The 72,089-nt window shown below is 37.1% G+C and overlaps 1 protein-coding gene across 2 annotated transcripts; it reads left to right on the top strand.

Annotated features, from left to right (window-relative positions):
• Window positions 1-40,827: 40,827 nt before the first annotated feature.
• On the top strand, window positions 40,828-71,885 carry USP38 (ubiquitin specific peptidase 38). 2 transcript variants are annotated; one of them, XM_061191641.1, is made up of 10 exons: window positions 40,828-42,038; window positions 43,573-43,708; window positions 49,344-49,473; window positions 51,186-51,287; window positions 55,772-55,930; window positions 58,057-58,250; window positions 60,803-60,896; window positions 63,523-63,629; window positions 64,805-66,164; window positions 71,426-71,885. In XM_061191641.1, the coding sequence occupies exons 1-10, from the start codon at window positions 41,357-41,359 to the stop codon at window positions 71,585-71,587; spliced, it is 3,126 nt and encodes a 1,041-aa protein (XP_061047624.1). In that variant the 5' UTR covers window positions 40,828-41,356; the 3' UTR covers window positions 71,588-71,885. The 2 variants fall into 2 exon arrangements, with proteins under 2 accessions (XP_061047624.1, XP_061047623.1); XM_061191640.1 differs by having other exon boundaries at window positions 43,567-43,708.
• Window positions 71,886-72,089: the final 204 nt, after the last annotated feature.

Here is a 72,089-nt window from a genome sequence, read left to right as displayed (position 1 = left end):
CACCAGAGAGACAAGATACACCTACCAGAACACAGGCACCAGTCCCCTCCACCAGGAAGCCTACACAAGCTACTGAAACAACCTCACCCACTGGGAGCAGACACCAAAAACAATGGGAACTACAAACCTGCAGCCTGTGAAAAGGAAAACCAAAACACAGTAAGTTAAACAAAATGAGAAGACAGAGAAATATGCAGCAGATGAAGGAGCAAGGTAAAAACCCACCAGACCAAACAAATGAAGAGGAAATAGGCAGTCTATCTGAAAAAGAATTCAGAATCATGATAGTAGAGATGATATAAAATCTTGGAAATAGAATGGAGAAAATACAAGAAACGTTTAACAAGGACCTAGAAGAACTAAAGAGGAAACAAACAATGATGAACAACACAATAAATGAAATAAAAAATTCAGTAGAAGGAATCAATAGCAGAATAACTGAGGCAGAAGAACGGATAAGTGACCTGGAAGATAAAATAGTGGAAATAACTGCCACAGAGCAGAATAAAGAAAAACAAATGAAAAGATTTGAGGGCAGTCTCAGAAACTGTCTGGGAGTCAACATTAAATGCACCAACATGCAAATTATAGGGGTCCCAGAAGAAGAGGAGAAGAAAGCGTCTGAGGAAATATTTGAAAAGATTATACTTGAAAACTTCCCTAACATGGGAAAGGAAATAGTCAAGCAAGTCCAGGAAGTGCAGAGAGTCCCATACAGGATAAATCCAAGGAGAAACATGCCAAGACACATATTAATCAAACTATCAAAAATTAAATACAAAGGAAAAATATTAAAAGCAGCAAGGGAAAAACAACAAATAACATACAAGGGAATCCCCATAAGGTTAACAGCTGATCTTTCAGCAGAAACTCTGCAAGCCAGAAGGGAGTGGCAGGACATATTTAAAGTGATGAAGGTGAAAAAACTACAACCAAGATTACTCTACCCAGCAAGGATCTCATTCAGATTTGACGGAGAAATTAAAACCTTTACAGACAAGCAAAAGTTAACAGAATTCAGCACCACCAAACCACCTTTACAACAAATGCTAAAGGAACTTCTCTAGGCAGGAAACACAACAGAAGGAAAAGACCTACAATAACAAACCCAAAACAATTAAGAAAATGGTAATAGGAACATACATATTGATAACTACCTTAAATGTAAATGGATTAAATGCTTCAACCAAAAGATACAGACTGGCTGAATGGATACAAAAACAAGACCCATATATATGCTGTCTACTAGAGACCCACTTCAGACCTAGGCACACATACAGACTGAAAGTGAGGGGATGGAAAAAGATATTCCATGCAAATGGAAATCAAAAGAAAGCTGGAGTAGTAATTCTCATATCAGACAAAATAGACTTTAAAATAAAGACTATTACAAGAGACAAAGAAGGTCATACATAATGATCAAGGGATCAATCCAAGAAGAAGATATAACAATTGTAAATATTTATGCACCCAACATAGGAGCACCTCAGTATATAAGGCAAATGCTAACAGCCATAAAGGGGGAAATCGACAGTAACACAATCATAGTGGGGGACTTTAACACCTCACTTTCACCAATGGACAGATCATCCAAAATGAAAATAAATAAGGAAACACATTAGACAAGACACATTAGACAAGATGGACTTAATTGATATTTATAAGACATTCCATCCAAAAACAACAAAATACACTTTCTTCTTAAGTGCTCATGGAACATTCTTCATGATAGATCACATCTTGGGTCACAAATCAAGCCTCGGTAAATTTAAGAAAACTGAAATCATATCAAGTATCTTTTCCAACAACAACACTAGGAGACTAGATATCAATTACAGGGGGAAAAAAACTGTAAAAAATACAAACACATGGAGGCTAAACAATACACTACTAAATGAGCAAGAGAGCATTAAAGAAATCAAAGAGGAAATCAAAAAATACCTAGAAACAAATGACAATGAAAACACAATGACCCAAAATCTATGGGATGCAGCAAAAAGCAGTTATAAGAGGGAAATTTATAGCAATACAATCCTGCCTCAAGAAATAAGAAAAATCTCAAATAAACAACCTAACTTCACACCTAAAGCAATTAGAGAAATAAGAACAAAAATACCCCAAAGTTAGCAGAAGGAAAGAAATCATAAAGATCAGATCAGAAATAAATGAAAAAGAAATGAAGGAAATGATAGCAAAGATCAATGAAACTAAAAGCTTGTTCTTTGAGAAGATAAACAAAATTCATAAACCATTAGGCAGACTCATCAGGAAAAAAAGGGAGAAGACTCAAATCAATAGAATTAGAAATGAAAAAGGAGAAGTAACAACTGACACTGAAGAAATACAAAGGATCATGAGAGATTACTATAAGCAATTATATGCCAATAAAATGGAAAACCTGGAAGAAATGGACAAACTCTTAGAAAAGCAAACCCTTGCAAGACTGAACCAGGAAGAAATAGAAAATATGAACAGACCAATTACAAGCACTGAAATTGAAACTGTGATTAAAAATCTTCCAGCAAACAAAAGCCCAGGATCACATGGCTTCACAGGTGAATTTTATCTAACATTTAGAGAAGAGCTAACACCTTTCCTTCTCAAACTCTTCCAAAATATAGCAGAGGGAGGAACACTCCCAAACTCATTCTATGAGGTCACCATCACCCTGATACCGAAACCAGACAAAGATGTGACAAGAAAAGAAAACTACAGTCCAATATCACTGATGAACATAGATGCAAAAATCCTCAACAAAATACTAGCAAACAGAATCCAACTGCACATTAAAAGTATCATACACCATGATCAAGTGGGGTTCATCCCAGGAATGCAAGGATTCTTCAACATATGCAAATCAATCAATGTGATACACCATATTAACAAATTGAAGGATAAAAACCATATCATCATCTCAATAGATGCAGAAAAAGCTTTTGACAAAATTTAACACTCGTTTACGAAAAAAACTCTCCAGAAAGTGGGCATAGAGGGAACCTAACTCAACATAATAAAAGCCATATATGACAAACTCACAGCCAACATCATTTTCAATGGTGAAAAACTGAAACCATTTCCTCTAAGATCAGGAATAAGACAAGGTTGCCCACTCTCACCACTATTATTCAATATAGTTTTCAAAGTTTTAGCCAGAGCCATCAGAGAAGAAAAAGAAATAAAAGGAATCCAAATCAGAAAAGAAGAAGTAAAACTGTCACTGTTTGCAGATGACATGATACTATATACAGAGAATCCTAAAGATGCTACCACAAAACTACTAGAGCTAATCAATGAATTTGGTAAAGTAGCAGGATACAAAATTAATGCACAGAAATCTCTTGCATTCCTATACACTAATAATGAAAAATCAGAAGGAGAAATTACGGAAACACTCCCATTTACCACTGCAACAAAGAGAATAAAATACCTAGGAATAAACCTTCCTAAGGAGACAAAAGACCTGTATGCAGAAAACTGTAAGACACTGATGAAAGAAATTAAAGTTGATACAAACAGATGGAGAGATATACCATGTTCTTGGATTGGAAGAATCGACATTGTGAAAATGACTATACTACCCAAAGCAATCTACAGATTCAATGCAATCCCTATCAAAATACCAACGGCATTTTTCACAGAACTAGAACAAAAAATTTCACAATTTGTATGGAAACACAAAAGACCCCGAATAGCCAAAGCAATCTTGAGAAAGAAAAATGGGGCTGGAGGAATCAGGCTCCCTGACTTCACACTATACTACTAAGCTACAGTAATCAAAACAGTATGGTACTGGCACAAAAACAGAAATATAGATCAATGGAACAGGACAGAAAGCCCAGAGATAAACCCATGCATATATGGTCACCTTATCTTTGATAAAGGAGGTAAGAATATACAATGGAGAAAAGACAGCCTCCTCAATAAGTGGTGCTGGGAAAACTGGACAGCTACATGTGAACAAATGAAATTGGAACACTCCCTAACACCATACACAAAAATAAACTCAAAATGGATTAAAGACCTAAATGTAAGGGCAGACACTCTAAAACTCTTAGAGGAAAACATAGGCAGAACACTTTATGACATAAATCACAGCAAGATCCTTTTTGACCCACCTCCTAGAGAAATGGAAATAAAAACAAAAATAAACAAATGGGACCTAATGAAACTGAAAAGCTTTTGCACAGCAAAGGAAACCATAAACAAGACGAAAAGACAACCCTCAGAATGGGAGAAAATATTTGCAAACGAAGCAACTGACAAAGGATTAATCTCCAAAATATACAAGCAGCTCATGCAGTTCAATATCAAAACAACAAACAACACAATCCAAGAATGGGCAGAAGACCTAAATAGACATTTCTCCAAAGAAGATATACAGATTGCCAACAAACACATGAAAGGATGCTTAACATCACTAATCATTAGAGAAATGCAAATCAAAACTACAATGAGGTATCACCTCACACTGGTCAGAATGGCCATCATCAAAAAAATCTACAAATAATAAATGCTGGAGAGGGTGTGGAGAAAGAGAACCCTCTTGCACTGTTGGTGGGAATGTAAATTGGTGCAGCCACTGTGGAGAATATTATGGAGGTTCCTTAAAAAACTAAAAATAGAAGTACCATACGACCCAGCAATGCCACTACTGGGCATATACCCTGAGAAAACCATAATTCAAAAAGAGTCATGTATCACAATGTTCATTGCAGCTCTATTTACAGTGCCAGGACATGGAAGCAACCTACGTGTCCATCGACAGATGAATGGATAAAGAAGATGTGGCACATATATACAATGGAATATTACTCAGCCATAAATGGAAACGAAATTAAGTTATTTGTAGTGAGGTGGATGGACCTAGAGACTGCCATACAGAGTGAAGTAAGTCAGAAAGAGGAAAACAAATATCGTATGCTAACACACATATATATAGAACCTAAAAAAAAATGTTTCTGGTGAATCTAGAGTCAGGACAGGAATAAAGACGCAGACGTAGAGAATAGACTTGAGGACACAGGGAGTGGGAAGGGTAAGCTGGGACAAAGTGAGATAGTAGCATTGACATATATACACTACCAAATGTAAAATAGCTAGCTAGTGGGAAGCAGCTGCATCACATGGGGACATCAGCTCGGTGCTTTGTGACCACCTAGAAGGGTGTGATAGGGAGGGTGGGAGGGAGGCATAAGAGGGAGGGGATATGGGGATATATGTATACATATAGCTGATTCACTTTGTTATACAGCAGAAACTAACACAGCATTGTAAAGCAATTATACTCCAATAAAGATGTTAAAAAAGAGAGAGAGAAGATATTTTATGACATGCAAGTTCTCAACAATTTCACTCCAATTCACCATTTCTTAGGCATCTACTGGAGAATGTGCTGCACTAAAATAAGGGGATAAACCAAGTAGGAGGAAGACATGGAAAGCAGGACACAGATGAAGGCAGAGGCAGAGAGGATTCCCAGCATGATGCTGAAGGGGTGTCACAACAGGTCTACAGAGCAGTTGACCCGAACTGCAGATCAACAAGTGCTCTGAGAGGGGTGTCAGCAGGGAAAATATAAATCTGACAAATTATCAATGTATTTGACTATTCTAAGAAGAATTTCACACTTCTATGGGAAATTTGGGGGCTAAATTAATAAAAGGAGCACAGAAAACAAAGTAAAACTTTTTAAATAAAGCAAGTGATTCCATGAAAGATAAAAATTGTACAAGAAAAGCAATATAAACATGGCTTAGTTATGAACAATATTGACATGTTTATAACTATGTACACAGTTACTGTTCATTTACACAAAAATTATGACATGGGTGTATGGGAAGGAGAGAGGGGGAATGTGTGTGTCTGTGGCTGGGATTGCAGTGGGTAACAGAGGGGGACATCTGAGAGCTATATCCTCATCTCCCATAGGAAGAAGTCAACCAAAGGAAAGTCTAAAATTTTGAAATCATTATCTCATCATTGTCTAATTTTCATTTTTTATTTTAATGTGTTTTTAAGTAAATATAAATTAAAAACAAAAAATTACAATTAAAAATCAAGGAAGAGTAGTATATAGAAATATAGTAGTATAGAAGAGTAGTGTATAGTATATAGTTACATTGTGGAAATAACAGAAGAAATAAGCTAAAAAAGTGGTGAAAGCAGCAGAGAGGAGATTGGGGGTAGGGAGAGTGGAGGAGAGAACGACTCCTTTTATTTTAAGCTTAGAGTGGCATCTGTGCATTTGTATGCAATTCATAAAAACTTAATTTTAAAATGATATTTAAATTAAATAAGCACCTCTGCAGAGTTCCAGGAAAAGTGTTTTAAAAACATTTAAATATCCCTGGGACTCTCTTAGAATACTGGACAATGTCCTGGACCTTGCACAGCAGATAACAAAAGCTTGAGTGACTTTATAGGAATATTTTATTTGGGGTCACTTGGATTATGCCTATAATAACACTATGAGGTATAAGTATCCCACTTTAGAGATGAGAAAACCAGGTTAAATAATTCACCCAAGGGCACACTGCCAGTACAAAGAGGTTGTGTATGTAGCTCCCACATAGCATCAAAGACATTCAATTTCTCTTGAATATCAAAAACAGAATTCTAGGAGTCAAAGAAGTTTTTCAAGTGTCTAACTTAAGTTTCTTTTACTGAAATGCAATCATGTTCAAAGTGAAATTGGAAAAGTTGTTCACTAAACCATCTCTTAGTAGCATATTTCTACTTTGCTATTTACTCTACTAGCCTGTTTTCCTTGATTATTGTTCTATTATTTATTGTCAATAATAAAATGTATTACAAATTCACAAATGTGAAGTTATCAAAAGCAAAAAAATACATGAGCTATAAAACTCTACAAAATCATGAACATTTATTTATGCGGATGGCAGACAACAAATAATAGTTGCATACTGATGATCTGTGTGAATACCACGTGTCCTGGAGTTCGATTCTATTTTTGATAAGCTAGTCATTTAAGTGTGAAATTATACAGAATGCCTATAGTACATTGGTGCTCACAGATTTAATTGGGAAAAATGTCCTTAACAGTGTGAACAATCTATGAGGAAGAATTTGGCTGAGGGTTAAGACTTCATTCAGCATTTAAATAACTCCAAGTAAGTCAAACATTAATTTTGCCTTTTGACAATACTTAACTTAAAAATTCTTAAAAGGTTTTGACAAAAACAATGAAACTTGCCTCAAAAACTATTCCTAATTGGGTTGTCTAACTAAAAAGCTATGATTCAAATGGTTAGTATAACTATTTTTGATGAGTTTTATCACACTCCCTATATTCCATGTTCTGCAGTGGGTTGGAGTGGTGGAGACAAATAAAAAAGGCAATTTCAAATGAAGTGAATGGTTTCCTGCTTCAGCAGGGCTTTGGTGTTTCTCAGTTTTGTCTGTCTCTAGTTGGATCCTATTTTGGTTTTCCCACCACTGGTAACCCAGAAGCCCCAAAACTCTTTATTCTATGCCACATCCTTGAAGTTCCCTCAAGAGATTTTATTAGGTAGATGTGGCAAGTGATTTAAGCAAAAGAGACATCATTAGAAAGAAAAAGACGACTTATTCGAGCTCAGGTAACTGAAGGAAGACTTGAACAGGAAGCATCTCTGAAAGGGCAAGAATCCAGCCAGCTCAAAACATCATTGCCATCAAATGACTCAACTCCAACCATTACCTGTCCCTATGAGTTGTAAAAATTATTAAACAGAAACCTCAATTAGACAGCATTGGGAGACCAGAAGGGGAGCTCTCATGCCCTGTGACCACAGCAGAGCCCAAGAGGAAGAAGAAAGACTCCTCTTCTTTCCTGGCAAGGACTCAGCCAATGAAAAGCCATGGATTCTTTGTTTACTGTAGCCCTCCTAACTCCCCTTTCCTCTCTGTAAAAGAGCTGTGCAGGGGACATGCAAGTGGCTTATCATGGTTACGGACCCCAAATTGCCAGTCTCTGCTGTTCCCGAATAAACACACCTTTGCTGGAGAAATATCTGGCAGTCTATTTGTTTCAGATCAACAGAGTCTTTACACAAGGTTTAACTTTGGAAGAGTAAGAACTGGTAGGCCTAGCTTTAGTTACATAGAGAGCAGAGGACAAAATATAATGACAGCAGAAACCCACAAAATTCACGTGAGTGTAGGGTGGGATGGGAATAGTTTCCCTAAGGGAAGGGTTACTGTTTTTTAAAAAAGAAAAAAGAGTAACAAGTACTGTTCATAGAGACAGAAACGGGGGGATTAAGTATAAACTCCATGAACATGCTACTCACTCAGTCTAAAAGACCCATCTGCCTCTCTACACAGCTATTAACCATCTCCTTTTGTAACGTAGGTGTTCCCTGCTCCTGTCTGAGCTGAAGATCTCCCAAAGTGCTTAGAGACCATCTCTTCCTTTGCCACATCTCTCCAGTATCTCCCCAAATCTCTCTTCTAAGATGCTTTATCTCACCACATAAACATCCCCAAATCTCTCCCATCCTAAAAACAATTTCTTCTGCCCTAATATCCCTTTGGCAAACTCTTCCTTCCCTCCTTTATAGTCAAGCTCGCAATAAGAGAAGCCTCCTGCACTCTTGACGGCCTAATCCCCACACAGCATCCTGCTTCAGGTGCCGGTATCCCACTGAACTGCATTCCCCGAGTCATAAACGATTTCCCAACTGCCCCATCTAGTAGACATGTTCTGGCCCCTGCTTCTGTGAGCCAGAATATCACAGTGGTTTAAGAACATCAACTTTGCGGTCACTTTCAGGGTTCTCAATCTTGACTCTGCCACTTACCTTAGGCAAGTTATTTCATCTCTCTCTTTTCTTATCCATAAAGCATGGTTAATAAAAATACCTATAGCACCAATTTCACTTGAAGAGCTAATACATATAAAACAGTTAAAGTATTGCCTGACATACAGTAAGAGCAATATACGTTGTTAGCTATTTATCATCATTATTTTATTGGGCCTCTTTTTATGGCATTTAATATTATTAATATCCTTAAAATCCTTCAGTTTCCTTGGCGTCTGTGATATTATTCTCTTAAAGTTCTTCTCCTCCTCGGTCATCCTTTCAAGTTCCTCTTCCAAGTACTGATTTGCCCCCAGAGTTATTCTGGGTTCTCTTCTCTTTTCATTTGACACATTGCCCTTGAGAAATTTTATCCACTCCCAAAGTCCCAAGTACCCTTATAATTAACAGTTTTCTGTGCTTGCTCTCAATCTCTTTCTCCCTCTCTCTCTCTCTCATTCTCTCTCTCCCTCTGCCTCTCCATCTGTCATTTTACCCAACAAATATTCATTGACAGTTATTCTGTGCCAGGCATCGTGCCAAGCACTCTGACCCAGATTCCTGCTAGATCTCCTGAGCCACATAACCTATTTGACCTCTCTTGATGTGTCTCAAAGGCACCTCAAATTCAAGATGTCCAGAACTCCCTAATCTTCCAAACGTGTTCCTCATTCTGTATTCCCTGACCTGGAGAGAAGCAATGTCACTAACTAGGGTGTCCAATCCAGAGTCCAAAGAGTTACACCTTAGCTCCCCATCATTATCCTCTCTGCTTCTAATCAGTTGCTAACTTCTACCTCTTAAATATTTCTGTCTGCTGTATGGTGGTTGTGTGCCCAGGCTCTGGAGTCAAATCGCAGCTATACCACTTTCTGACTGCATAACGTAAACATAAGTTGTTTAGCCTCTCTAGACCTCATTTTTCTCCTCTGTAATATGGGGATAGAACCTACCTCATAGAGACATGGTGAGTATTAAATGCAACAATCCAGGCACAGTACATAGCACTGTGCCTAGCACATAGAAAGCATTCAATAAATAAAGATTATTTTATTAACATCACCCCTATTGACATTATATTTGTTCAAACCTCTGTCCTTTCTTGGCTAGCATCCTAACCGGTCAGCAATAGCATCCTACCCGGTCTCCTTATGTCTTATTTTGTGTCTCATCAGCCCATTCTTCATACCACTACCCAAAAATCTGATCTAAAACATATTAGCCTAGAATAGAAATGCAGTGAACTAGGAAGTGAATGGTGCATAGTCTTTGAGTCAATCACATATGGTGGGGAAAAGTCTCCCCAGATTGGATCTACCTGAAAATTAGTATCGGCTCAATGGAAAAGACAAGGACTTGTAATCAACTTTCAAACACAAATCACACTTCCAAAATACTAGCAAACTTCCTCCACAGCAAATTCTATTCATATCTATGAAGCTTGGCCAAAGTAAGTGGTTAAGGTCACTTATTACAAGACTCTAGTTCCTGATTCTTTGTTAATTGTCCAAAACATAAAGGAGGTGAATGTTTACAACTATCTTCAATACCAAAGGAAGTCCACTAAGAATAGCTAGGTAACACCGAATTTTTGATAAGCATTTTTAAAACTCTGAATTGTCAACAACCTGAAAGAAATTTAATCAACATTTTACCATGCCCTGAAAAAAAATCACGTGAAGCAGCGTTCTCTATTATTTATTTAACCACATTTTTAGTCAAACACACTTACAGAATTAATATTGTTCACTCTTTAAACAAACAAGACAATGCTAATCTCTTGATTTTCACCTCAAAAGTGCCAGAAGGAAGAAATACTCAGAACATCACATTTTTTTGTAGTTGAGTCAGCTGTGCTTTTAAAAGATTCTGCAGCAAACCAAACTTTATGGAATAACTAATGTCTTCATTACTGCTTTCTTTGTAAGTAACGTCATCTGTCATATAATCCCATCTTGAGCTATGTTATTAAAAAGTTATAGAAGATAGAGATAGTGAGATCAACATTAGTTCCTTCACAGATGAAACCACAAAATCAATGAAGCAGCATTATTCATACAGAGATCAAAGGAAATGTACAACTTTTGCTGATATTATGCCAAAAAAATAGTTAAAAGGCAGAGTTTCCATATCATCACACAAGTTCTGATCACAAATTTAAGTGATCGTGTGCATGTATTTGAAGAGTTGAGAAGGTAACTTGTTCAGAGAATTTGTAAAATGGCTAAAGACCAGAGACAATTCTAAAAAGAAAGATAGTTTTCAAAATTCTGCCTCTATCCAAACTACAAGAGTCTTATTTCCAAAAAATATCTGTTAGCAAATAATGCATCAGATTCTTTCTAAAATATTGGAACCAAATTTATAATTTCCTTAGCTCTGTCTAGAATTTTAAAAGTGCACAGATCTAAAGAAGTTTATGTTTGGACTTCCCTGGTGGTGCAGTGGCTAAGAATCCACCTGCCAATGCAGGGGACACGGGTTCGAGCCCTGGGCCAGGAAGATCCCACATGCCTCAGAGCAACTAGGCCCGTGCGCCACAACTACTGAGCCTGCATTCTAGAGCCCGCGAGCCACAACTACTGAGCCTGCACACCACAACTCCTGAAGCCTGAGCACCCTAGAGCCCATGCTCTGCAACAAGAGAAGCCACCGCAATGAGAAGCGCACGCACCGCAGCGAAAGAGTGGCCCCCGCTCGCCGCAGCTAGAGAAAGCCTGCGTGTAGCAACGAAGACCCAACACAGCCAAAAATAAATAAAATTTTAAAAGTAAATAAATAAATAAACTAAAAAAAAAAGTTTCTTTTTTGTGGCAGTCAGGCTTTTAGCACATATGGAAAAAAAACTGGTATTTAACTCAAAATAAATTGTAACAATGAATAGGACTAATAACATATTTAACTTTTACCCTAACAACAGCAGTTCCCATAGGTGGCAATAGGAGAAAAACAGCAAGCATAATGTGATGAAAGAAATATACATGAATTCATTCCTGTTTCCTCTATAGAATTTGATGAGATTAACAATTCCCTACAAAGCCAATTAATACTATTGATGAAACTTTCTGAGATTTCATGAATCATTTTGAACTTTTCAATTTTGGCCTACAGCTATTATATTCTTCAGAAAAATCCTTAGCAATAATCAACATTTTCATCTTACTGAGAAAAGAAACCTTGAAAGAAGCAGTAGTTTCTCTTTCATTTGATGTATCAAGGCTCTTTCAAGCATATGCCCAATTTCTGGAGGTAAATTCAATGGCATGATCTCAAGAACAGCCTCTCAGTCAGTCCTATTTTCAAACCAAAGATGACTGTACCACCAATATATTGCTGTTATGTTTTGACAGATGGCTGCAGTAACATATTACTCCATTTAGTTAAACAGGCTCTATTCATCAAGGCATCTAAGTCTTTCCTTTGTAACATTCACCAACACTCATTCTTTAGCATAAACTTTGCTTTTCTTCACATTCTGTGCAATAGGTGCTTGAGAACAAACATCCAATTATCAACACCATCATTATTGTCTCTACCTTACAATGTCCTACAAGGGCAGTGTGGTGTAGTGCAAATTACATGAAGTTTGAAATAAGGCAGATCTTGGTTAGAATCCCAAGATCACTTACTAGACATATGTCATTCACCGTTTTATTCTTAGCTCCTGCTTTTATTCTTAGTGCCTGCCTGGGAAGAAACTAGCTAGCATATTTCTACAATTCATTCTCTCCCTTTACTGAAGGGAGGCCCCTAGAAAAGAAGGAAGTTGACCTAGTTAAATTTCCTTATGAACATGCTAATGACAAACCTCCTGGCAAACTTGAAGCAAAGTTAATTGTGCCAAATCGTCATTTCACCCAATGATGCCAGTGAAATCTCTGATTCTTGTCGGACTTGATAATGCAATCTTTTGTGTTAAGATTAACACAGAGGACACTGGTGAGGATTAAATAAATCAATGCTTGTGAAAATGCAGTGCCAAGCTTGTAGCAAGCACTCATTAAGTTGGCTATTATTAATAATATATTATTATAATGCCAAGAAAGAGTAAGAGCTATCATTTATAGAGTGAATATTATGTGACAGGCACTTAAGTGTCTTCTATGGATTACCTCCTTTAATCATCAAAAAAGTCTATGTTGTACGTTTATTACCATTATATAAGAAGCCTAAAGCCTGGAGATTAGTTTTCCCAAAGTCATATAGCTAGTAAATTGTGGCACTAGGTTTTACACCCAGGCAGTCTAACTCTCCAGTTGAGCTCTCATTCTTAATTCCAAATAACAGTGCCTTGTTACACTACCCTGTCACTGAAAGCCCACTGGAATGTCCATCCAGGTGCTATTTTAGTATGATGAAAGCATAATTTATTAACGAGCACCAAAATGGCCTTAAAACGTTAATGTACTTTCTAAATATATGTGACTTCTACCGAGGGAGTTACTAACCTCAGGAGAAGTAAAAACAGAAGAAACTATTATTTTTACTCCATTTCTCAAAATGTAATGACCCTTTGATAGTCCACCGAGCACAATCCCCCTGGGCTGCCCCCAGAAGAGGCATAGTGATGGTCAGTTATGAAACAATAAAATAAAACTGGAGTTCTAGGAAAATTAGCAAGCGGTTTGGTGAGTTTCTTCCTCTCTGTGCTCATATTATACAAGCTATTTTATCTCCTTATTGCCGTCTTATAAACAACAGTTGGGATAAGCAAAGCAAAAGAAGAGATATAAGTTAACTCTATCAACTTTGCTAATAGCAATAATTAACATATATGGCTAAAATATTATTTTGGAGGGTAAAAGAGTATTGATTTGATTTGATTTGAAATTATATTTAGAAATGGCATTGGTGTTCCACAGCCTTTATTACATAAATGATAGTTATAAACTATGGGCACTCAATTTAGTCTTATTTTATTCATTAAGGACATTCTTCTTTTATAACACCACCATAGATTGGATATGAAATCATATTTCCATGGATTTTTTACAAGCCACACAATACTGAGAATAAAATAATTAAACAACAGTGTCCCTGGCACTGACACAGGAAGGTGGAAGATTATCTAATGTTACCCAAGAAGCATTATGGTAGCCATGCTCCTGCCCATTGTGGTTGTTTTCAGTCTAGGTATCAAACAGGAAGCAATTTTTCCTGCTAAAGGAAGCAGACCCTAGCCTTGAAGAAAACAGGGCATGGCAAAGAGAACAAAGTACACAGCAGCCAAATGAGGAAAAGGCCATATTTAAAGTAAGCTCTAGGAACTTCAGATGCATAGGTAAAGAAATTTCTGCAGTTATAAAGGCTTTGATACAAAAAATGTCACCATTCTATGGCAGATTTGAATGGAACCCTCCAAAGTAAGATCAGCAGGACTTGAAAGAAAATCGGTGCTTTGTGACCACCTAGAGGGGTGGGATAGGGAGGATGGGAGGGAGGGAGACGCAAGAGGGAAGAGATATGGGAATATATGTATATATATAGCTGATTCACTCTGTTATAAGGCAGAAACTAACACACCATTGTAAAGCAATTATACTCCAATAAAGATGCTAAAAAAAAAAAAAAAAAGAAAAGAAATCTAGATTGGAGCAGAACAGAGAAGAATGCTTATTAAGAAGGAAATGGAAATTGACATCAGTATCCCATTTGTGAAGAATTCATATTTAATTTTATACACATATGCAAGTCAACTGTACATAAAAATGTATGTTGTTTTTAGAAACCCCCATATGAATAATTTTTTTCCTTAAGTATTGTTGAAGATACCAGAACTGAAAGGACCTGTTGGAAGAGACAATCTGCCATGGGCAGTTATCATACTGCACATTTTTGCAGGGTGTGCCATGAAAGCAAAGCCCTGACCACTCTCTGCCCAGGCCATTTCTGAAATTTGTGCTTGCAGAGAGCAATCTTGAGAGATAAGGTAATGCACCCATCACAAATAAAGAGCAGGCTTGCTTAGTGCTTGCTATAAAAACAGTGGATTCCCAAATTCAGTTAGAATATAACTGACTGCATGTGCAGGCTCCCAACTAGGCCCTCTGTGTACCCCCATGTAAATGAGGGGCAAGGGGAACCAATGCAAACATACTGATGCTCATGCATTGATGAAACAGTAACAGGCTAATTTATTAGCTTGCAAGCATGGTAAAATCAAATCCCAGAACTGAAAAACCCTGCTTGACCCTATAATAAAGATTCCAGGGCCCAGAATAGATGAATAACATCTTTCATAACGCATTTGGGTTTTAAAAATATGGTTTATTTTTTAGAGCAGTTTAAGGCTTACAGAAAAATTCCCCAGAAAGTTTAAAGGATTTTCATATTCCTCCACCCCCAATTTTACCCTATTATTAATAACTTAGAGTGGTACATTTGTTACAGTTGATGAAACAATATTGATACATTAGGGTTTACTCTGTGTCCTACATACTGTGGGTTTAATAAATGCATAATGTCATGTGTCCATTATTATAGTATCATATAGAATAGTTTCACTGCCATAAAAATTCCCTGTGCTCTACTTATTCATCCCCTCTTCCCCCTGTCCCCTGGAAAACACTGATTTTTTTTTCCTCTCTCCTTAGTTCTGCCTTTTCCAGAATGTCATATAGTGGGGATCATAAAATACAAAATATGTAGCCTTTTGAGACTCGATTCTTTCACTTAGCAATATGCATTTTTCTCCATGTCTTTCCATGGCTTGATGGTTCACTTTTTTTTTACTTTTAATTTAATTTTATTTATTTTTTTATACAGCAGGTTCTTATTAGTCATCCATTTTATACACATCAGTGTATACATGTCAATCCCAATCTCCCAATTCATCCCACCACCACCACCACCCCACCCCGCCACTTTCCCCCCTTGGTGTCCATATGTTTGTTCTCTACATCTGTGTCTCTATTTCTGCCCTGCAAACTGGTTCATCTGTACCATTTTCTAAGTTCCACATATATGCGTTAATATGTGATATTTGTTTTTCTCTTTCTGACTTACTTCACTCTGTATGACAGTCTCTAGATCCACCCACATCTCTGCAAATGACCAAATTTCGTCCCTTTTTATGGCAGAGTAATATTCCATTGTATATATGTACCACATCTTCTTTATCCATTCGTCTGTCGATGGGCATTTAGGTGGCTTCCATGACCTGCCTATTGTAAATAGTGCTCCAATGAACATGGGGGTGCATGTGTCTTTTTGAATTATGGTTTTCTCTGGGTATATGCCCAGTAGTGGGATTGCTGGGTCATATGGTAATTCTATTTTTAGTTTTTTAAGGAACCTCCATACTGTTCTCCATAGTGGCTGTATCAATTTACATTCCCACCAACAGTGCAAGAGGGTTCCCTTTTCTCCACACCCTCTACAGCATTTGTTGTTTGCAGATTTTCTGATGATGCCCATTCTAACTGGTGTGAGGTGATACCTCATTGTAATTTTGATTTGCATTTCTCTAATAATTAGTGATGTTGAGCAGTTTTTCATGTGCTTCTTGGTCATCTGTATGTCTTCTTTGGAGAAATGTTTTGTTTGGAGAATGTTTTGTTGTTTGTCCAGCTTTCTTTTGATTTCCATTTGCATGGAATATCTTTTTCCATTCCCTCACTTTCAGTCTGTATGTGTCCCTAGTTCTGAAGTGAGTCTCTTGTAGACAGCATATATATGGGTCTTGTTTTTGTATCCATTCCGCCAGTCTATGTCTTTTGGTTGGAGCATTTAATCCATTTACATTTAAGGTAGTTATTGATATGTATGTTCCCATTACCATTTTCTTAATTGTTTGGGGTTATTGTAGGTCTTTTCCTTCTCTTTTGTTTCCTGCCTAGAGAAGTTCCTTTAGCATTTGTTGTAAAGCTGGTATGGTGGTACTGAATTCTCTTAGCTTTTACTTGTCTATAAAGGTTTTAATTTCTCTGTCAAATCTGAATGAGATCCTTGCTGGGTAGAGTAATCTTGGTTGTAGGTTTTTCCCTTTCATCACTTTCAATATGTCCTGCCACTCCCTTCTGGCTTGCAGAGTTTCTGCTGAAAGATCAGCTGTTAACCTTATGGGGATTCCCTTGTATGTTATTTGTTGCTTTTCCCTTGCTGCTTTTAATATTTTTTCTTTGTATTTAATTTTTGATAGTTTGATTAATATGTGTCTTGGCATGTTTCTCCTTGGATTTATCTTGTATGGGACTCTCTGTGCTTCCTGCACTTGATTGACTGTTTCCATTCCCATATTAGGGAAGTTTTCAACTATAATCTCTTCAAATATTTTCTCAGTCTCTTTCTCATTCTCTTCTTCTTCTGGGACCCCTATAATTTGAATGTGCGTGCGTTTAATGTTGTCCCAGAGGTCTCTGAGACTGTCTTCAATTCTTTTCATTCTTTTTTCTTTATTCTGCTCTGCAGTAGTTATTTCCACTATTTTATATTCCAGGTCACTTATCCGTTCTTCTGCCTCAGTTATTCTGCTATTGATTCCTTCCAAAGAATTTTAAATTTCATTTATTGTGTTGTTCATCACTGTTCGTTTCCTCTTTAGTTCTTCTAGGTCCTTATTAAACGTTTCTTGTATTTCCTCCATTCTATTTCCAAGGTTTTGGATCATCTTTACTATCATTACTCTGAATTCTTTTTCAGGTAGACTGCCTATTTCCTCTTCATTTGTTAGGTCTGGTGGGTTTTTGCCTTGCTCCTTCATCTCTGTGTATTTCTCTGTCTTATCATTTTGCTTAACTCACTGGGTTTGGGGTCTCTTTTTCACAGGCTGCAGGTTCGTAGTTTCTGTTGTTTTTGGTGTCTGCCCTCAGTGGCTAAGGTTGGTTCAGTGGGTTGAATAGGTTTCCTTGTGGAGGGGACTGGGGCCTATGTTCTGGTGGATGAAGCTGGATCTTGTCTTTCTGGTGGGCAGGACTGCGTCCAGTGGTGTGTTTTGGGGTGTCTGTGATCTTATTATGATTTTAGGCAGCCTCTCTGCTATGGGTGGGGTTATTTTCCTGTCTTGCTAGTTGTTTGGCATAGGGCGTCCAAGACTGTAGCTTGCTGGTCGTCACGTGGAGCTGGGTGTTAGCATTGAGATGGAGATCTCTGAGAGAGCTTTTGCCATTTGATATTACGTGGAGTCGGGGGTCTCTGGTGGACCAATGTCCTGAACTCGGCTCTCCCACCTCAGAGGCACAGGCCTGACACCTGCCCAGAGCACCAAGACCCTGTCAGCCACACGGCTCAGAAAAAGGGAGAAAAAAATAACGAAGGAAAGAAAAAAATAAAGTTATTAAAATAAAAATATTTTAAATTAATAATAAAAAAGTTAAAAAGTAATTTAAAAAAAAGAAAGAAAGAAAGAAGAGAGCAACCAAACCAAAAAACAAATCCACCAATGACAACAAGCGCTAAAAACTATCCAAAAAAAAAACAGACAGACACAACCCTAGGCAAATGGTAAAAGCAAAGCTACACCGACAAAATCACACAAAGAACCATACACATACACACTCACAAAAAGAGAAAAAGGAAACACATATATATATATATTATTAAAAGAAAAAGGAAGAGAGCAACCAAATCAATAAACAAATCTACCAATAATAATAAACTCTAAATACTAAACTAAGATAAACATAAAACGAGAAATAAATTAGATGCAGAAAGCAAACCCCAAGTCTACAGTGGCTCCCAAAGTCCACCACCTCAATTTTGGGTTGATTCACTGTCTATTCATGTATTCCACAGATGCAGGGTACATCAAGTTGATTGTGGAGATTTAATCCGCTGCTCCTGAGGCTGCTGGGAGAGATTTCCCTTTCTCTTCCTTGTTCGCACAGCTCCTGGGGTTCAGCTTTGGATTTGGCCCCGCTTCTGCGTGTAGGTCGCCTGAGGGCGTCTGTTCTTCGCTCAGACAGGACTTGGTTAAAGTAGCACATGATTAGGGGGCTCTGGCTCACTCAGGCGGGGGGGGGTAGGGGTACGGATGCAGAATGTGGAGCGAGCCTGTGGCGGCAGAGGCTGGCATGACATTGCACCAGCCTGAGGCACGCCGTGTGTTCTCCCGGGGAAGTTGTCCCTGGATCACGGGACCAGCAGTGGCGGGCTGCACAAGCTCCCAGGAGGGGAGGTGTGGATAGTGACCTGTGCATGCACACAGGCTTCTTGGTGGCTGCAGTAGCAGCTTTAGCGTTTCATGCCCGTCTCTGGTGTCTGCGCTGATAGCCGCGCCTCGCACCGTCTCTGGAGTTCGTTTAGGTGGTGCTCTGAATCCCCTCTCCTCACGCAACCTGAAGCAATGGTCTCTTGCTTCTTAGGCAGGTCCAGACTTTTTCCCGGACTCCCTCCTGGCTACCTGTGGTGCACTAGCCCCCTTCAGGCTGTCTTCACACAGTCAACCCCAGTCCTCTCCCTGGGGTCTGACCTCCGAAGCCAGAGCCTCAGCTCCCAGCCCCCGCCCGCCCCGGCGGGTGAGCAGACAAGCCTCTCGGGCTGGTGAGTGCTGGTCGGCAGCGATCCTCTGTGCGGGAATCTCTCCACTTTGCCCTCTGCACCCCTGTTGCTGCACTCTTCTCCGTGGTTCCGAAGCTTCCCCTCCCCCCAGCCCCGCCAGTGAAGGGGCTTCCTAGGGTCTGGAAACTTTTCCTCCTTCATAGCTCCCTCCCAGAGGTGCAGGTCCTGTCCCTATTCTTTTGTCTCTGTTTTTTCTTTTGCCCTACCCAGGTGTATGGGGAGTTTCTTGCCTGTTGGGAAGTCTGAGGTCTTCTGCCAGCATTCAGTAGGTGTTCTGTAGGAGTTGTTCCACATGTAGATGTATTTCTGATGTATTTGTGGGGAGGAAGGTGATCTCCACGTCTTACTGCTCCACCATCTTGAAGGTCTCCCTGTGTCTTCTTCAATTTCTTTGATCAATGTCTTATAGTTTTCGGTGTATACATCTTTCACTTCCCTGATTAAATTTATTCCTAAGTATGTTATTGTTTTTGATGCTGTTATAAATGGGATTGTTTTCTTTTTCAGATATTGCATTGTTAGAGTATAGAAGCACAACAACGTTTTGTATTTTGATTTTGTATTCTGCAACTTTACTGAATTCATTTATTAGTTCTAAAAGTTTTTCAGTAGAGTCTTTAGGATTTTCTATATACAAGATGATGTCCCCAGCAAACAGAGACAATTTTATTTCTTCCTTCCCAATATGGATACCTTTTAGTTCTTTTTTTGCCTAATTGCTCTGGCTAGTATTTCCAGTACTATGTTGAATAGGAATGGTGACAGTGGTCATCCTTGTTCTGTTCCTAATCTTAAAGGGAAATTTTTTTATCTCTCACCATTGAGTATGATGTTAGCTGTGGTTTGTCATGTACAGCCTTTATTGATATATGTTCCTTCTTTCTTTTTTTTTTTGACTGAGCTGCATGGCTTGTGGGATCTTAGCTCCTCAATGAGGGATTGAACCTGGGCCCTCAGCAGTGAAAGCACAGAGTCCTAATCACTGAACCACCAGGGAATTCCCCAGATACATTCCTTCTGTACTGTCTTTTGAGAGTTTTTATCATGAAAAAAATGAATTTTGTCAAATGCTCTTTCTGCATCTAATGAGGTGATCATATGACTTTTGTCTTTCATTCTATTAATGTGGTGTATTACATTTATTAATTTGTGTATATTGAGCCATACTTCCATCCCAGGGATAAAAACCACTTGATCACTGTGCATTATCCCTTTATGGTGCTGTTACACTTGATTTGTTCTTATTTTGTTGAGAATTTTTGTACCCACAGTCATCAGAGATATTGCCCTGTAGTTTTCTTCTCTTGGCTTTGGCATCAGGGTAATGCTGGCTGCATAAAATGAAATTTGGGAGTGTTCACTCCTCTTAAATTTTTTTGGAAGAGTTTGAGAAGGATTGGCATTAGTTCTTCTTTAAATGGTAGAATTCACCACTGAAGCCATCTTGTCCTGGGCTTTGACTGGGAGGTATTTGATTACTGATTCAATCTCCTTCTTGTCTGTTCAAATTTTCTATGTCTTCATGTTTCAGACTTGGTAGGTTGTACTTCTGTCATATTGCTCCGTTTTCTATGTGTTACAGCTTTTTTGTCCCACATTTCCTATATTACTGTCTTCTTTTGTAATTTTTTTTTGTAGTGAAGTGCTTAAATTCCTTTCTCATTTCCTTTTGTGTATATTCTCTACCTATTTTGTGGTTATCATAGGGATTACATTTAACATCCTAAAGTTACAACATTCTAATTTGATTTTGTATCAGCTTAACTTCAATAACATATAAAACTGTCCTCCTTTACACCTCCATCCTCACCCCTTTTGGTTGTCACACAATTACTTCTTCATACATCATGTGCCCCAAAACATAAATTAATAATTCTTTTAAATACATTAGTCTTTGAAATTATGTAGAAAATATGTGGAATTACAAACCAAAGTTACAATAATACTAGCTCTTTTAATGTATTAGTCTCTTAAATCATGTAGACAACAAAAAAGAAAAGGATTTACAAACTGTTGTTACAATAATACTAAATTTTCTAATTGCCCATATATTTACCTTTATTGCGATCACTGTTTCTTCATATGGTTTTGAGTTACTGTCTTGCATCCTTTATTTGACCCTGCAGGACTCCCTTGAGCATTTCTTGCAGGTAGGTCTGGTGGTGATGAACTCTCTCAGTGTTTGTTTTATTTATCTGAGAAAGTCTTAAATTATCCTCACTTTTGAGGAAGTTTTGCCAGATATAGCCTTCGTGGTTGAAAGGTATTTTTTTTTTCTTTTAGCACTCTGGATATATCAGCCCACTGCCTTCTGGTCCCCCAAGTTTCTGATGAAAAATAATCTTATTGTGGATCCTTGTGACATGTTGCTTCTCTCTTTCTGCTTTCAAGGTTCTCTCATTGTCTTTGGCTTTTGAAAGTTTGATTATAATGTGTCTCAGCATAGGTCTCTTGAGTTCATCTTAAGTTCATGAGTTCATCTTACTTCAAGTTCACTGAGCTTCTTAGATGTTTATATTCATGTCTTTCATCAAATTTGGGAAGTTTTCAGCCATTATTTCTTCAAATGTTCTCTCTGCCCCTTTCTTCTCCATCTGGATTCCCACAACGCATATGTTGATCCACTTGGTTCCTTAGGCTCTGCTCACTTTTCTTTAATGTTTTTCCTTCTATTCCTCAGTCTTGATAATTTCCATTGTCCTATCTTCAGGTTTGCTGATTCTTCTTCCTGCTCAAATCTGCCTTTGAATCCGTCTATTGAATTTTCATTTCAATAATTGTACTCTTCAGGTCCAGAATTTTTCTTTAGGTTTTCTATATTTTCATTGATTTTTCCATTTTGTTCATATGTCATTTTCTTGAGTTGAGCATCTTTAGGGCAGTTTTTTGTTTGTTTGTTTTTGCTATCAGGTGTTTTTCAGGGACAGTTTCTGTTCATTTTTTTTTTCCCCTTTGAATGGGCCATATTTTCCTGTTTCCTTGTATGCCTTGTGATTTTTTTGTGTTATTGTTGAAAACTAAATATTTTAATCTAATAATGTGGCAACTCTAAAAATCCAATTCTCCCCATTCCCCAGGGTTTGCTGTTTTGTTTTTGTGTTTTTTGTTTATTGTTTTTGTTTTCTTGATTGTTGTAGGTTGTCTCTATGCCAAGAATCAGTCTGAGGTGTAAACTTAAGGTCTTCCCAGGTCTTTTCTGAGCCTGTCCCTGAGCATGCATAGTCATTTTCTAACTTACCCCGTATATACAGTTGTTTTTCAATGTCCTAGTTTTTAATGTCTGGCTTCCAAAAGGGTAAAAAGAGAGAAATGGACGGGAGAGAAAAAGGGCATCAGTCCTTTAAATCTTCTGGAAGTCACTTGAGGGGGAGGGGCTTACAACAATGGGAGGTGTAACAACAATGACCACCCACCTCTTTTTCTGCATTTCTGCAATCAGACCTCAACATTTGGAGGACAGAGTCTTTTTGTTAACCCACTTTGGCTCCCGCAAGCTGTGTGCAAGGTTCTCCAGGAGCATGTGCACATCTGCCTGCCATGTGGCTGGGGGTGGGGAATAGGTATTTGCTCCTGTGCCAAGAGCTGAAACTGACCAAATTAACTGCATTTACCATCCAATATTTCCCCTGGAAATTGCAAGACTTCAATAGACTCCAGAGTTCCAAAATAGTTACATCAGACAGATTCTGCCAGTGCAATTGTTGTCTAGATGGAGAGACAGGTTCCTGGTACTTCCTACTCCACCATCTTCCCAGAATTCTCTATAATGGGTTTTCAACATTTAGTAACTTTATAGATTTTTTTTCCCACAAAATGCCTCAAACAATAATATAAATTGTATTACAAATCTAACATTCATGTTAGATTTCATGTATTTAATTTGAATTTTATTACTATGTATCTTTTGTACATTTATTTCTCTAACTCTTGAAAGTACACATTTAGGTACAAATATATTTACTATCTGGTTCTATATAATGATGCTGTTCCCATACATCAACAAATGGCCTTTGGTAATAATGCTTTGCTGATTATTGTATTAGTGATGTATTTTAATCATAACAGTTCTATTAAACAAACATAATCTCATGAGACAGGTACTTCTGCCATGTAATGAAAAGATAGTTATTTGGCTATTTTATTATGGCACTGTGGTATTCAAAAGTGATGTGAGCAATTTGAGGGATTTTTTTAAAACTGTTTTTCAAAAGGTTATATTGCTTTTCTTTCTAGATTTGGTAGGGTAGGGTTGGCCTTTATTAGTTCCTGGGATAGCAAAGTATTTCAGTAGATGTATAACTGAAAAATACTCACTGAAATAATGAGGGTGATTTTTCAGGGTAGAATATTATAAACCCATAAGGATACAAAAGTACCCAAGAGGAGGTAGTTCTCCCAGCGAGAATAATGATATCCAATATTTCCTGAACGATATCATCTTTGTAAAATCTGATTAAAATGTGGATATAGGAAAATAATTTTGATGTTCAATTACTAAAATTAGATCATACTTTTGATCATATAAGTAATTAACAAAACCTTTTTATAACAATTTAAAAGCATATATGTCAAAGTAAACCACATAGTTAAGGCTAGCTTAGCTAGTAATTCTCACTGATGCTCACTAAGGCAGGACTCCTGAGTTACAAGAGTCAAATGAACATTCTTTTACACACAGTTTAAATAGTGTAAGGCATCTATTTTATGAAGTGTTATTAAAATATTGTGAGTTACTAAAGGGCAAATAGATAAGATGATAAGATTGAGGAAAGGAACATGTCTGTCTTTTGAGGTAAAGCAATTGATTGATAATATAAGGATGTAATAGATGAAGCAAAATATCACAAAAGGTGAGAAAGGATGAAAGGTATGAGCATCAAAATTAAAAAGGAGAAAGACATTTTCTTCTCTGAGATTAGAAGGAAGATGGGAAATGTGTGTTAATATACAAAAACTTTTTTTTTTTTTTCCAGTGAAGAGAGAAATTAAGAGAGTTGATGTGATAGTCCTCAATCTTCCTCGTGGAGTTAGAATGAACAATGTTACCAAGGAGAGGCAGGGATAGGATGCTTGGGTTCTGGGGGGCTATGAAATATTTAGAGATGAATATGAAACTTGTTTAACGGCAGTAATGGTACCACTGAGGGTGGATAACATGAATTAGCAGTAAAATCAATTAGTCTAGTTTCCTGACTTACTCTTAATAATATTTCAGCAATTGGGGAACTGGAGTAAGAGAACTGAATTTTAGGGCTGACCCAGCGCTAGAATCCAACTATAAAAATTTAACTGAATTAGGTAATGCCTGTGGCCTGTGACTACTGATTAGTTGAAACTCTTTCCTTTCTGTAAGGAAGATCTTTTATTAATCTTACAAAAATCTACAGAGTTAAAGCTACTGTGGTACATATCATTGGTAAGAATCAAGAAACCTTAGAGTAGAACAAATGAATCATTTAAATAACTAGAATTTGCATCTGCTATAAGCTAAACTAGATAGACTGGTAATTTATCCTGGTGATCCATCACTCCCAGATGATTTGACCAGAATCATAATATGAGACCTAATTACGAGATACATTAAGACAGAAAAATTTGGAGTTAGACAAATACAGTAGCACTGACTTTACCTTATAAATGCCATTAAAAGGGAACAGGCTTTCTTTAGCTTTGGGACAATAGACTTGTGGATTACATTCAGTTACCATTAAAAGCTTAGAAAAAAATACCTTATTATCCTTTCATTTCAAACAAGCCAATAAACAGCCAAAAAACAATTTCTAGCTTTCCTACCAATACCACCCTTCTCTTTTCATGGGCCCCTTTGTAATACAGAAATTCTGTAAATAGTACTTACATCTATATTATGAAGTCAAGAACAATAAATATATTTAATAATCCTTCACCTGCTTTCTTCAATGCTTTTATTAGACATTTTCTTCCCAATAAACTTACACAACTCCCCAGTTTTCTGAGTTTTCTAACCCAATCCAAGATCCAGACATGGAGAGTTGAGAAAGTATATACCCTCCATTCTCCTCATCCCCTAAAGAACTTTATCATAATTACAAATGACAATCCAAACTACAACCTTTTCCTTTTCTATTGGAAAAAAAAAAAAAAAAGGAAAGAAGAAAAACAGGAAGGGAGGGAAGGAAGGGGCTGGTTTGAAGTGTCAAAGGATATGTTAAAAGATAAAAGTTTTTAGGCTGTTTTTTCTCAGCCTAAAAACTGTTAAAAAACAAAATTTCAACCACATAAATTTGAAGATCTAATTGGCTTTATTAGGCAAGACATGAATCAGGTAGCATCCCATCTAGCAACTAGAAGCGCCCTTCAAGGGGTTGTATAAAATGGAAGGTTTTTACAGGAAGAAGGGTGGGGCAAAGGAGCTATTAGCAAAAGAAAGGAGGGGACTATTTTAGGTTGGAGGACATCTTTTGGGGGAAAGGGAACTACAAGGGTTTTATCATGCAGATTGCCTCTCTTCCTCTGGGGGATAGAGAAGGCCCTCAGTGGCAGATTACCTCTGGTCAGATTGGTGCTGACCAGAAAATTCCAGACTGGTTGATTAAGATTAAGGGCAAAACTGTAATGAGGTTAAATATTAAATCTAGGTTTGGTATCATAAATGTTAGCACAAGTGACACCATTTTGGGCCTGTGATTTTTCTCTTTAACACCACCAATGAGGGGAAAGAAGTATTTGTTGTGTGCCACTATTTGCGAGACATCTGATATACACTAGATTATTTAATCCATAGAACATCCCTGGCAATAAGGTGATATTCTCACTTTGCAGATGGGAAAGCTGAGGTCCAAGTATGTATCTCACCCAAGGCCACAACATAAAAGAGGGAGGTACAGTCAATCTACTTAGGTCTGTTTTGAAAAACAGTTAATATTTCTTCTTCACTAATCTGCAACTGAAAATAAAAAGCATACAACATATTAAAAACCAGGAAGATTATTTGGCCTGCTTTGTTACCAATTCTCTGGTTCTTTGTTTGCTACCACAACAGTCTACTTTTTAGAGCTAAAAGGGCCACTTCAAATAAACATTCTAGATTGCTCTTCATGTGAAAATGCTTTATAACTAAAGCTGACTTAAGCACTATCTTCCTAAAATACAAATAATTTCTTCTACATTGAAGCCTATAAAAGACTCACATCTTGTTTCATCTAAGAAATAAAATTCTCTGGTGACACATCTTTGAGAAAGAGTATGTACAAAGCCTCAGAAGTAAGGCAATAAAACATTACTTGAAACATTTAATAACCTACATGTTGGCAATGTCCACATCATCTTAAGAAAACTCTCCAACATATAGATAATAATATATATAACATTTTATATATATATTTTTCCAGTTACAGTAGAGGAAGCTAACATGAATAATCCCTAAAGATTTATAATACCACTAAAGAACTTACTTCTTGTCAAATTTCTCTTTAAAAATATTGATATATGCCAAATGAGCATATCCCCAAAAGGATTTTTACTAAAACCAAGATTCATTAATAATTATTAATAATTTATTAATAATTACTGAGTGCTGAGTACTGGGAGACACTGTGCTGGGTGCTGGGCAAGGAACAGGAAGAAAGATAAACATGATGCCTAGCCTCAAAGAACTTAATTCCTCAGGTAGAAGACAGACATTCAAAAATTACAGAAAAAATAATTATAATTGTGATAGGTGTTAGAGAGTAATACGGGATACTCTGAGGATATTTTATAGAATACTTGATCTATTTTGTGAAGTTAGGTAAAATTTCCCCTGAAGATAGGACATTTAAATTGAGATCTGAAAGAATAAGTTAGTGATACTTGAGGAAAGGGAACACAGCAGGGAAGATCTACTATGATTAAACACACACACACATACATATGTGTACAGCTAGCACAAGGTTAAAGAGCTTATCTAAATAACTACAGAGGTTTTTTGCAACCAGAAGTTGTTATTTTATTTCTGTAAAACATTCCAAAACTAATGAGATAATTTCCAGAAAACTTTTAAGAAAGGAGGTGCAACTTAAGCCAAGCACTGGGCTCTGTACCTTGCATATTTCATTTAATTTACTCTTTCAACAAAATTATGAGGTAGCTATTTGTAGGCCCTGGTTTTATTCCTTCTACAATTTGCCAAGCCAAAGTGTGTCTTGCACACTGATTGTCACAGCAGAAACTTTAAAAAGAACCTAAACAGTAAATGATAAAGTTTTCTGTCCTGCCTTCCATCTAAATCTTCAAAACCCATACACAAACACTGCATAATTATCCATTCCAGCCCTCTCCCCTTCTTAGCAAACTTGAGTTTTCAGACTCTGTAAACACTCCAATCACATAACAAGTAAAACTGCAGCCATGCCATGGCCATCTACTTTCTTGCTCTCCACCTCATTCCTACTTACATCACCCTGTGATTACATGGCCCTCTCTGAGCCAGTCAAAGCCTTGGTTGTCCCTGACCGGAAAATTTTTCAGCTCTCAACATTCAAAAGTAGCAATGATAGTTCTGAGTTCCTGTTATAAACAAGTGAAGAAGAGACACACAGATCTAGTCTTAGGGAGAAGATAAGTGAGTTGACCAAAATAAGAATTAGATAAAAATTAATAATCCCACCCAGTGTTTTTTCCTGTAGTACATGTTGATTATTTTAGGCAGAATAGGAAAAACTGTTACAGTTTTTAATGTGCCTATAAATATTTATGTCCATTTTCTAGGTTTGGAATCTTCCCACCATTTCTTTATTTTGAATTCATGTTCAGCCAGTTATGCCTGTTTTGATCTTTTGGGACTTTTTTTTTTTTTTTTTTTTTTTTATGGCTGTGTTGGGTCTTCGTTTCTGTGCGAGGGCTTTCTCTAGTTGTGGCAAGTGGGGGCCACTCTTCATCGCGGTGCGCGGGCCTCTCATTATCGCGGCCTCTCTTGTTGTGGAGCACAGGCTCCAGACGCGCAGGCTCAGTAATTGTGGCTCACGGGCCTAGTTGCTCCGCGGCATGTGGGATCTTCCCAGACCAGGGCTCGAACCCGTGTCCCCTGCACTGGCAGGCAGATTCTCAACCACTGCGCCACCAGGGAAGCCCTGGGATTTTTAAAACATCAAATTTCAAGTTTCAAATTTTGTTTGAATGTAACAACAGGTAAAATGTCTATAAATCAACAAGATGATACTGATATTCCAACGCCCCTCAGGCAAGAGGGCAGAAACTTACTGCCTAGATTTTGAGAAAGATTCTCTTATGATGATGAAAGTCTTTTGAGATAGCAGCAATAATTGCTGCATGATGTAAATTGAAGGTAATGAATAGTAAACCCTGATTATCTCCAAGGTCTTCAGATTCCTTCCTAACCCCAAAAACCACCCTGCACCCTTTACAAGGCAGACATTTGGCCAACAGGCATTTCACTCATGACTAATCCAAGCTTAAGATTGTCCTTGAATAGGCACTGAGGTTGCACATTTGTTGCATTATAGTTTCCATTCTGAACTTAAAGCTTTTTTCAAAGACTTTCATCAAGATGAATCTCATTATGCACCTCATGCCTGTTGATTTTAGTTGCCACAGAAAGCCAAAGTTAACTCTCATCTTCAGGACTCTAATTCCTATAAGCCTCTGAACATCTCCTTTTCTGACCCATTTCTTATCCCTGTCGGACACCTGAAAACTTTCCACTGAGCCCTCTGAGACTCAGTCATCAGCAAAATCGCCTTCTCTAAACATTTCCTTCACTTTTTTCTTTAAAACCTGATCAACCCTATCCTCTGCAGCCCAAACTCCCAAACTCCACCACTGCGAAGCCTGGAGGTGGAGAGGAAGACATTCCTGCTCCCTGTAACTCCTTCCAGACCCCTCTTCTTCCCTCCTCCATAAAGCTGCCCATTTACATTTTATGACATCAAACGACAGCACTAACTCCCTTTCCCTGCTGCGGTTCTCAAACAATTCCCAGGCTAGTCTCCCTCCACCCCATTCCTTGGAGATTTTAGTTCTTAACTCCCTGACACTGTCTCAAACCGCATTCCTGTCATAATTCTCAGTGGACTTCAGCGTCCACATAGACGACCTACCCAATACATTGTCACTCAGTGCCTTGCCCTCCTCTCCTCCACTGATTTTTATTCTCCACCTTACCTCAGCTACTTACTCGCACGGCCATACCTCAACCCTCGTCTTTCCCAATAACTACTGTCAGCCCTCCATATCTGTGGGTTCCACATCCTCTAATTCAACCAATCGTGGATTAAAAATATTCAGGAAAAAAAAAAATCCAGAAAGTTTCAAAAGGCAAAACTTGAATTTGCTGCGCACTGGCAACTATTTCCACAGCATTTACATTGTATTTATATAGCATTTACAGTTGACCCTTGAACAACATGAACAGTGCAGGTCCTTACATGTGGGTTTTTTTCACTAAATACTACAGTACTGCATGATCCACGGTTGGTTGAATCTGTGAATGTGGAACCGAGGATACAGAGGGCTGACTGTAAAGTTAAACATGGATTTTTCCACTGCACAAAGGGTCAGCGCCCCTAACTCCCACACGGCTCAAGGGTCAGCTGTACGTTGTATTAGATATTATAAGCGATCTAGAGATGATTAAAGTATATGGGAGGATGTGCATAGGATATATGCAAATCCAATGCCATTTTACATAAGGGATTGAGCATCCACGGATTTTGGTATCCATGAGGGCACCGGGAAACAACCTCCTCAGATACCAAAGGACGACTGTATTGCCTCTTGATCATCTCAATTTGAGGTTATCTCACTTTGACTATCATCTCCTATTTTTCCAGCTCACCACCTCTACTTGGAATCTGGAAAATTCCAACAATCCTCTGACCCCACCAGAACCTACAGTTCATTGATTCTAACGTCTTTTTCTCGTCTCCCACCCCTCATATCTTAACTTCTGTCCTTGCCCAGCTTAAATTGCATGGTCAATCATAATCACTCCTTTGCATACACTCTTCACTCTCCTGCCCTTTTCTTGTCTCCCTGTACATGGCTAAACCACAACCCTGGTAATGTCCAACTCTCTGACTATTCCATGGTTGTACTTGTGCATGTACACATGGCTGGAGGAAACAAATAAACAAACTGACTGGTTTCACTTATATTCATGACCTCTAACTTCAAGGGGCCCTTAATGCTGCCTGGAATCATACTGTATTTCCATTCTCCTCAATACTAAAAAACTATTACATGGCTTTACCTCTCTCCTAAAATCTCCAACTCTTCTTTCAGTCTCACTCTCAACTGACGACCTTGCTTTCTATTTTACTGATAAAATAGAAACAATCAGATGAGAATTTCTGCAGACTCCCACAACCACATTCACCCACCTACCTGTAGCTGCTATCTCTCCCGTTACTGAGTGAACTCGTTCATGCTCCTAGCAAAGGGAAACCCTTCCATTTGTGCACTAGATCCTTTCCCATCTACTCAAAGGCATTGTCTCAGCAATTCTTCCTTCTCTCTCCAGTATCAAGAATTTCCTCTCCTCTCCTAGATTTTTTTGCCATTAATGAACAAACATGATTTTTCTCTTTTCTTAAAATTTTGCTTTACCCTGCTCTGTGTTATAGCTACCACCCCATTTTTTCCCTTCTTGTTAGCAAACCTCCTTGAACGAGTTGTTTATTCTCGCTGTCATCAATTTCTTTCCCATTTTCTCTTCAGTCTCCTACAGGCTTTAACACTCACCACACCACTCCATCCAACTGCTTATCTTTACATTGTTAATTCCAGTAGCAATCCTCATCTTATTATAATATTTAGCAATATATAATGTAGCTAATTGTTTTCTTCATGCAGGATACCAGGATACTTGGTTTTCTTTCCACCACGCTAGAAGCTTCTTCATAGTCTTCCAAATATCTTAATATTATAGAGCCCAACTTAGAGCTATTTCTCTTCTCCCATCTACACTAATTCCCTTAGTGATCTCAATCATCCACCAGTGGGCAAATTAGAAATGCTAGACCTGCCTCGGTTTAATATGGAGGAAGGGATTCAAAGGCTTAAGGAGATTGGAATGTTAGAGTGGATTTGTCATTTAAGACCTATGTATCCATATCGGAAGGGTCCAGAAAACATATCTTTCACCACTACCATGAGAAATAAACTTGTGAGAGGAGCCCCAACATCTCTGAAGAACTCTGTGATCGCTCTTCTTTATAGGTCAGGGCTTATAGCAGGGACTGCAGTCACTGAATTGGAAAACCTAAATGCAATGGGAGTGATTGAATCTCAGAGAGCAGGGATCAAGTGGCAGCCCTTAACTGCCAAAGGCAAGGTGCTCTGGTTACCATAATAGACAGCAGAGACGTAGCAATCAGAAAAGTCTGACTTGCATAGACCTAAGGCATTGGCTAGTGGATCATGGTGTTCCTAGAAATGAAATAGATAGGAAGCCTACTAAATTCTTACTTGATCTGTATAAGCAGGAAAGTTCTAGGCCAAGTGAAGACAAGTCTAACCTGAATCATGGAAAGGAAGAGTCATGGTCCTTCATTGAGTTCCCAGACTTGAGCCAGTTTGTAGACCCAGAACCCCTTGGATGAACTGCCAAAAATGTATACTGTTAATCTTTCTCCCAGCCTTCCCCAAAGTAACCTACAGCTTTTTGCCAGAGTAACTGTGATTGGGCAAAAGGAAATACTCAGAGATTTGGGGGACTACTGGACTCTGACTCAGAACTGACACTAATTCCAGGAGATCAAAAACATCATCGTGATCTACCAGTTAGAGTAGGAACGTATGGAGGTCACGTGATCAATGGAATTTTAGCTCAAGTCTATCTCACAGTGAGTGAGCCCAGTGGGTCCCCTAACGCATTCTGTGGTTATTTCCCCAATACCAGAATTAATTATTGGAACAGATATACTCAGCAACTAGCAGAATCCCCACAAAGGTTCCTTGACCTGTGTAGTGAGGGCTATTCAAGTGAAAAAGGCCAAGTGGAATCCATTAGAACTGCCTCTACCTAGGAAAATAGTAAACCAAAAGCACTACCATATTCCTGGAAAGACTGCAGAGATTAGTGACACAATCAAGGACTTGAAAGATGCAGGAGTGGCGATTCCCACCACGTCCCCATTCAACTCACCTGTTTAACCTGTTCAGAAGACAGATGGATCTTGGAGAATGACCGTGGACTATCGTAAGCTTAACCAGGTGGAGACTCCAACTACAGTTACTCTACCAGATGTGGTTTCATTGCTTGAGCAAATTAACACATTCCCTGGTACCTGGTATGCAGCTACTGATCTGACAAATGTTTTTTCTCTATACCAATTGGTAGGACCACCAGAAGCAGTTTGTTTCCAGCTAGCAAGGCCAGCAGCAATACACCTTCACTTTCCTGTCTCAGGGGACTAAACTCTCCAGTCCTAACTTAGGGGTTCATAATTTAATTCACAAGTATCTTGATTGTCTTTCTCTTCCACAAGATATCACACTGCTCCACTACATTGATGACAGTATACAGATTGGACCTGGTGAGCAAAAGAGGGACCTGGAATAGGAACTACTCTAGACTTAATGGTAAGACATTTGCATGCCACAGTGAGAAATAAATCTGCACCTATGGCCTCATGGGGAGTTCCCTAAATCAGTTGACAGAGGAAGAGAAGACTCTGGCCTGGTTTACAGATGATTTTGGACAATATGCAAGCACCACCCAAAAGTGGATGGCTATAGCACTATAGCCCCTTGTTCTGGGACATCCCTGAAGGACAGGAGTGAAGGAACTCCTCCCAGTGGGTGAACTTCAAGCAGTGAACCTGGTTGTTCACTTTGATTGGAAGGAGAAATGGCCAGACATGATTACATACTGAATCACTTTTTCCCCAGCCACCCCTGTATTCACCCAATGTTCTCATGGACAAAGTGGTCATGGTGACAGGGATGGAGGTTATGCATGGGCATTGCTTCTGATCAAGGAACTCACTTCACAGCAAATGAAGTGAGGTAATGGACCCACGCTCATGAAATTCACTGATTTTACCATGTATCCCACCATCCTGAAGCTGATGGCTTGACAGAATGGTGGAATAGCCTTTTGAAGACTCAGTTATGGTGCCACTAGGTGACTAGAACTTGCAGGACTGTAGCAAAGTTCTCCAGAATGCTGTATATGCTCTGAATCAGCATCCAATACATGGTGCTATTTCTCTCATAGCCAGGATTCACAGGTCCAGAAACCAAGGGATAGAAATGGGAGGGGTACCACTCACTGTTTCTCCTAGTCACCTTTTTTGCAAAATGTTTGCTCCCTGTTCCTGTGACCTTATGCTCTGCTGGTTTAGAAGTCTTAGTTTCAAAGAGAAGAATGCTTCCACCAGGAAACGCAACAATGATTCCATCCCACTCATAAAAAAAAAAAAAAAAAATGAGATGGCAAAAAAATGTCACAGATGAAGGAGCAAGATAAAAACCTACAAGACCAAATAAATGAAGAGGAAATAGGCAATCTACCCGAAAAGGAATTCAGATAATGACAGTAAAGATGATCCAGAATCTTGGAAATAGAATGGAAGCATGGATTGAGAAAATACAAGAAATGTTTAACAAAGATCTAGAAGAACTAAAGAACAAACAGAGATGAGCAACACAATAACTGAAATGAAACATACACTAGAAGGAATCAATAACAGGATAACTGAGGCAGAAGAATGAATAAGTGAGCTGGAAGACAAAATGGTGGAAATAACTGCTGATGAGTACAATAAAGAAAAAGGAATGAAAAGAATTGAACACCACTCAGAGACCTCTGGGACAACACTAAACGCACCAACAATCAAACTATAGGGGTTCCAGAAGAAGAAGAGAAAAATAAAGGGTCTGAGAAAATATCTGAAGAGATTATAGTTGAAAACTTCCCTAACATGGGAAAGGAAATAGTCACCCAAGTCCAGGAAGCACAGAGAGTCCCAGACAGGATAAATCCTAGGAAAAACACACCAAGACACACATTAATTAAAACTAACAAAAACTAAATTCAAAGAAAAAATATTAAAAGCAGCAAGGGAAAACCAAAAAATAACATACAAATAAATCCCCATAAGGTTATCAGCTGATTTTTCAATGGAAACTTTGAAGGCCAGAAGGGAGTGGCAGGATATACTTAAAGTGATAAAAGAGAAAAACCTACAACCAAGATTACTCTACCCAGCAAGGATCTCATTCAGATTCAGTGGAGAAGTTAAAAGCTTTTCAGACAAACAAAAGCTAAGAGAATTCAGCACCACCAAACCAGCTTCACAACAAATGCTAAAGAAACTTCTCTAAGCAGGAAACACAAGAGAAGAAAAAGATCCACAAAAACAAACCAAAAACAATTAAGAAAATGGTAATAAGAACATACATATTGAATTTAATAACCTTGAATGTAAATGGATTAAATGCCCAAACCAAAAGACACAGACTGGCTGAATGGATACAAAAACAAGATCCATATATATGCTGTTTACAAGAGACCCACTTCAGACCTAGGGACACATAAGGACTGAAAGTGAAGGGATGGAAAAGATATTCCATGCAAATAGAAATCAAAAGAAAGCTGGAGTAGCAATACTCATATCACATAAAATAGACTTTAAAATAAAGACTGTTACAAGAGATAAGGAGGGACACTACACAGTGATCAAAGGATCAATCCAAGAAGAAGATATAACAATTATAAATGTTTATGCACCCAACACAGGAGCACCTCAACACGTATGGCAAATGCTAACAACCATGAAAGGAGAAATTGACAGTAACACAATAATAGTAGGGGACTTTAACACCCCACTTACACCAATGGACAGATCATCCGAACAGAAAATTAATAAGGAAACACAAGCTTTAAATGACACAATAGACCAGGTAGATCCAATTGATATTTATAAAACATTCCACCCAAAAGTGGCAGAATACACTTTCTTCTCAAGTGCACACGGAACATTCTCCAGGATAGATCACAACTTGGGTCACAAATCAAGCCTAAATAAATTTAAGAAAATTGAAATCATATCAAGCATCTTTCCTGACCACAGTGCTATGAGATCGGAAATCAATTACAGGAAAAATACCATAAAAAACACAAATACATGGAGGCTAAACAATGCACTACTAAATAACCAAGAGATTACTGAAGAAATCAAAGAAGAAATAAAAAATACATTGAAACAAATGACAACAAAAACACGATGACCCAAAACCTATGGGACACAGCAAAAGCAGTTCTAAGATGGAAGTTCATAGCAATTCAATCTCACCTCAAGAAACAAGAAAAATCTCAAATAAACAATCTAACCCTACACTTAAAACAACTAGAGAAAGAAGAACAAAGAAAACCCAAAGTCAGCAGAAGGAAAGAAAGCATAAAGATCAGAGCAGAAATAAATAAAATAGAAACGAAGAAAACAATAGCAAAGATCAATAAAACTAAAAGCTGGTTCTTTGAAAAGATAAACAAAATTGATAAACCCTTAGCCAGACTCATCAAGAAAAAAAAGGAGAGGATGCAAATCAATAAAATTAGAAATGAAAAAGGGAAAATCACAACTGACACTGCAGAAATACAAAGGATTATAAGAGATTACTACAAGCAACTATATGCCAATAAAATGGACAACCATGAAGAAATGGACAAATTCTTGGAAAGGTACAACTTTCCAAGACTGAACCAGGAAGAATTAGAAAATATAAACAGACCTATCACAAGTAATGAAATTGAAACTGTAATTAAAAATCTTCCAACAAACAAAACTCCAGGACCAGATGGCTTCACTGGTGAATTCTATCAAACATTTACAGAAGAGCTAACACTGATCCTTCTCAAACTCTTCCAGAAAACTGCAGAGGGAGAAACACTCCCAAATTCATTCTACAAAGCCACCAGCACCCTGATAACAAAACCAGAAAAAGATATCACAAAAAAAGAAAATTATAGACCAATATCACTGACGAACATAGATACAAAAATCCTGAAGAAAATGGTAGCAAACAGAATCCAACAGCACATTAAAAGGATCATACACCATGATCAAGTGGGATTTATCCCAGGGATGCAAGGATTCTTCAATATACACAAATCAATCAATGTGATACATCACATTAACAAATTAAGGAATAAAAACCATATGATCCTCTCAGTAGATGCAGAAAAAGCTTTTGATAAAATTCAACACTGATATATGTTAAAAAAACTCTCCAGAAAATGGGCATAGAGGGAACCTACCTCAACATAATAAAGGCCATATATGACAAACCCACAGCAAGCATCATACTCAATGGTGAAAAACTGAAAGCATTTCCACAAATATCAGGAACAAAACAAGGATATCCACTCTCACCACTCTTATTCAACATAGTTTTGGAAGTCCTAGCCACAGCAATCAGAGAAGAAAAAGAAATTAAAGGAATAAATATTGGAAAAGAAGAAGTAAAACTGTCACCTTCTGCCAACGACATGATAATATACATAGAAAATTCTAAAGATGCCACCAGAAAACTACGAGAAGTAATCATTGAATTTGGTAAGGTTGCAGGACACAAAATTAATGCACAGAAATCTCTGGCATTCATATACACCAACAACGAAAAATCAGAAAGAGAAATTAAGGAAATACTCTCATTTACCATTGCAACAAAAAGAATAAAATACCTAGGAATAAACCTGCCTAAGGAGGCGAAAGACTTGTACTCAGAAAACTATAAAATACTGATGAAAGCAATCAACGATGACATAAACAGATAGAGAAATATATCATGTTCTTGGATTGGAAGAATCAATATTGTGAAAATGACTATACTATCCAAAGCAATCTACAGATTCAATGCAATCCCTATCAAACTACCAATGGCATTCTTCATAGAATTAGAACAAAAAATTTTACAATTCGTATGGAAACACAAAAGACCCCGAATAGCCAAAGCAATCTTCAAAAAGAAAAACAGAGTTGGCGGAATCAGGCTCCCTGACTTCAAACTATACCACAAAGCTACAGTAATCAAGACAGTATGGTACTGGCACAAAACCAGAAATATAGATCAATGGTACAAGATAGAATGCCCAGAGATAAACCCACGCACATATGGGCACTTAATTTATGACAAAGGAGGCAAGAACATACAATGGAGAAAAGACAGCCTCTTCAATAAGTGGTTCTGGGAAAACTGGATAGCTACATGTAACAGAATGAAATTAGGACACTACCTAACACCATACAAAAAAATAAACTCCAAATCATTAAAGACTTAAATGTAAGACCAGACACTATTAAACTCTTAGAGGAAAACATAGGACAAACACTCTTTGACATAAACCACAGCAAGATCTTTTTTGACCCACCTCCTAGAGTAATGGAAATAGAAATAAAAATAAACAAATGCGACCTAATGAAACTTAAAAGCTTTTGCACCGCAAAGGAAACCATAAATAAGACAAAAAGACAACCCTCAGAATGGGAGAAAATATTTGCAAATGAAACAACAGACAAAGGATTAATCTCCAAAATATACAAACAGCTCATGGAGCTCAATATCAAAAAAACACACAATCCAGTTAAAAAATGGGCGGAAAACCTAAATAGACATTTCACCAAGGAAGACATACAGATGGTCAAGAGGCACATGAAAAGATGCTTAATATCACTAATCATTAGAGAAATGCAAATCAAAACTACAATGAGGTATCACTTCACGCCCGTCAGAATGGCTATCATCAAAAAATCTACGAACAGTAAATGCTGGAGAGGGTGTGGAGAAAAGGGAACCCTCTTGCACTGTTGGTGGGACTGTAAATTGATACAGCCACTATGGAGAACAGTATGGAGGTTCCTTAAAAAACTAAAAATAGAACTACCATACGACCCAGCAATCCCACTACTGGGCATATACCCTGAGAAAACCATAATTCAAAAAGAGACGTGTACCACAATGTTCATTGCAGCACTATTTACAATAGCCAGGACATGGAACCAACCTAAATGTCCATCAACAGATGAATGGATAAAGAAGACGTGGCACATATATACAATGGAATATTACTCAGCCATAAAAAGAAACGAAATTGAGTTATTTGTAGTGAGGTGAATGGACCTAGAGTCTGTCATACAGAGTGAAGTAAGTCAAAAAGAGAAAAACAAATACTGTATGCTAACGCATATATATATGGAATCTAAAAAAAAAAAAAAAAAACGGTACTGATGAACCTAGTTGCAGGGCAGGAATAAAGAGGTAGACATAGAAAATGAACTTGAGGACATGGGGTGGGAGGGTGAAGCTGGGGCAAAGTGAGAGTAGCATCAACATATATACACTACAGAATGGGAAGCAGCAGCATAACACAGGGAAATCGGCTTGGTGCTTTGCGATGACTTAGAGGGCTGGGATAGGGAGGATGGGAGGGAGGCTCAAGAGGGATGGGATATGGGGACATGTGTATGCATATGGCTGATTCGCTTTGTTGTGCAACAGAAACTAACACAGTATTGTGAAGCAATTAGACTCCAATAAAGATCTATTTTAAAAAAAACATGCAAAGAAGGGAATTAGTGTGCTGGCTGGGGTGATTAATCCTCACTATCAAGAGGAAATTGGACAGCAACTCTACTATTAATACAGTGGAGATAAGGAATGCATTGTCTGGAATACAAGAGATCCCTTAGGGCATCTCTTAGTATTACCATGCTCTTTGATTAAAATCATTGGAAATCTACAACAATCCAATCCAGGTAGGACTAGTAATGGCCCAGATTCTTCAGGAATGAAGGTTTGGGTCACTCCACCAAGCAAAGAACTACAACCAGCTGAGGTACTTGCTGAAGGCAAAGGGAATACAAAATAGTAGTGGGCAAAGGCTGTTATAAATATCAACTATAACCACATGACCATTTACAGACTTGTCATAAGTATTTCCTCCTTTTTTCCGTATGAATGTGTAATATATTTGCTTAGTATATATAACAAAAATATTTGCTTAGACTATATATTAACATATATAACAAGTATAACAAATATTGTTTTCTTTTCTCTGTTATTCCCTTGTCACATAACATAGGATGTAACAGATAGTTATTAAGTATTGTTAATTTTACATCTCAGCATTTAAGTTACAGGATATCAGCAAATCCACAATCCTACCACTCAGTCCTCTTAATGCTTTACTTTCTACCTTATTTTTGTCTTCCAACGTGGCACCATTCCCAGTAAAGGCAAACTTTTCTCTGTAGTTTTACTTCCATCTATTGGAAAAGGAAAAGTTCCAAAGCTATTCCTGTGTTCTAGCATGACTGTCTTAGATCCATCAATTACTTCATTTCTCTTTTATCTTCAATCTCTTCCTGCAAACTAACTCGGTCTCAAGTTTCCTCTACCCAGCTCCTATCTTGTCTAAACTGCCATTCTTTTCAAGATTATCCTTACTAATGTGTTAAATATATTGGTGTAACCATTTTGTAAACTGGTAAAAACCAAAACACTATTAAGCAAAGTAAACAACTTACAATTTTGTTCCTTTTTCTACTGGACATTTCAACTGAACCGTTTTAAAGTTTCGTCTGTATTACAGGCCGTTAACGACTGATTTCAGAATCATATTAGTCAAGTCTTAACGGAGCTATAATTAGGCAATATTTTCCAACTTAAAGGCCTCCAATTAAAGCCTAAATTCTTATGGTGAATCTTTGGAATTTAACTTGAAAGAGTACAAGCATGATGACTCCATCTATTCTTTATTGTAAACCATCTTCAGTGTCAGCCTACACGTAAATACTGTGAAAATTTCACCTTTTTTATTTTCAAAGTACTCTTTCATTCTTTCTCACCTGTCATTTTCCTTACTCTCCCCCCATTTTTCGGACAACATAAATTTTCGACATGCCACAAAAACTCATTAAAAAGATATTTGCTAAAGATAACGGATCGTCTCTAAATGTATACGGCCACCAATACAGCCCTTACTTTAATAACCACACGCAAGAGAAAGGCAATCTCATTTAGGAACCCTAGCTCATTTCTTGATGAATGAGCCACGACCTCAAACGATTTCCCTTCAATCCGGATTTTTAGTTCTTTTCCTTACTTTCTCCCCAAATGCTCTTCTACTCGCGTTTCCAAAACTTTCCCATTCACAAGATTTTACCTAAATAAAACTTTCTCGGCCTTTCACAAGTAACCTGACTCGGACAGAACGGATAGAGATGGGAAGGTGGAACTCGTAGAGTCGTAGTCACCTCCAACGCGTCCGCTCCCGGCCGCTTCTCCCGGGAAGCCTCCTGTGACTTACACACGATCCCCCGTGACGCTGCGGTAGCCGCCCCACTCAGCCAGAAGCAGCCGCGCCTGCGCAGCAGCTAAGCTGCGGGTCAGCGATGGCGTCCCAGCGTGGCCCGGGAGGGAGGAGGCGATTGTGGGCGGAGGACGGTGAGAGGGGAGGGAGGATAGGAGTGGGGAGGGTCGAAGGGGCGGAGGGGCGGGCCTTTCCGGAGGTTCCGACGTCCTTCACTTCCTGTTTGCCGGACCTTCTGAATCCGGGTCAAGGGTGTCCGCCTCCTCTTCTCCCCGGCTGATCCGGCACCGTCCGTGACAGCGGCTCCTGACTCAACTCGGGGCGGGTTTCATCCCACGACCTGCCGGAGCCCGGACGCCCACACCTGCCGCAGAACGCGGAGGCGCGCTTCCTCACCCACCGGCTCGCAGCCCCGGCCCCTGAGCACCCGCAGCCGCCGGGGGACCCCGCTGGCCCCTCCGAGCTGATGCTGAGAGGGACCGCGGGCCCCGGGCGGCGGCGGAGTGCGGGCCTCTGGCTTCTTAGGCCCATCGCGGGCGGTGCCGGTTCTTACGCGCCCCAGGCTTGCCAACTCCCGCCCGGGCTTGGATGGGCCCCCCTGCCCGATAAATGTGGCTACTGAGGCGGCGGTGGCGGTGGTCGGTCCCGCTGCTGCTGCTGCTGCGCTCCAAGTTTACCTCCGCCCCGGGGCTCTCCTGGCCCACCTCGGGGCCGTGGCCGCCCGCTCCTTCCCCCGTGGGCCGGGCCTTGCAGCGTGGCGACAATGGACAAGATCCTGGAGGGCCTGGTGAGTTCTTCGCACCCGCTGCCCCTCAAGCGGGTGATCGTGCGGAAGGTGGTGGAGTCGGCGGAGCATTGGCTGGACGAGGCGCAGTGCGAGGCCATGTTTGACCTGACGACGCGGCTCATCCTGGAGGGCCAGGACCCCTTTCAGCGGCAGGTGGGCCACCAAGTGCTGGAGGCCTACGCGCGCTACCACCGGCCAGAGTTCGAGTCCTTCTTCAACAAGACGTTCGTGCTGGGCCTCCTCCAGCAGGGCTACCACTCGCTGGACAGGAAGGACGTAGCCATCCTGGACTACATTCACAACGGCCTGAAGCTGATCATGAGCTGCCCGTCGGTGCTGGACCTCTTCAGCCTGCTGCAGGTGGAGGTGCTGCGGATGGTGTGCGAGAGGCCGGAGCCGCAGCTTTGCGCCCGACTGAGCGACCTCCTGACCGACTTCGTGCAGTGCATCCCCAAGGGGAAACTGTCCATCACCTTCTGCCAGCAGCTGGTTCGAACGATAGGCCACTTCCAGTGCGTGTCCACCCAGGAGAAGAAGCTGCGGGAATATGTCTCGCAGGTGACAAAAGTGAGTAACTTGCTCCAGAACATCTGGAAGGCCGAGCCCTCCACCTTGCTGCCTTCCCTGCAAGAAGTTTTTGCAAGCATCTCTTCCACAGGTAAGGGTCATGACATTCCGAGCAAATATCTCTTGGAAATTTAGTGTGTGGCTCTTACGTACACACCGTGTTTGTTTCCCTGCTCTGAAAACATCTTAATGGGAGAGGAGATCTTAACACCTTCATCCAAATTCTTATCCACTGCCCTGTTCAGGCTGTCACTTTGGACATTAAAAAACGGGCAGTGTTTCCAGTTTAGAGGTTGAGAACGTCGAGGTCTAAGACCTTTGGCAGTAAACAAGTTGCTTAACTACCCAGCTTCTGCTCAGGTTATGGAATGCTTTGAAGATGACAGCTACTATGTAAAAGCTTCTATTCATTAGTGACTAATGGCCACATAATAATGTTTACCCTATCATTATTGTACTGTGATTCTGTCATCTTGTCGTCTTGAGTTTTTCCTTAGTTTCTGAATTTTTCCATTTTTTAATTCATGGACTGTGTGCCATTTATTATTAGATTATCCTAGTTAACTGTGTCGTTGTTGAATATTGACATTTTATGTCTGCAATAGTTTGTGAGAGTAGATACAGGTGGATGAGTGAAGGGAAAGAGTATGAAGGCTTAAATAGGTGTTTTTGCGCTCCAGGTGTCAATAGCCCATGGATCGTGTCCTTAGAAATCCGGGAGGGATCAGGTGATACTTAGCAGGAAAATGCTTTCTCACCCGGGAATTTTACCTGTATGTTTGCATTCCTTGTTCGGACATGGAGCTTCCAGCTCTGTAAGTTGTGAAACAATAGATCCAAAACTGTGTTCACTCCCTCTCTGCTTGGTACAGTCGTTCTCTGGCTGTTGTTCGAAATTGAACTTGTGAAGGAGGTATCCTCCTTTTATGTTGAGAATCAGAAGTAGGAGTAGAGTTTTAACAGGCTCCATGCTTTCCTGATGAATTAAGTACATTTATGAAAGAATTAGCAACTATATATTTGCATTATCTGAGTTTTGGTTTATTTTTTAATTGTAATTTTTCATGTATTGCCTGTGTTGCTAGAACAGTTCGATTTCCCCAGAACTTTTTCAGCTGTAGCAGTAAAGGTGCTCATCTTGGATTTGCTTAATTTTCATGTAGTTTAAGCAAAGTCCCCCCAGAATTCATCTTAGTTTCTACTTCTTTAAGTGATTTAAAAAATTTTCCTTAGAACAATGTGGTGACCGCTATAATTAATAGGGGTAAGTTACTTTGGAGGATCTAAAGTGGGAATTTAAATGATACCTTGCATTTCTTTTCTGACTACTGCTTTACAAATGAGTATTTTAGCACAATAACAATATTAAAGAATGCAAGAAAACAAAGTAATTTACGGACTAAATATGGCCATAGTGAAGAATAGTTTTTATGTTGCGGTAGTTCCGTCGAAGTACTACTCTTAATCTCTCGTTTCTGCAGTTTCGCATTCCTTGTATGTTAGAGTCTACCCATGAGATGGAGTGTAACAGCTGCTTGGCGGAGGGGTGGTAAATTGTTGCTCTCTCGAAACACTCCCCTTGAACCTTGTTGCCATGTTCCTTTTTCTTTTCCATTGAGAAATAGACGCCTCCTTTGAGCCTTCCGTGGCACTGGCAAGCCTTGTGCAGCACATTCCTCTTCAGATGATCACAGTGCTCATCAGGAGCCTTACGACGGACCCCAATGTAAAAGATGCAAGTATGACCCAAGCTCTTTGCAGGTACTTCTTCACAACACCACAGATGGTAATTGTAGATTTGGGAGGAGGAGATATTTTGCTGTATTTTGTGGGTAATGAAAAACTTAGGGAAATATCTAAACCTGAAATTGTGGAATCAAATATATAAAGACTCTGCAAATTAATTGAAATGAATTGTTCACCTTACTATAGGCTTGACAGGCATCCAGTAACTCACAAATCTGTTTTCAATTCAGCTTTTTTAAATTCCAAAAATATAGCACACATATACACTTACTGTACAGTCAGGAGTTGGTTGGATTATCAGTATATTTTACTGATTTCTTTGCTCAGTATTGTTGCCTGCAACCTATTTCCTCCCTCTGGGATCTTTTTTTTTTCTGGCTAAGTATATACTTTTACTTAGTACATACTTTTACTTTCTCTTTCAACCAGGACCTCTGGGTAATACTTTCTTAGCCTTTGTTTGAAATGTGGTTTTTTTTCTTGCTTATTCCCAAGTAGATGATTTGGCAAGATACAGAATTCTAATTTGATAGTCATTTTCTCTTAGCATTTTGAAAATAATACTGCATTGTCTTCTGGCATCTATTGTTGCTGATGTGGAGTCTGCAGTCAATTTGATTATCGTTCCTTTGTGAGTTAGGGTCTTCCTAGTTAGGGTCTTCTGGTAATGTTTATGCTTTTCTCTTTATCCTTGATGTTTTGCAGTTTTATTCTTATATTTCTAGGTGTAAACTTAATGTTATTTTTACTTCTCAGAACTCTTGTGCTTTTATTAATTCAATCATTCGTTCTTTCAGCTATTCAAATCACATTTATTGGGCACTTACCATGAGTGCCAAGCAGTGTTTAAAAACCTCATTGAACAAATGGGTAGAAATATCTATCCTAACGGGCTTCTAGCTGGGGAGGCAGGCAGGCAGTATCAGTAACATATTTGAAGAGATGCATCCTGATCTCAGAGATGCTAAAATGTGGAAAGGTACAGTCATGGGTGTTCTAGTTTAGATTGCAGGACTTTTCTTGCCTTAGTGGTACATAAACTAAGTTTTACATCCTAAAACTGATTTTGTTTTAGATTTCATTAAGTATGGTAAGTAAAATAATTTTGTATGTTGGATAGTGATGAGTGTTTTTGCAAAAAAGTAGATAGGAAAGCAAGAAAGCATGGGGAATGGTTTGCAATTTTAAATAAGATAGATGAGGAAGGCCTCACTGAGAAGGTGACCCTGAAGTAAAGATACGAAGGAAATGAGGGTGCAGACCTTGTGGGGATCTAAGGGGAAGAGCATCAATACTGTCTTACAATTTACTAGTTTTTCCTTAAAAGGTACCCATTTATAGAGATTATTCCAGTTATTGAGTTTCTTTATTTCAATGACTGTATTTTTCTAATTGAGCTTTTCCTATCTTCCTGTTCTTGTTTCATATCTGTCTGGTTTTGTTTTATAATTTTTTTCTATTTTCCTATGTGCACATATACGTGTGTATGCATAGCACGTTTAAATAAAATGTAAGGATTTATTTATTTATTTTTGGCTGTGTCAGGTCTTAGTTGTGGTGCGTGGGCTTCTCTCTAGTTGTGGTGTGTGGGGTTTCTCTTCTCTAGTTGTGGCACGTGGGCTCTGTAGTTGGGGCACACGGGCTCTCTAGTTGAGGCGCATGAGCTCAGTAGTTGTGGTGTGCGGGCTTAGTTGCCCTGCGGCATGTGGGATCTTAGTTCGAGAAGAAGACAGGAACCCGCATCCCCTGCATTGTAAGGCAGATTCTTTAGCACTGGACCACCAGGGAAGTCCCCTAAAATGTAAGGATTTAGAACAGTGGTTTCTGTGCACCTGTTATAAATTACAGTCATAAGGTAACCTGTAAACTTAAGTATTTATTTTGGGTTCTCAGAAAGCTACATGTGTACAATTCTCGCTCTCTAGCATTTAGTCTTTTTTTTTCTCTCTCTTTTTTTTTTCTTATAGTTGATTTATAATGTTCTGTATGGCACTCTTAGTCTTAATTTTTTAACCTCTTCAAAACAACCATAGTGTCCAATTTACAAATTTATTTTTAAGATATATTTGGAAATTAATTTTTACCTATGTTTCTATGGAAAGTTGTGATCCAGTTTCCGTTGCATTTCCAATTTATCTGACATGATCCTATTTAACTTATAATATACCTGGAGTAATTATTCTTGTATTGCAAATGTAATTGAAAAGAATAGTAATGTTTACTTTTATCACACTCCCACCTTCTACTCCCCCATACTCTACGCTTCCCCACACATAGCACTTGTCATGCTTTACTGTCATTTTCTGTAATCCAAAGAAATGCAAATGCAGATATTGTACAAGAACCAGATAGTAACATTAAAGTATGAAATAGGCCGGGGTAACTGAAATAATAGGGAATGGTACACAAGCATTTTCTAAAAGAGAAAGCTGATCCTCAACTCCAGTTGTCTTGTTATCACGGGGAAATTTGAGTTCAGTGTTGCTAATCTGATTTTTCAAAAGGAGACTGAAATCCAGTTTTTATGTGGAGTTTTCTAATTTTTAAAACATTGGAACAAATAAAACTGAAGGCTGGATCTAGCCCTTAAGCTGCTACCTACAATAAAGTGAAAATTGGCTTTATTCTCTACAAATTAAGATTAAATCTATTTTGTGGCCTTTCATAATATTGCCAATTTTAAGATTTTCAAATTGCATGTACTTTTTTTGGCTATAGAGAGAAATGGTTTCATTTATTCAACAAATTTGAGCTCCATTTTAATGCAGATCAAAGATTAAAGATTAAAAAACAAAACAACAAGATCGCTGTTCTTAAGCCCACAGTCTAACGGAGGAAACAAGACTTATTACAACTACAGCTAACTGTTCTTTAAATAGTAAGAAATTAAATCAGCCTATCAGAGTTAAGTGTCCTTAAAATTCAAATTGTAACCAATACATGGTGGATAAGATTACTGTAGTTAACCATAAAAATAACTGATTCTATAGTGCCTTTGTCTGAGAGGATTTGAGCATATGTAAGTCCAATCAAATTGAAGCAATACTAGAATATAATTAAAGTGTAGCCAAAGATGTTGCATTATATGCCAGCAGAGCTTAGTTCAGATACCAGTACTACTACTTATTAATTGTGTGACTGTTGAAAATTTCCTAACTTTCCTTATCAGTTTGAGGGCAGAAACCATATTTTACTATTATATTCTTAGCACTTAACACCGTGCCTATTATATAATAGATACTCAAATATTTTTGAATGAGTGGCTTCTAATTTGTGTTACTTCTGACTTGAAGTATCTTTAGGGTGATTAGGAGATTGGGTACACATGGGATAAGATAAAGACTAGAGGCTTATGAGATGGGAAGCTAGAAATGGAGAGGATGGAGGAAAAGGCTGATTGGGTGATTAGAGATAATGAAAAGCCATGGCCAAGTCGAATTTTGTACTCTGCCCCCTCACTCTTTACTGGTGCTCCCCTTAGACCTGAGCTAAAGGGAGTTCTGGCCTCGGGCCCTGTGTGCTAGGGAGCCCAACCTGGTTCTTCTCTGGGACTTTGCTCCCCACGGGGAAGAGTCCATACAGCCAAAGAGATGTGCTCACATATACTCCTTCTCTAAACCACATGTTTTTTTGTGTACATATTTATGCTAAAAAAATATATACAATATGTACTCATATGTTTTCTTTTAAACAAACAAAAAACAGTTTTAAAAAGATTTACCGGCATTTTTTTCTTTTTTAATTCAACAATATCTCAGATCTTTCTGTGTTAGATCCCTGTGGATAGATTCATATTGATCTATCTCATCTTTTAAAACTCAACATAATATTTCATAGTATCAATACCATAGTATATTTAGCCATTTCCTTATGATGGACATTTAGATAATTTGCATTTTTTCTGTATCATAAGCAGTGATGCAGTGAATATACTCTTTGTACACAAATGCAAGTGTCTCTAGTTTCTACTTCATGTACTTAGAGTGGCCACAGACTTGTGAAAACAAGGCTAACAATAGCTGAGAGACGTGGAACAGCTGTTAGGGACTACTTTAATGACTTACAACCATCGTTGTTGGCCAGAAAAACAAGAAGGGAGATAAAATGTGTGCAGGGAGCAGAGGAACATACAGATAACTTGTAGTAAAAGGAGTTTGAACTCTGGAGCCACTCTTCATGTCTGATGGAACATTTTAATCTTAAGAGCAAAACCTTAATAAAGATAACACTCCAGTGTTCACGTATTGATAGATAGTTTATAACATAGCAATATGAAAGTCAGTCCTTTTGACATGTTAGTTGCTCTTTGGGCCCCGTGCTTATGTACTTAGTATTTATATTTTACATTTTGTACAATCAAAGTATTTGTTTATTGCTACATATGTAAATATTTGGAAAAAAGACATTCACAGTATTTCCAGTGTATTAACTCATTTAACCTTCACATCGGTCCTGTAAAATTTATCCGTAATCTACAGATAAGGAACTGAGACACAAAGAAATTAAATAACTTACGTAAGTATTTAGGGTTCCCCAGCTAATAAATGGTGAATTGAGATTTTTAAACCATATCATTCTGACTTTAAAAACCTGGTTTGTTTTACTATTTTTTTTATTATGTAGTCCTCCCAATTGGATTACTGGATCAAATAATATGAACATTTGGCCCAGTTGCTTTCCAAAAGAGTCATAGCAGTCTTTTTCACTGTGGTTGATGTTTAACATTAAGGATAGTCTCCATCATACCCCATATTACTTTATCTTTATTTCCATTAAACGGGATTGGTACTCAAAAAGAAAAACACTCATTATTACAAAATGAGGCCATTTCAGTATTTACACATGTGGTGCCCTTTTATCTATTTGAAGTTCCTTTTTGTTGTCTTTGTATGGTAAGATTTTGAAAGGGATGAAGAGACCTGTTTCACAATTCAAAATATAGTCTTTTTTAACACTGCATTTCATATTTAGACTGTAATCACCAGAAAGGAGAAATTTTGGTTCATATCTGTATGTCTCAGTTCAGATAGCCATATTTTTGTTTTTTTAATATTTATTTATTTATTTATTGGCTGCATCTGGTCTTAGTTGCGGCACGCGGGCTCTTCATTGCAGTGCACGGGCTTCTCTCTAGTTGTGGTGTAGGCTCGGTAGCTGTGGCGTGTGGGCTCAGTAGTTGCAGCACTCGGGCTTAGTTGCCCCACGGCATGTGGGATCTTAGTTCCCTAAGCAGGGATTGAACCAGGGTCCCCTGCATTGAAAGACGGATTCTTAACCACTGTACCACCAGGAAAGTCCCAGATAGCCGTATTTTAACTGTTCTCCTTAGAGTAAATTTGCCTAATAAATTATTGATACCACTATATAGCATGTTTAAAACTTTGCATTTATGCAAAATGATTGTTTATCAGAAATTCTTTTTATGCAAATATGTTATATAAGAAACTGTCAGCTTACAAGATTGGAAACTCCTTGAGTTCTAGCACCCATAATAGTCATTTCTACATCTTGAATAGTACTTTTCACAAGCAAGCTCAGTTTACTTGAGTCACAAAGTGAGTGATTATCTAGTATAACTCCTGTTATTCTTAACTAAATAATGTTAAAGATATTTTCAATGCTGATAGTTTTGTTTTCCTTCAATTTTCAGAATGATTGACTGGCTGTCCTGGCCGTTGGCTCAGCATGTAGACACATGGGTGATTGCACTCCTGAAAGGACTGGCGGCTGTCCAGAAGTTTACTATTTTGATAGATGTTACTTTACTGAAGATAGAACTGGTAAGTGGGAGTGTATAAATCTATTTGAATATATGGACCCATATAATAAGTCTTTTCATCTTTGGGTTGTCCCCTTTAAAGTGCCTAATTTTGAATATGGTCTTGTTTTTGGTTTTCTTTTGAATGGGCTTTAGAAATTTAAAATGCTACTTAAGATTAGGTAATTAAAATAATTTTGCTGTTTTCAGATATTTATTATGAAAACACATTCCTCCCATTATCTCTTGAATCCCAACTAATCAAACTTTTACCGCCGTTATTCTGCCAAAGCTGTCTTTGACACCAGTGCTTTCCAGTGTTGCTTAACTCAGAGTTATTTCTCAAGCCTTCTCTCGTTGACCTGTTAGTCATTTGACATAGTTGATCACTCCCTCTTGAAACACTTTCCTGCCTTAGTTTCCAAGACATTATACTCTCCTCATTTTTGTCCTAGTTCAGTGGCTTCTCAGTCTCCTGTAGTGGATCTTTCTAACTTTAGAGTGCCTTAGAATCGCATCTCTGATTCACTTTCTTCTCAGTCCATATTTACAGCGACCCGTGGTTTTAAATAATGCCTCTAAGTTAATGACTGCCAGGTTTATATTTCTAGTCCATTATTCTCCCATGGACTCCATGTTCACTTATCCAGCTTAGACAGTTGGATCTCAAGTTCAACTTATCCACAATCTAACCCCTGATTTTTCCCTCCCAGACCTGGTCTTCCCCATCTTAAATGACTACTTCATCCTTCTACATTCTCAGGCCCAAAACCTTGAAGCTCTTGTCTCTTTTCATTCTCTCTCAGCCCATATCTTACAAATCCTGTTGACTCCACCTTTAAAATATATCCCGAATTCTACCACTTTTAACCAGCTACATCACTACCACCCTGGTCCAAAGTAATCATCACCCCTTGCTATATTGATTGCAGTAGCCTTGCAGCTCCTGCCCTTGGTCCTCTTCAGGTGTCACACAAGGTCCTACCTGATCTGGCCCACTGCTACTTCTCTCATCCGGTCTCCCACTATTATTGCCTCCGTCTCTGTGCTTTACTTACACTGCCCTCGTTGTTATATCTCTAGTCCACCGGGGTGGAGGCCTCAGGGCCTTTGCTCTGCTTATTACGCTCTTCTCCCAGTTATCTGTCAGACTTACTCTCATTCCTTTCAGTTTTTTGAAGTCAGGTATCACCTTTCTCACGATGCATTTTTTAAATTCCGTATATAAAATAGCAGATCTTTTTGCCACTCAGCACTCCCTCTTCAACATACCCTGCTTTCATAGCATTTCTCTCCCATGTTACTTTTTATTGTCTCTACTCACCCTCTAGACAGTAAACCCTGTAAGATCAGAGATTTCTTTTTTTTTAATCTACCATTGTATCTCCAGTACTTAGAATAGTGCCAAGCAGCAGTAGGCGGTCAATAAGTATTTGCTGAATGAATTGAATGAATAAAGGACCAGGGAGCTATCACCTTGTAAACATGGTTTGACAGATTTTTATTTGATCAGGGAGTTTTCAGAGTTGGTTAGGTCATTATATTCTCTTGATCTCTGTCATATTATTTCCCAACTTTCTCCCTTTCCCAGAATTTAATAACATATGTTATGACAGAACTTCTCAGGAAAGGGGATATTCACACAAATAATTTTTGGCCCTAGGAAAATAACCACTGATTGGATTAATTATTTCCCTACCAACTGTTAAAGTGGATGTGTTGTCTTTTCTACAGGTTTTTAATCGGCTTTGGTTTCCTCTTGTGAGACCCGGTGCTCTCACAGTTCTTTCTCACATGCTGCTTAGTTTTCAGCATTCTCCAGAGGCGTTCCATTTGGTAAGTTATGACACAAGCTTTCTACACCGAAAAGACTTGTTTTAAAATTTCAATTTAATATTGAGTCACATTTGTATTTGTGAAAAGATTGTAGGTTGGTCCTAAATCTAACTATTTTCGTGTAGCTTTATGATTCCTTTTAAAATTGAGATTGTGAGATTTCCTTCCAAAGAATATGTTTTTAGAATGTTTTGGGTATCACCAAAATTGCTCCACTTGCAATCACAACCAGCAATTGAAAGTTAAAAGTTACTCTTGTACATGAGAGATGTCACATGTCAGTGTCACTGTTGGTTGTCTGTTGCACAGGTGAACAGTGTAGGAGAAAAATGGTTTAAAACCACTGACTGCTTTAGAATTTCAGAAGCATGAAACCATAAGTCTTTGTTTTGTTGCCCCAGAATTAGGGCTTTTCATTCTCTTTCAGCCCATATCCTACAAATTCTGTTGATTCCACCTTTAAAATATATCCAGAATCCTACCACTTTTAACCAGCTACATCACTGCTTTTGATTTGATTTGATTTGATTTTGATTATTTGATTATCAGTTATTGCAGGTGAAAAATGACAAAATGTTATTTTGGGAACCTGTCCATTTTTCTATCTAGGGGATCACAGGAAAGCAGTGGTTTATGTGGTTACTTGCTTCCTCCAAGGTCTGATCCTCAGTTTTACAGGACTAGAAACTCATTATCTCATTACTCATTATTAACTCACAATGTTAAAATCTTAGGAATACTGACCCACCACAAATGAATTCAAAGGAGACTGATAAAGTGCAGAATTTCAGTTGTTGATTGTCAGCTATAAATGTAACTAGCCTCAGAGAATTATATACTCACATAGGCTACTTGGTGCCTCATTTCCACTCATTATATACTCACATAGGCTACTTGGTGCCTCATTTCCAAAATCTTCGGGCTTAACAGAAGTAAACCTTACTAACAAGTAATTACATTATACATTATCTCTTAGGGTGAGTGATTTCTGCAGTTCATTGCCCTAATTGGTGAGCTTGATCATCAGTTAATAACCTTATATCCATTACACAAACAAAACTCAAACTTGAGCTAATACACCAGCTATACTAGCAAAATCTTCCAAGGGAAAAAAAACAACTATTTTTCCCTGTCTTCAGGCATGATTATGTATAGGCCATTTGAGAAAAGGTTTATTATCAGAATTTCTGGGAAGGAAATCATCCATTCTAATATTTATTGCTCTCCATACATTCCTTAATCTCTCCGAAAAGTCACTTTTGCTGTACTCTAAACCTATTTCTTTGCTCAATTTTTTAAAAGATAGAAGATATCTCCTTACCTTGTATTGCTTTTTTTATTCCTGAAAAAAGTCATTGAAATGGCAAATGGTTGACTTTGAAATATTTGGCTACTGAAATAAGTAAATATTAAATCATTTATTTAAAGAACAGTTAGATCTAAAGTAGAAAATTGTGATCTGGCCTAGTAAAGTCTAAAAACAAAGACCTACTAACTCTGTACATTCTGTGTGTAGCCTGACCTGCTGCTCAACTAAAATTAACTTGGGCATCTAGTAGTGGATCGTGTGGTAGTTAAATCACCTATAACTCTAAATAACTCAGCGAAGGACTCAGGTTTAGGAGTTGCTAAGAATGAACAATAATCTGGAATCACCAGCATCATTATTCATTGTATTATACATTTAGAATATTTTAGAGCAAACTGAGATTGAAATTATAGTGTGTGTTATTATGGACCAAGTTGCTTTTCATATGCTTTTTATAAGTGGAAAACAATTTTTAAACAAAAGAGAAAATATCAAAGCTTCTAATTAAATAACTTATACACATTTTCTCAAATAGTACCTTAAGTTTAATGAGTATCACAATAATGTCTGCAAATATTTAGATTTGCTCATTCAGAAAAAAAATCAACTTTCAGATATTCAGAAGGTAATAACCTGCTTGGATGTCTGTCTATATGCTTGTGAAGAACTTAGTCTTATTTCCACATCAGTGATCATTTTGACCACATAGGATGTAGTAGTAGACAATTATGTATATTATCTGACTGCAGAGATCCAATCTACACTAGGAAGATTGTACACTAGCTTTTAGAAGATTTGGTATTTGTAAATTAAACAGTCATTTAAAAAATTCTTTTCTCTTCCATCTCTGTCTCTCCTGTCACCTCTGAGGAAACAATAATTTGGATTTCTGACTATTTTAGCAAGAGAGTATCTGATAGATATGGCTTTATGGAGCAAAATTATAATTCAGATTTGCTTTGAAATGTAGAGATGATAGCAGTAGAGTGAACCATTAGGAACTGGTAGTTTTATGGTCAGATTAATACCTTTGTTGGAGGTAAGATTAAAGAAAGTGGTGCAAAAGCTAAAGTGTGATTTAAGACCTCAAAGCATAAGAGTAAAACCAGAGACAGCAGAATGAGAATAGCAGTGTTAATTTAAGAATATGATTTTCTTTCTACAGGAAGGAAGGGAGTTGATTGGGATATAACTATAATTGTTGTCACTGCTGTTTGATGATAAGTCCATAGAGCTATAACTTCACTTTTATCACGACTTAGCAACCAAAAAAATGTTCTACACTGCTTTTTATTTGGTTCGTTTGGCTACTTTGAGAATAGTCTGAAGAAGGGCAAAGGTGGAAACAGGGAGACCAGTTGGGAGGTTTTGCATGAATTGAGGCAAGAGGTGATTGTCAGTTGAAATAAGAAAAGTTCTAGATGGTATATATGGTATATGCCATGACATGTTATATGTTATATTATATGAAGTGATATACAGCAAGCAGTGTCTTTCACTGGACAGTGGGACAGAGACTTTCTTTTACTTCATACAAGTTTGTATTGTTAGATTTTTTTTTTTTTTTACAATAAGTGTATAATTCATTTACAACAAAATTAAACTTTTACAGAAAGATAATATAACAATATAAGAAGTTAGTGAAATTACCTGCAATCTCACTACACTACAATTTTTATGTTTTCCATCACGATGTTTTTTTCCCTGTATATTTTAACAAGGTTGTATTTATATTTGTAATCTATATGCAGTTTTTGTATCCTTCTTTTAAAATTTAACATTACATAATAAATATTTTCCCATGTTGCTACACAGAAAAGTTCTACAAGTAGAAAATAAGAAGATGCTTTTTACATGTGAACTGTAAATATGTAGTATCAAATTATAATTAATAATTAGTTGAGACAAGTATAGCACCGTACTAATGGAATGAGCCATTGCTGCAAAACAGAATTTATTTTATTTTGTTAATAACCTCTTAAATATGTGATTGGCTCTGTATTGACTTTTTATCCTAATTTTATAATGAAAGGACATTGTTGTGCTTATTATCAGTATTAATAGTTTTCTACATATTTATGAGCAATGAGCATTTTAGATTTCGCTTTCATTTTTAACCCCAATTCCTTAAAAATAAGAGAAATTTCTAATTCACTTTCGTTTTAGAACTGTCTCTTCTTTTTGGAGGTGGGGCATGGGGATTGTTGGCAAGGATAACCATGCTTACATAAGACACCGTCCCTAAAATAGAGGTAGTCCCTTATCTTAAAGAGAGGTACTGCTGTAGCCTGAGCTATAATTTTATTTTTATTTATTTATTTATAAATTTATTTATTTATTTTCTATGGCTGTGTTGGGTCTTTGCGCGCGGGCTTTCTCTAGTTGCGGCGAGCGGGGGCTACTCTTCGTTGGGGTGAGCGGGCTTCTCATTGCGGTGGCTTCTCTTGTTGCAGAGCACGGGCTCTAGGCACGCGGGCTTCAGTAGTTGTGGCTCATGGGCTCTGGAGCACAGGCTCAGTAGTTGTGGCACACGGGCTTAGTTGCTCCGTAGCATGTGGGATCTTCCCGGACCAGGGCTTGGACCTGTGTCCCCTGCATTGGCAGGCGGATTCTTAACCACTGCACCACCGGGGAGGTCTGATCTGTAATTTTAGTTACATGCATAAATTATCTTGAAGGTTTTTTGAAGTAGACTTTAATATCTACTTAATGTCTAATTACACTCCGTATAATTCTTTCAAGTGAAAAATCTAAAATTCACACTAGATGGAGCTCTTAAGCTAATTCTGGGTTTATCTTTTAAAACTTTCTCCCTACTGAACAATCTGGTGAGTATAATAGCCCTAACATTTTTCAACTTAAGCTGTTTTTTAGAATGGCGGCAGTGACTAAGGCTCCTATTTTGTGCCTTAATTTGTTTGTACCTTAGTTTTAGATGGAGTATAAGAATGAGGAGAGGGGTCTTATATGGAATTACAATTATATGTGATTTAAACCTAGATTTACCTTGATATTCTAGAAATGTTTAGCTTCATAACGTTTTTAGAAAAAGGCAGTGACTAAACATACAGAAAAGCATTTGCTGATCGTGTAACATTTGCATTCCATTTGTAGGCTAGAGGATTTGTTGACAATTTGTATAAATTGAGGAATGTTTGTCTTCTTTTCTGTTCAGATTGTTCCTCATGTAGTTAATTTGGTTCACTCCTTCAAAAGTGATGGTCTGCCTTCCAGTACAACCTTCCTAGTGCAATTAACAGAACTGATACACTGTATGATGTATCATTATTCTGGATTTCCAGATCTCTACGAACCTATCCTGGAAGCAATAAAGGTATGATAATAGTTGCACCAGTATTTGCGGAGCTGCAGCCCGTGATGTGATAGATGAATGCGGTGAAACATTCCTATAAGCAGCTATTCATTTTACTATTTTATGGAAATATACCTTTTATATGTAATAAAATATGCAATTGGAATCAAGGTTCATTAATTTTTAGGGAGTAATCTCTTATTTACTATAATCTAAATTAATAACCATATTTCTTCAGTTCTACAATGCCAACAATGATAAGGTGTACCTGTAAATTTGTAATACCTTTGGGGGAGATTTGTTTTAAAAAATGCTACATTAAGTTAATACATACATCAGAGTTGCATCCCAATATCAGAAATGTTAAAATATGTAAGATACATCTTAGAATCAAGGAAAGACCGTTTAATAAAATATTTGACTTATGTTTCTTCTGTTTTTTATTTCATTTTTGCTATGGATTGTTCACGAATGTCCATATTTCTTAGAATCTTTACTTGAATATTTGTGAACATACTGGTTTTCAACTTTGTATAGATAACTGGATCTAAAAAGCGTTGATTCTGTTTGTCTTGAAAATGGGTCACAATAAGCACACTTTCCTCTTAGTAGATGTATTGCGTGATCAGGGTAGAGCAAAAGAATTGAAGAACTTGCCTCAGCTAGGTGTATTCAGAAGTTATTAGAAATCATTTCTATTAACAGTGTTCCTTTTTGAGATCTGAAATAAAATATAAGGTCTCATTATCTTTACTTCTTAGGTATCTGAAGTGAATTCAGAACGTGCTCTTTTTACTGTAGAGTTAGCTAAATCAAACTGAGCCCAGAACACAAGACTGTTCAGCAATTAATGTGTACTACTGGTATGACAGTTTGACACTTCTGAAGTAAATGTCTTTATGTATAAAAGGTTTTTTTTGTTTGTTTTTTTTGGTTTTTTTTTTTTACTTATTTTTTTGAATTTTAGAACTTTATTTTTTTACACAGCAGGTTCTTATTAGTTACCCATTTCATACATATTAGTGTATACATGTCAATCCCAATCTCCCAGTTCATCCCACCACCACCACCCCCCGCCACTTTCCCCCCTTGGTGTCCATACATTTGTTCTCTACATCTGTGTCTCTATTTCTGCCCTGCAAACTGGTTTTTGTCATGGATTTGATAGTAATGTTAATCTCTTTCTGCAGTGTCGCTGTGTCCATAGATGAAAGCTATTGCTGTTGTTAAATGTCATTCTTCACTGCTGAATGTTGAAAATTCTGATAACTGAAATAGGCTCAGAAGAATCAAGGATCTCCCTCTTAAACCAAGGGAAGCACTTTCCATTAGCTGTCAGCAACAACAACAACAAAATCAAATCCAAAGATTAAAGTTCCTTCAGAAAATGTTTTCTGAGGTCTAAGTACCTTCGATGGTAATAGTCGGAAAAAGCCTGAATGATTTTACCAACTTTCCTTATTCTCCAGTGCTCTACTCATGCTTGAAACCACTTACACTTAAAATTTTATCTCATATGTCGCAAAGCAGGGAAGAAACTGTATCCTGTAATAATTTTTCTATATGGTTAAACATAAGATTGAGTTTTATTTCTTAAAGTCAGAGGTCATTGTGCTTAGATGCTTTTATTTTTCATTCCCTGATTACTTTGAGCTTTTATTTCTAAGGGTTAATACTGGGTAAATATTAGTATTGAATGAAAAGCAGATATTATTTTCACTACAAAATTTGAAAGCAAATTGTTTGTTAAGCTTATTCAATTGTGTACTAATTTAAGTCCTCATTCTATAGCCTTTGAATAGCACTGCAATATACTCTCTGATGTCAGAGGTTTATTTTGAAAACATTTTGCTGGCAAATAGGAAATATAAATAGTTCAAATGTGACTTGAATTCCTGGTTCTTGAGTATTCCTCAGCTTGATAAACTCTACCTTAGGAGATACTTATTCATTTTAGGAGATAATTATTTTTGCCATGTAGTGTAATTCGATTTTTTGATGACTGCTCAAGTATTATCAGTGATTTCCAAACTAAGTGGGAGAAAACAAAGGTTAAATGTCAGTGGAAGAATCTTCTCTATGGTGTTAACTTAATAACAAAAAATAGTTTATATTTTTACACTACTTTTCCTCTTTATGATCTACAGGATTTTCCTAAGCCCAGTGAAGAGAAGATTAAACTGATTCTCAGTCAAAGTGCCTGGACTTCTCAATCCAATTCTTTGGCATCTTGCTTGTCTAGACTTTCTGGAAAATCTGAAACTGGGAAAACTGGTCTTATTAATCTAGGGAATACATGTTATATGAACAGTGTTATACAAGCATTGTTTATGGCCACAGAGTAAGTTTAAATTTGGGCTTTTTTGTTTGTTTGTTTTCATTTTAACTGTAGAAATTGGTGCATGCTGATGAAATGTAAGATGGTGGGATTATCTTCACATTATTTCTTATATATGGCAGAAATATTCATATTTTCATATGATTACCTTATTCAGAAATGAATTGCTTTTACTGCTCAGGAACTTTTAAAATGTTAACTTATATAAATTCTACTTCATGTTTATATTATATATTGCATTTAGAGTCTTTTGAATTAACTCCGAGTTGATATTTATTAATGTAACGGAGGGATTGATTGGGCTTATTTCAGAATTTAAGGGTCCTCAAGTACTAATTTGTTATTATCCTGTTTTTTTTAACCTGTGTATCTTTTAAGGTGGTCATGTTTTTTCTGCTTATAGATATTTTGATGTTTTATCAGATCAGTAACTCCTTTGTTGCTGTTAAGGAAATTCAAGCTCTGCTTCCCACCCCAAGTTGGTAGATACTGAACAACTGTATAAACAGACATGTTTCTTTGCGGTCTTACAGATTTACTTTCAAATTCATTTTCTTTTGCAGCCAAGCAAATAGGAAATCAGAGGTTGTTAGCTATGTGAATACAATCTGTAAAGGTACAAAGTAACGATAAACTTTTCCTGAAGGCAAAAGCATGGTTGAATTTTTCTCTTCTGTACCAATAGAGTATTCATGGGACTTGACCAAAGATGTTTACAAATTGAGTTCTAAGCCTTTGTAAGTTTTTATGCCTACCTAGAGGAATCATAAACTAAAAGATAAAGAGTTTAGCTTTATTTTCTTTTCTGGCCTCAGAATATACTATCAACACTAAGGTGTTTTTCATTTGGTCTAGTGTTTTCTTTTGTCTTTTGGTTTGTTTGTATTTGGGATTTTTTTTTTGTTTTTTAAGAAAATGTATACTCTTAGACACAAGTGATACTAGGCATAAAGCTAAAGTAATCCATGTCTCACCACCAGAGGTCATCTAATCCAGCCGTCTCATTTTACAGATGATAGAGAAAGCAGAGACCCAAAGCAGTTATAACTGGCAACCACAATTCAAAGAGCACATCTTATTGTACAGTGGCCAATACTATCTCAAAATAAGCAGACAGGATATTTTATTTCTTTGGTAATGTGTAAATTCTTTGTGGTTTAAAAAAAATAAACCTAGAAGTACATAAAATAAAAATCAGACGTTCCCATCCCCAAAGGTAATTTGTTAACAGTTTTGCTTATATTGTTCCAAACCTATTTTTTGTACAGAGATAAGATTTTTCTAGTACAAGAACAAATGAATTGTTTTTTTAAAAATATGTTTATAAAGGATCCTATTTATATATTCTTTTCCAGCCACTTGTTTTTTTTCTTTTAATGATTTGTGTTGGAAAGAGTCCCACGTTAGTGCAAATGACAGAACTGTGTCATTCTGAGTAAATAGGTGTACCATGATTGATTTAATCATATTCCTACTGATGAATATTAGATTGTTTTGCTTATAATTAATATCTTTCTGCCCATATGCAGTTATAGAGGATATTCTTTGAATAGGGTGTGCCAAATTGCTCCCAGAAAGGCTATAGCATTTGAATTTGCATACTAATACATGATTGTACCTATGACCCCATGCCTTTAGCAGTACTTGATATAATTAATCTTTAAAAATTTTTCCAATCTGGAGGAAGATGTGTATTGCTGACCATTACAGAGTTTTTCCCTCTCTAGTTTTCTTTGTTCATTTGTGTTTCTTTTTTGAATAACCTATTCTTTCCATTGTGCACCTTTCTGTTGGGTCCTTTTCTTTTTCATACTGATTTATATATACTGTGGATGATAATCCTTTGTTGCATGCTTTCTTCCAGTCAGTATGATTCAAATTTGTGGAGTGTTTTGTTTGCAATTTTTTTTATTTTATGTAGTCAAATCTGCTATTTATCATTTATAGTGTCTGAATTTTAGGAAGCCTTCCCCTCTAAACTCCTTCCCCACCTTTTTTTTTCTTTTAAATACTTCAGTAGTTTTGTATTTTACATTTAGCTCATTACTCCTCTGTGGCATTTGTGATGATGTGAAATCTTAATCTAATTCCATTTTTTTCCAAATGGATACCCATTTGTTTCTATACTGTTTTTTGTATAGCTTCTTCTTTTCCCATCTGGCACTAGTACCACACTCTTTAAATCACTCTAACTTCATAGTAGTTTTGATGATGGCATATTTTTTTATTTCATGAAGATTTGAAAGAATTTAAAGGTTGTTTACTTAAGTTATTAGTTAATAGCTTAATCTATTTCTATTTGCTAATCCAGAAGATAGGAATAATGTGTGACTGCACGTGGCCATTGCCAGGCCATGTAGTAAGAGTTCAATTACTGTCATTCTCTTCCTTCTTCACTACATTGTAGGCAGTGACTGCCAGGTAAAGGGCCTTCAGGTAAGTGAAATTTTACTTTGAGGATAATAAGTTCTTGAACTAACTTCCCTTTAGCTTTTAAAAAAATGCATCGTGTGTATACATGTAAAAAAAAATCATTATATTTTATTATCTTTCAGTTTCAGGAGACAAGTATTATCTTTAAATCTAAATGGGTGCAATTCATTAATGAAAAAATTACAGCATCTTTTTGCCTTTTTGGCTCATACACAGGTGAGTGTGTGTGTAGTGTGTATATGTTAATTGCATTGAAAATCTTCTTTAAACTTCACATTATACCAAACTTGGTGAACCTTTTTAACTGATGAAATAATATATATCCTCCCAGCACAACAAATCCACATAGAAATCTAAAAAGATACTGCCTAAAATCAGGATATGCTCTAAGTTTTTATTTCTCCCTTCTGCTTTACATTCTTGTAGATGAATATTTTACTGACTCATTATACTGATTATTATAGATAAAATCTGATTTTCTATCCAAAAATAAAGCTCCTTCATGAAGAAATCGTTAAAAATTAATCTTTAATGTTAAGTTTATAGATACTAATTGGTAGATCTTCACAGTAATGAACAATTAAAAATGAACAATTAAAATAATTTTGTGGCATCTTGGCTTGTTTTTTCTCCCATTTCTAATATATGTACCCTTTAATTATGACTAAACTTCTAAGCTCTAGAACTTAATGGATAAACTGTTTACCTATTAAGTTCTAGAGCTTAGAATTTTGTGATGATCATTTATGTCCACAGATTATTCCAAGGAAATGAGTTTATGCTAATGGCAAGAACATCACATAGTAAACAGACATTTATTGAGAGACACAATATGCAGTCTCATAAACATTCAAAAAGGAATCCTTATGCTCGAGGAACTTATACTTTAAGTTTTGAATGATACATATGAATAATATATATCATTTATAAATAATACATATTATTTTCTGGTTATACTCTGATTGTCTTAGTTTCACAGAGGTCTAAAGGAGCAGGTAGTTACAGCCAGAAGAGAAGATAGATTCAGAATCAGTGGAATTGAGTTGATAGGAATGGTTTGTTTCCTGTCTACGAGCTGAGAAATATCTCAAGTATAACTTCTTAAATGGAAAGAATCAAGACAAGATTGATGTATGAGATGATTAGTGATGGCCTATGAGATACTCAAAGGATCATTTATACTATTTTCTATCTGGGGGAAATATGTTCACAAATTAAATTTAACGTCTCAGAACCAAGGGAGATGAAATCTCCTCCCTGCAACTCCCAAACATTGTTTTCTAGTAAATGGATTTATGCACTTGCTTTATCACTAGTCTGTATTTACTGTATACTGTGTAGAGTCGGCCATTGAACATCACAGGTCTGAACTGCAGGGGTCCACTTACACATGGATTTTTTTCAATAAATATGTACTATAGTACTACGTAATCCACGGTGGTTTGAGTCAGCAGATGCAGAAACACAGATACGTGAACAGATACACAGTATATCTTTACAGTATAACTTTTCAGTATTCTGTAAAGTTTTTGACTAAGCAGAGGGTCGGCACCCCAACCCCTGTGTTGTTCAGTGGTCAGCTGTATAGTATATATGTATGTGTGTATCTCTGCGTATACATGTAGATACAAATACATTATATATACTATATTAACTTATTAAGTCAGAGCTATTGGGAAAAACTTTTAGGAGGCTTCCAAACTCCCAACAAAAGATGAAAGGAATTAACAAGAGAACCTAATTAAAGTTCTGTCATAGTTGAGACTCTATCTGATAGCAGCCTGACAAGGACTGTTTTAGGTAGATTTTCCCTATATAATTTAAAAGGCTTTTCTTCTTATAATTAATAAAACTTACATTTATTGAGCATTTAAATTTGTCTAGCTCCTGTGCTAAGTGGTTTACATATATTATCTCTTGATCCTCAAAATCAATCTATGAGGTAATAAGGTAGCATACCCATTTTACAGGTGAAGAAATGGGGCTTACATTACTTTTCATGGTCATGCAAACAAACAGCAAGATTGGAATGTAAACCAAATGATTCTGGAACCCATGTTCAACCAGTCCACCAAATTCCTTTCCTTCAAAATGCCATGAACACTCCTATTTTGATAAAAAATTTCCTTAACTGAGAACTCTGTCATATGCCACAAATAAATTATAAATTTTCAAGTTATAATCACAACTCTTCAGATGCCTTTTTCAGTTCTTTTTTTTGTCATGGCAAAATCTAGGATTTCAACCTAGCTTGCTCTAAAGTCCACTAGCAACCACTTCACTAAACTGCCTCTGTACTAAAAAAAAAGAAAGTCAGCAACCAGTGAAAAGTCCCTAACCAGTGTGTTCATATTCTGTACATTTATGACATGTGTACCCAGGCAAGGAAATTTTCACCTAAAATAAGTACGCATGGCTCTGTAGAGTATGCCCCTTATTACTTTAGCCAGGATATATATTCACTAACATTTTTTTCAAATTTGATTTTTTTTTTTTTAATTGTGGACTCAAGCACATAGAGGGATAATGCCAGGAGCATTATATTAATTTAAAGAGACTTGGGTTCTGATATAATCCCCTCTGCCATTAATTTAGCTATATGACCTTGGGCAAGTCACATAGTTTCTCTAGATCTTAATTCTCATCTGCAGAATAAGAAGTTATGACTGAAAGTTACCTAAATTTATTTCTAACTAATTTTATGTGCCCCCATGTTTGGCACTTTGTGGTAAAGGTTAAGCCAATGTAATTTTAGTAATCTTTATTAAGCATTATATATTAAGATTTCAGTTATTTGGTTCATGGTGTGAGAATCACTCCCTTGTGTTTTCTCTATCAAAAGAGAGAAGCATACGCACCTCGGATATTCTTTGAGGCTTCCAGACCTCCATGGTTTACCCCCAGATCACAACAAGACTGTTCTGAATACCTCAGGTTTCTACTAGACAGGTAAAAAGTATTTCTAAAGCTATGATTTGAATTATGTTCTTTCATAACAGATTATTTCTACAAAACATTGTTTTTACCTTTAAAGACATATTTCAACTGTTAATCCCTAAAATACCTTGCATTTATTGTATTTTTTAAAGTGTTCTTTTGTTTTCAATTTGGTTTCTTTTTTTAATTTTCTTACTTTAGACGAGCTGTTCTCAAAGTGTGGTACAAGGACCCCTAGGGGTTCCCAAAACACTTTCAGGGCTTTTCCCGTTTCGAACTGCATATCTGTGTATATGTAGTTGAGGCCAGATTTTCTTCATATACTTCATCCAGAACAACATATCATGATTGAATGCAGGGCAGATATGAGGATCCAGCCTGTCTTCTATTAAGCCAGATACTTGAAGTATTGGCAAAATGTAAAACAGTGCCATTCTTCTAAGTTTTTTGGGGTTTAGAAAATATAACTATTTTTTATTTAAAAAATGTTATTTATATTAACATGTAATGAGTTTATTATTGTTTTTAAATGTATTATTTTATTCTCAATTTTTGAATACAGTAAATATTAATAGGTATAACCACATAAATGAAAGCTCTTGGGTTCCTCGGTTTTTTTTAAGAGTATAAAGGCATCCTGAGACAAAAAAATTTAATAACTGCTCTTTAAACCAGTTCATAATTCAGTGGGTTTGGTAAATTTTATTGTCTTCTTACCACTTAGTTAATAAAACCTATTATCTTCCTGTATTTCCCTGTCTTTGCCTCCCTTCTGTTATGTGAATGACTAGTAAAGTTAGTTGAACTCAACCTTCCTTCCATTCAGCAAGGATATGTTGAGTGGTTTCTTTGTGCCAGGCTTTCTGTGAGGTGTCAGGCAAACAAAGATATATAAGACAGTTAGTGGACATATATAATTAACTATAATAAGTGCTATAAAATAGCAGTATGAAGAAAGTGTAATGAGAATATAGGGTAGGAACAGTTCCTAACTTCTCTTCTGATCTACCTTCTCAAACTGTTCAATATTCCTCTTGATTAAAGGAGGAGAAACTTGAGTTTTTTTTAGTTAAACATTATATTTGATAAGAATAATTTGGCTATTTATATAGACAACCAATATTTTAAAGTAGAAATGACATTTAAATTAAAGCAAAGTAGCTATATAATGATATACTCTTCTACAGGCTCCATGAAGAAGAAAAGATCTTGAAAGTTCAGTCCTCACACAAGCTTTCTGAAAGTCTGGGGTGCAGTGAAACTTCTTTACAAGAAGTAGCCAATAAGGCAGCTGTACTAACAGAGACCCCTTGCACAAGTGATGGTGAGAAGACATTAATCGAAAAAATGTTTGGAGGAAAACTACGAACTCACATATGTTGTTTGAACTGCAGGAGTACCTCACAAAAAGTGGAAGCCTTTACAGATCTTTCACTTGCCTTTTGTCCTTCCTCTTCTATGGAAAACTTGTCTTTTCAAGATCCGGCATCATCACCCAGTACACAAGATGGTGGTCTAATGCAGGCCAGTGTACCTGGTCCTTCAAAAGAACCAGGAGTCTGTAACCCATCAACAGCTGCCTTTGCCTGTTACTCAGCTGTGAATGAAAGAATGGTGGACAGTCCTGATGAGTTTCGCTGTACTGAAGACACTTCTGTCCCTAATGACTCTAGCAAGATGCTTGTTAATAAAGATGTACCTCAGAAACCAGGAGGTGAAACCACATCTTCAGTAACTGACTTACTAAATTATTTTTTGGCTCCAGAGATTCTTACTGGTGACAACCAATACTATTGTGAAAACTGTGCCTCTCTGCAGAATGCCGAGAAAACTATGCAAATCACGGAGGAACCTGAATACCTTATTCTTACTCTCCTAAGATTTTCATATGATCAGAAGTATCATGTGAGAAGAAAAATCCTAGACAATGTGTCACTGCCACTGGTTTTGGAGTTGCCAGTTAAAAGAACTACTTCTTTCTCTTCGTTGTCAGAAAGTTGGTCTCTAGATGTTGACTTCACTGATATTAGTGAGAATCTAGCTAAAAAATTAAAGCCTTCTGGGACTGAAGAAGCTTGCTCCCCAAAATTGGTGCCCTATCTATTGAGTTCTGTTGTCGTTCACTCTGGAGTGTCCTCTGAAAGCGGGCATTACTATTCTTATGCCAGAAACATCACAGGTACAGAGTCCTCGTACCAGATGTGCCACCAGCCCGAAACGCTGGCATTAGCCTCCTCCCAGAGTCATTTACTAGGGAGAGATAGTCCCAGTGCAGTTACTGAACAGGATTTGGAAAATAAGGAAATGTCAAAAGAATGGTTTTTATTTAATGACAGCAGGGTGACGTTTACTTCATTTCAGTCAGTCCAGAAAATTACGAGTAGGTTTCCCAAGGACACAGCTTATGTGCTGTTGTATAAAAAACAGAACAGCACTAATGGTTTAAGTGGGAATAATTCAACCACTGGACTCTGGGTAAATGGAGACCCACCTCTACAGAAAGAACTAATGGATGCTATAACAAAAGACAATAAACTGTATTTACAGGTAAGTTGGAAATATAAGCTTCATCATTTGTGGAAAATATTTAAACAATTGACAGGTGGTTAAGTGAGTGCCTTAATTTTGAAATCCAACTTCTGCATTTTCAAGGAATTTACGAAGTGGTGATTTCGAAATTTGAATCTGGGTTTATATGAAATGAGTTCAACCTTTATAACTAAATTTTCTTTCTAATGTTACAAATTAGTTATGAAAAGTCACAAGTAGATGCAGTATAGAAGCCCTTGTTTGTTTTTAATTATAAAAGATGTGATCATTATAAAATCATGCCATACAGAAATATAGGAAGTTTAATAAAATGGAAGTATTTTCCTCTTCCCTTCAGTCCCACCTGCCAGGGGAAACAACTGCTCAATTTGTATTTATTCCTTCTAGACCTTTGTATAAATATTTTAAGGACTATTTATTGACAGGTGGATAAAATAAAGGACACTAAAAGGTAGAATATGTAAAGAAAGGATATTTGTATTCTTTAAGGACCTGATCAGTAGAATCATGGCAATAATAGAACAATTCGTAAATAAAAACTATGGAATAAAGGTTTCATATGAGCTGAATTTACTTATACTTTTTGCACAGAGTTAGTGCTTTTTCTTACTTTAAAGTTAATAAAGACCTTGCTGAAAGCATTTTTCTTTGAAACCTGCCAACTTGCTATCAACATAAAGGACCAGCAGTAAATTGTAGTTAAAATTGTAGGTGTATCAATTGGGCAGTCCAAATGATTGTATGAGTTTAAATAAGTAAGTTTCTAAAAATTTTGTGTTACAAACTCCTAAAGGATACAGAATAAGAGAAAAAAATAGTGCTGATTTTTAGAGGGACGTTTACTCAAAAGTTTTCAAATTTACTGTATTAAACAATACTCAAATAATGATACATGATACATTTTTAAAGGAGTATGGCAATGTTCCAGAGTCACACAAAAACAATACATTTTACAGAAAAAAAATTAGAAACTCAGAATATTCATTATTCACTGACAAAGACTCTAACATCCAGTCAGAAGGCTTATGTTCAAGGTAATAGAATATACTCAACCATGTCCTCCTCGCTACATATCAGATTAGGACTCATCATGATTCTTGAAGATTGGAGAGGTGGAGTGAGGGTAAGAAGGTGAGGTTAAAATAGACATTTTCTATAGTATAAAATATGAAAATAAGGCCCAGTGCAATCTTGACTTTTGGAAATATGCAGAAACTACTCTAATTTATGTAATTGGAATGCCAAAAGCTCTTTCAACCAGAACAACTACTTGTATTGCAACCTGGCTCTACATGATTTTCTCTATCTTGCCATTTACCCCATTACATCCTGATTTTACAGTGTTTGTATGTGATGAGCCATTCTTTTCATTATTATTTTAATACCCTTATGTCATTATAAAGGAAAACCATTATGTACTTTGTTAATTCAGTTTCTCAGTGTTGTACAGTTGTTCTGAATTCCATTTTAAGTCTCAGATAGGCCAGTTGTTTAATGCAAAAAAGATATCACTAAATTTTACATTAAGGTATTTATTTATTTACCTGTATTAAGACTCTCAGGCTATTAAAGCTTCATTATCAAAGTGCTTCTTTAAAGCAAATTACAAAAACATACTCAACTCTTAATTAGAAACTTAAATATATGTAGACTTTATTATTTCCCTTTAATTACAGTAATATAATTGATAAGGTTTGAATTGTGATGTTTCTCATACTGTGTAACTGAATCATCTGGCATCTTAAGTTTGTATTAGGAGACTATAGTGTTTCTTCTGTTTTCCTGATGAACGTGTTCTCATAACTACCAGGCAGTGAGAATGTGTGATGTTGAGATTTTTGTACACAGCCGTTTTCAGCTATCATTTTTAGTTTTGAACACGTGGAACCTGTATGTGTATGTTTTTGCTCTTATTCTCAGTTTTGTTTTTACATTCATTCCTGGGGTATAGTTAAAAGTTTGTGCCCATTTCATAGTAATAATGCTGTGTAATAGATTGCTATGTCTAGGATACAACTTTGGCTTTAAGAAATAGCATTATACCTATTTATAAAACAGTTGTAAAAAACTTAATCAGATCTTAGTAAAAATAAGGGTGTGGAGTTGAGTAAAGTCACAACTAGATTTACAAGTGTTAGAAAGACTCTTGCTGTTTCTATAGTATTGGCAGGATTAGTGGTTGTGAAAAGCCTAGGCAAAAAAATCCTATCTGACAAACTATTTTCTACTCTGTATCATATAGCCTGACACATAGGAGAGCAATGCGAATTGCGGATCTTAAAGTAAGTTTTGGAAAGGGCTTGTCTCTTCATATATATTTCTCCCCCCAACTTCCATTAGGAGTATCTCCATTATTTTAGTGCCTGGACTACCAAAATCATGCTTTCAGTTAGGATCCAGTGAGAGAAAAGCTGTGTGAGTCGCACCACCTATCCCCATGTGTCCCACACCAGCCCCAGACAGTTCTCTCCTTTTGTGTTCGGTTTCCTTCCTTTGTTTCTTTGGAGAAGGTGGGAGTTTGTCTTAATTTTTTTCTTCATCATACATACAGAAGAGTATACATTACATCTGTGTAAAGGAAAAAAAAAAAGATGGATTAATTTAATGTTTACAGATTTATTTAAATGAGAGATCTAAGTATACTGAAAGGTTTTTGTCCCAAAGCAACAGGAACTCCTTCTTGTCACTAGACCTACAGTCCACTGCTGAAATAAGAATTAATTTTAATACTTGATATAAATTTGGGATATAAATTACATATGCTCTGAGATTCATAGTTTCTGACATTTACCTAATATTGTCATCTGTATTAAAAGAAAGAAAATGAAAAGCAGTTTCCCCTACTTTTATCCATAGTTTAAGCTTATCTTCTGAAAACAGAATATCATACATTTTTCTCCCTCAGCCATGTATGTATGTATGTATGTATTTATTTAACATCTTTATTGGAGTATAGTTGCTTTACAATGGTGTGTTAGTTTCTGCTTTATAACGAAGTGTATCAGCTGTACATATACATATATCCCCATATCTCCTCCCTCTTGCGTCTCCCTCCCACCCTCCCTATCCCACCCCTCTAGGTGGTCACAAAGCACCGAGCTGATCTCCCTGTGCCATGCAGCTACTTCCCACTAGCTATCTATTTTACATTTGGTAATGTATATATGTCAATGCTACTCTCTCACTTCATCCCATCTTACCCTTCCCCCTCCCCCTCCCCGTGTCCTCAAGTCCATTCTCTACGTCTGTGTCTTTATTCCTGTCCTGCCCCTAGGTTCTTCAGAAACTTTTTTTTTTCTTTTTTCTTTTTTTTAGATTCGAGCCATGTATTTTTATAAATAGCTAAGAAAGTAAAAAAGGAATATTGCTTTCTTGGGAAGCTCTCTATCTTAAAATATAATATAGGTTTCAGATGTCTCAGAAGCAGTGGAGTTACTAAGTTTTGTATTTTGTAGGTCCTTCAACATAATTTCTGGTGAGAAATCACTTCTTAACAAAGTCCATACAAAATTTGCCATATCTTTTGGGAGCAGAACTTCTTGAACTCTGCCTTGCATATTTACTCAGTTTTATTTATTTCATTGGGGAACATGATCTGTATCCTAAACCAGATATTGTTTCTTAGATACAGAGTCATATTTTCATTGCTTGTTTAGATAGCTTAATAGATTACACAGCCAGAATAGAGGATTTTTGTTTCTTATTTTTGTGTCTATTTCTGATACATCCATTGCAGCTTTTATTTTCTATCTGTAAAATGTATGTAATTCTTACTTTAATTTTACAAATTGAAGAATGAATTACTATAGCTCCTGAAAAATATTGCGTGGTTGGACATGATACAGAAGAGCCAGCAGTTATAAATGTTGTAAATGATAGAGTTAATGAAAAAAATGTTTTTGAGAAATATCCTGCAAATTAAGTTTTAAAAGCCTCTCTAAGGCCTGTCAGAGACTGGTTAATTAGGCCATTCTGCTATAAGGATTTCTTATCTAAGGTCACATTCAGCCCTAAAAATATGTGGTTCTTGATAATTTTGTGTATTGGGAATCACACAGCAGTCGCTGTATGCTTACTGAGAAACAGGGTGTCTGTAATATGAGGGATAGATGTCAGGGTAAGCCTGGGGTTTTTTTCTCCATAATAAAAATTGGGCATCTCATGAAGGGGGTAGAATAGTCAACCAAGAAAATTTAGCTAGAAATTGTAAAATAAAATTACCTTGCCAGGAGGAGCAAAGTAATTGGGCTTTTAGTTGAAGAATTGGAAGTAGTACAGTTTTTGTTATTAATGTTGACTGTACTATGAAAGTTCTTCAGGATGATTATACCTAACCATTTAAGGGTTGTGCTGTTGCCAGTGGCTTTTAGACCTTGTTGACACCAATGACCTCACTTGAAAGTTACAGACTCTTTCCCAGGAACATGGACATATATCAGAATATTTTCTTCCTAGGAGTTTGTGCCAGTTTTAGAATCCAGTTCTACACCTTGCCAAATGAATTTGCAGTTTCTTTATAAATAAAAAAATAAGTGCTTATTCGCATGTGTTCCTTTCATGGCCAAGTACCTAATAGTGTTCTAGTCTGAAATCATTAATATTTACTGAGCACCTAATATGTGTCAGGCACATAGATGAATATGGTTCCTTATAAAAGTTCTAGTAATCTGGTAGGGGAAAGTTTTAAGTAATACTGTAAGGAGACAGGCTTCATTTTCCTTAGCAGTGTTTTTGAGCTCTGTTATTTACTGAGAAATATTCTGAGGAAAGGGTAGGAAAAAAATTCAGCCTTCTTTCATTATTTATACCTTTTACTGTAATCACCCACTTCCAAAATAGCTCCACTTGACAAAGTGTAACCTTTGAATTCTATGTTCTGTGTATTAGAAAAGAAATCCATTCTTGTATATGGTGATGAGTGTTGCAAGAACTGTGATATTTCTGTAGAGAAATTTTAAGACTGTGGAGCTTCAGTTTCATCTTCTGTAAAGGGGGGTACTGAAAGAGAATGGCCTTTAGGATCTGTCATTCTGTAGAGTTATACCAGGATTTTGCTCTCTATCTTGTTCACTGCATCTGTGATTAGGTACCCGACTTTAGTAAGATTTGGTAAAGATTAGTGTAATCAATATTTTTAAAGTTACTGAGATTTGAAGGATGCTTATTAAGGATTAAGGCAATTTAAAAATATTTGTGTAGGTGATACCCATCCACTGTATTTAGAATTTTAATTTCATAAAACCTATTTTTAATTTTAGGAACAAGAGTTGAATGCTCGAGCCCGGGCCCTACAAGCTGCATCTGCATCCTGTTCATTTCGGCCCAATGGATTTGACGACAATGATCCACCAGGAAGCTGTGGACCAACTGGTGGTGGGGGTGGAGGAGGGTTTAATACAGTTGGCAGACTCGTATTTTGATGCTGAGAGTCCAAAATGCACTGGTCACAAAACATCCAATACTATGACTGTTTAAATGTCAGACTGTAACAAATATCATATCTATCTTTTAATTTTCTTTTCATTAGACCGTTATACAAGAAAACACACTCAGTGCTTGTTTTTATTTTCTTGACAATACGTTTATTAACAAAATGCATCATTGGGAAAAAATCTACCTCTTAAAATTCCATTTGCTTTTATGGTTAGACATGCTTGACCAAAAATTTTCAGAGGCAAATATGTACCTGGTCCCTAATTAAGCTGCATTAAATTTAGTAGAGGCAATTAAATGGTCCTGTCCTCAGTTTTACTGAACAAAAAATAGATTTCATTTAGCATCCTTTATAAAAGAATTGGTGTTAGAGGTGAAGGAAATATTGTTAGTAAGGAAAGAAAGAAAATCTTTTATTTCCTGTGTAGTTACCCCATTATTAAATTCAAGTTTTGAGAATACTAGAGATGATATAGTCTCTCATGAAGG

The sequence above is a fragment of the Eubalaena glacialis genome, chromosome 5 (assembly GCF_028564815.1).
Source record: "Eubalaena glacialis isolate mEubGla1 chromosome 5, mEubGla1.1.hap2.+ XY, whole genome shotgun sequence".
NCBI classification, from domain to species: domain Eukaryota; kingdom Metazoa; phylum Chordata; class Mammalia; order Artiodactyla; family Balaenidae; genus Eubalaena; species Eubalaena glacialis.
Note: the sequence above shows the minus strand (reverse complement) of the source record. Positions and strands in the feature narration are given on the sequence as shown.

What these genes read in the sequence shown, in the direction of transcription:
- USP38 (XM_061191640.1), top strand. Translation starts at nt 41,357, where the DNA reads ATGGACAAGATCCTGGAGGGCCTGGTGAGTTCTTCGCACCCGCTGCCC. An exon ending in CTTTACTGAAGATAGAACTG is followed by an intron (nt 49,474 to 51,185) that starts GTAAGTGGGAGT and finishes TCTTTTCTACAG; the next exon opens with GTTTTTAATCGGCTTTGGTT. An exon ending in GCATTGTTTATGGCCACAGA is followed by an intron (nt 58,251 to 60,802) that starts GTAAGTTTAAAT and finishes ATTATCTTTCAG; the next exon opens with TTTCAGGAGACAAGTATTAT.